Source organism: Sceloporus occidentalis, unplaced genomic scaffold (genome assembly GCF_023333645.1).
Source record: "Sceloporus occidentalis isolate IW3139 unplaced genomic scaffold, rSceOcc1.0.p SCAF_124, whole genome shotgun sequence".
Taxonomy (NCBI): Eukaryota; Metazoa; Chordata; class Lepidosauria; order Squamata; family Phrynosomatidae; genus Sceloporus; species Sceloporus occidentalis.
Genome location: NW_028317104.1, coordinates 1779485 through 1851573, shown reverse-complemented (window position 1 = coordinate 1851573; position 72089 = coordinate 1779485). Strand labels below are relative to the sequence as shown.

General features: G+C 40.9%; 1 protein-coding gene across 1 annotated transcript; it reads right to left on the bottom strand.

Annotated features, from left to right (window-relative positions):
- Window positions 1-13707: 13707 nt before the first annotated feature.
- LOC149282013 (unconventional myosin-X-like) lies at window positions 13708-55350 on the bottom strand. The gene is made up of 18 exons (XM_089498684.1): window positions 55234-55350; window positions 42847-42855; window positions 40661-40716; window positions 37842-37930; window positions 36018-36212; window positions 35708-35865; window positions 35004-35127; window positions 33099-33381; window positions 32660-32867; window positions 30608-30744; window positions 30014-30134; window positions 25350-25541; window positions 24485-24594; window positions 21888-22095; window positions 19836-19972; window positions 19242-19362; window positions 14577-14768; window positions 13708-13821 (listed from the first exon to the last, which is right to left on the bottom strand). Exons 1-18 carry the CDS (start codon window positions 55348-55350, stop codon window positions 13708-13710), a joined length of 2571 nt encoding a protein of 856 aa, XP_089354810.1.
- Window positions 55351-72089: the final 16739 nt, after the last annotated feature.

Here is a 72089-nt window from a genome sequence, read left to right as displayed (position 1 = left end):
AGTGTAGTAGTTCAGCTCACCAGACCGCATGAATTCCTAGAACACTAAAAACATAGCAGCTGTTATCACTATACCTGTATCGGGGCTGAAGGGATGTGCATCTAAACAGTTTACTAAAGATCTGAAAATCCCACCATCAATAGGTAAATGACTGGGAGACCTCTGGCTCACAGAGGCGTACCTAGAGTATGTGCCACCCCACACACACACACGCACACAAGAAATTAGGTTAAATAAATAACATTTACTGAATATACTGTATTTGCGAGAATATAGGCCGCACTTTTAAGTCTTTAAAGTATGGGTGCAGTCTGTAATCGGTGTTTAGCCCAGGAATGCGCAATTGGTATTGCCCGATGCCCGGGAAATGCAGTTCTGGGCACGCAGCAGGGTTAGGATCCTACTTTCCGGCAGTGCCACCACAGCCCCTGAAGCAGCCTGCCTGAGCTCCTCTAAACAGCCTGCATGTCCCGTTTGTGCCACTAAACACTTACTTCATTCATTGATTCACTCTCCTGCACCCCCTTACCTCTCTTGCAGATTTCACTGGTCCGGGGGCCGGCCGATCATTATTGGGCCACACAGACGTCTATGCGGCCTGAAGGCTGCCTAACGTGGGCCTGCAGCTCACAGCTGTGGCGCCCGTGCACTGTGTTACGAAACACTTTCCCCGCCCAGGAGGAGCAGGAACCTGGGCGGGGAAAGAGTTTCCTCACACCTGATGAGTGGCACCCAGGCGGACAGCCCCCCTCACCCCCCTTTAGGTACGCTACTGGGGCTAGGGTAGAATGACAATACGCCTCGAAGGCCGGGAGACTGCTAATTGAATAAAAATTGGACTGGGGAATTGTACGTACAAAACTACAAAAAAGGGACCAGGCTCTATCTTATGATTTCACAGTGTTGCTGGACAATGCCCCTAGGATAATATGACAAGCTGCTTGAAAGCTGGAGCAGCAGATGACATTGCTGCCGGTTACATTAACTTCTCAGAGGTTTCAATGCTTTATAGGATTGCAACAAGATACAGTTCAATAACTATATATGCATTTCTAACCAGCATAGATCCAGCATATATAGTAAACCCACAGCAAATGATATTTGAACAAATGGAAGAACCACGTAGAGTGGGAAGGGGGATGCCCCTCCCCCGAATGTACCCTATGCCACACGAGTTGATTGGGACTAACCACAGCTCCTGAACACAGGAACCACTGGACTACCGGTATGACTGGAACGCAATGTGTCTTCTGTAAATTCTGTACCGTCACTTCCGACCACGAGACGCTGCAACGTAGCTGTGGGAGGACCAGGCGTTGGTTAAATAACCACAGCCCCTCCCACAACTACAGGCAGAGCCGGCCGTAAGTGTTCTGGTGCCCTGTGCCGACTACTCCTCTGGCGCCCCCTTCTCACTACCTCCCCCCTGTCTGCCCCTTCTCACTACCTCCCCCGTCTGCCCCCTCTCACTATCCCCCCCCCTCTCCCTACTTCTCCTGCGGTGGGAGCAGGAGGCATCCGTCTTCCCGATCTGCCGGGATTTCATGTTGAGCGACGGAATATTGCAGCGCTCAACATGAAATCCCGGCACCGCGACGGAGTCACGAGGAGTGAGGGGCGCCGAGCAGTTGCTAAAAACTTCACGAGCAAGCGCTCGGCGACCCTGCCTGGGACTTAAATTAAAGCATCGTTTTTTTGTTTTGTTTTTTTTACTTTATTTAACATGAAGGATGTTAAGTAAAGTTTTAAAAAAACAAACAAAAAAACCCCCGATGTTTTAATTTAAGTCCCGGGCAGGTGCCATGGCGCCACAGGTCGCACACCCCTAAGGCCGGCCCTGACTACAGTATAATGCAATTAGCCTTAACATTTATTAAAAATAGTTATGTAAATACCATAAACCAAAACAGAACTACAGCATAACATCTAAAGAGCTCCAGGTTCTTCCACAGGAGTGGCCATTCCCAACAGTCTTCCCAAAAAATTATGGGGTATACAGGAAGAGAGTTTAAACATGTACAGGTATATGGCTATGCTGAATCTAAGACAAGACCAAGGTCTTTGCAACAGGAAAAAGCAGGCAGAAGAAGAGCCGATTTGGCTGCATAGTCTGCATAATGCATAGTTCAATCTCATGGAGTTAAATTTGCTTTATGCTTCAAGAAGCTAGACAGGGGCAAGAATAGTCTGACTACAGAGCAGGAGGGCAACCGCATCAGGTATGTTTTCTTTCTTTCTCTCTCATTAATACGAGTACTGGCATTCTTTGAAGAAATTACCTAGAAGTTGCAGCCCTTTTTTTTTTTTTTTTTTTTTTTTTTCAATTCTGTTTATTGCGAAACGAACCACAATGACATAGAACCAAACAGTTAATGCAAGAGCGAATGTTGCAAAGTGAATGACAATGAAAACATATACAATGTGTACAATAAATGCAATGTGGAATATGATACGGCCACGTGGCAGAAAGAAATGAAACCACTAGTACCCAAAAATACAGGACCACAACAGCCATCACATGCAGGTAAGTGTAACAGAGCTTGGTTCAAGAAAAGGAACAAAAATTGCAAGTAGGAAGGTCCGTGAAGATTGGGTAATTACCGGCAGTGGACAAATGCTTACTGCCTCAGTATGTATAATCACAGAGATCAAAGTAAAACCAAAACGAAACAAAACAACACGTGAGCGGTATCAACAATAAGGTGAGGAAAAATCAAAGAAAATTAATAAAAGGAAAACAAAGTAAAATACACTAGTAACAAAGGTCAGAAAGACAAAGAGTGAAAAAAAGGGCAGTGTAAAATCATTAGGTGGATGGAGGAACGTCAATCCCCACAATAGAGGAAAAGCGCGGAGAGAGAAGAAAAACCTTCCAATGGAACCAACGCAAATCGTGTTTATGCGCTAAGCCCTTGGAGGACATCACCAGATATTCCATACGACAGATAAAAATTAATTTCCGAAGCCAAGCCTGAATCGGAGGAGTGGAGTGAGACTTCCAGAATTGAGGGATGAGGCCCCTGGCCGCATTTAGGAAATGCACAACAAGAGAACGTTTATAACTGCCTATCGGAACAGAGGAGGCCTGTAATAAAACCAATTGGGGCGACAAATGATAGTCAGGATCGCAGACTTCTCTGATGACCGCTAACACCTTGGACCAGAAGGGACGCACCAGTGGACATTCCCACCATATGTGGACATAGGAGCCCGCGTGGGATTCGCAACGCCAACATAACTCAGACACCTGAGGAAGGAACCTGTGTAGTTCCGCCGGAACCCTGTACCATCGGGTGAGTATCTTAAAAGCTAGCTCCTGAGCCCTGCTGGAGATAACCCCTCTATGAGTGAGGCAGACAATATCACTCCATTCCTTGTCCGAAAATTGAACACCCAGCTCATGTTCCCAAAAACTATAATAGTAGGGTTTGGTCTTACTAGTGGCGTCTAATAGAGCGGAATACAGGAGAGAGAGGAGGTGCGGGGTCTCCCTACCCGCAGCACACAAGGATTCAAAGGGCGTGAGAGGGCGCAGCACCCGGGGATCCCTAAGGAGGTCGGAAACAAAGTGCTGAAGTTGAAAATAAAAGAAGGTGAAGTGCTTAGGAATAGGACGAAGTTTACAGAGATCCGGGAGGGGGCGTACAGAGGAGCCGTGGAGCACATGATGGAGACGGAGTATGCGGGCACCAGCTGGCAGCAGAGGCCCGGACAGCGCAGAAGATAGACCTGGAACAAAAGCAGGATTGTGGGAGATGGGCGTGAGAGGACTAGGGTGTGAAAGGAGGTGCCCCCGAGACAAAACCCGCTTGAGAACCCTCAAGGTAGGCGAGATAGTCAGATGGCGTGGGATAGTCTGGAGTCGCAGTGGCTCTGGGACCCATGGGACAGTAGCGATATGGTGAGAAAACAATGAGTGCTCAATATGAACCCACTGCTTAGGAACAAAGAGGGACCATTCCACCAGACGCCTGAGGTGGGAGGCCATCCAATAAAGCTCCATATCAGGGAGCCCCATACCCCCCTGCAATTTCGGCCTAGTTAAATGGGAGTAAGAGAGCCTAGGCTTCCTACCTCCCCAAACGTAGCGCGTGAAGGTCCTATGACAAGACTTAAAAAAGGCCTTCGGTAAGAAAATAGGGAGGGTCTGAATGGGATATAACAATCTGGGGAGGATGTTCATTTTGAGGACACTCATCCTCCCAAACCAGGAGAGATGGGGGAAGGACCACCTTTTCAAATCAGAATCAATGGAGCGAAGGAGCCTGGTGAAATTGAGGTTGGTGAGCACAGACAGGCTGGGAGAAATATAAAGGCCCAGGTACTTGATGGTCTCCGAACGCCACTGGAAGGGAAAAGAATTAACACACTGAACACGGAGCGAGTCAATTATGTCAAGCCCAAGGATTTCTGACTTTTGGAGATTAATTTTATAGTTGGAAATGGCCTGGAAGTCACGGAGTTCCTGCAGTAAATGAGAGATTGAATCTAACGGGTTCTGCAAAAAGCAGAGCAGGTCATCAGCATAAGCCAGAACCTTGTGGTCCGTGTCCCCAACCCGTAAACCAGTGATGGAAGGATTGAGACGAAAGGCATTAAGGAGCGGCTCCAGGGATAAGATAAACAATAAAGGGGAGAGGGGGCAGCCCTGACGGGTGCCATTCGACAGGACAATCTGACCCGACAACACCCCATTCACCCGGACCTGAGCAGACGGGCCAGAATATAAAGATTGGACGAGAGAAACATAAGTAGGACCCAGCCCCACCCGTGACAGGACTAAAAACATGAAGGGCCAGGACACCCTATCGAAGGCCTTTTCGGCATCCATCGACAACAGCACAGAGGGGAGTTTTTGAAACTGAGAGTAAGTAATCAAATTGAGGAGACGAATCGTGTTATCCCTTGCTTCCCGCCCAGGGACAAAGCCCACCTGGTCAGGGTGTACAAGGGAAGGAATTAGCGGTTGTATCCTTATCGCCAATATTTTAGCTAGGAGCTTCAAATCCGTGTTGATCAGCGATATAGGCCGATAGCTGCCACAACTCTCGGCATCCTTACCGGGTTTGGGGACTACAGTGATCACAGCGGTATTGGAGGAAGGGTGGAGTGGGGTACCACGAGAGAGGGCACCAAAAAGTGTCAGTAATTGAGGGGCCAGAACCGGGAAGAACGTCCTATAATAGAATGGAGTGAAACCATCAGGGCCCGGGCATTTACCCCGAGGGAGAAGTTTCAAGGCCTGATCAATTTCATCCATGGTGACGGGAGCGTCCAGAGCCGCCCTGTCCACCTCGGAGACGCTAGCCTTTTGGTATTTAGATAAGTAAGCGTCTATAGCGGGCTGCAGAGAATCGCCCGACGAGGAAGGTAAATTGTACAAATGCTGATAAAAAGATTGGAAACAGTGTGCAATACGCTCAGAGTGATAGTGTAGAGAGCCCTGTGCATCTCGTATTTTAGGAATGTACGTAGCCGAACGTTTATGACGAAGGGCCCTGGCCAAAGACTTACCGGGTTTGTCGCCCAGCTCGTAAAAGTGCTTCCTAAGGAGCAGGAAATTGCGTTTCACTTTCGCATCCAAAAGGGAAGCCAACTGATCCCTGAGAGTCTGTAACTGGAGCAGGACAGCCCCGTCACCCGTACGCTTATGCTGCAGTTCGAACTGAGCAATCCGTTGGGTGAGATTAACAATAACAGACAATTCCAATTGTTTGTTCCGAGAGCCCAATTGAATCAAATGTCCCCTAATGACTGCCTTGTGGGCTTCCCAGACAGTGGGAAAAGGGGTATCCGGAGACGTATTCTCCTGAAAATAAGTACGGAGGTGACCAGACAGGGCTTCTACATTTTGGGGGCTACCCAAGAGATTCTCATTTAAACGCCAGGACCACAACCTAGTAGGGAGATCAGGGAGGGCGAGGGAAAGGTGCACAGGGGCGTGATCACTAAAAGTTTGGACTCCTATATCGGTTTTGAGAAGGAAAGGTAAGTGGTGATGAGAGAGAAAGAACATATCAATTCTAGTGTACCTGCTATGGAGGGACGAGAAGTATGTATAGTCCCGCTCCCTAGGGTGCTGCGCCCTCCACACATCAACTAACTGATTAAGGTGCAACTGCCTCTTCACTCTGTTGATATTGGAATAAGAGATATGTGAGGACGAGGCAGAACAATCCAAAGTGGGATCCAGAACCATGTTAAAGTCACCCCCCAAGACAGTAAGGCCCTCTTGAAAAACCGACAATTTAGCCAGAACCCGCACCAAAAAAGAAACCTGGTTCCTATTGGGGGCATAAAGGTTAGCCATAGTGACCTTCAGTTGACCAATATAACATTTAAGAAAAAGATAACGTCCCTCAGGGTCCCGCCATACCTCAAGCTCTTTAAAAGGGATGTCCTTATGGATCAAAATAGCAACCCCCTTGGTTTTAGAATCCGGACAACTGGCATAATACACATTGTGAAAGTATCTATCAGATAAGTTAAACTGTTTAGTAGCCAGAAAGTGAGTTTCTTGGATGTATGCAATCTTAGCTTTCAAAGAACGCAAAGTATACAGTAACTTGGAACGTTGCTGGGGGATATTAAGGCCCCTAACGTTAAGAGAGGCAAAATGGATCAATTCAGAAGACATCGGGAGGATGGCAGGAACCCCGTAGGAGCACCAATGATACCGCTCAATAAAAGGAAAAGGAACAAAAACCATAACAATAAAACACAAAACCAAGACGAAGCAATCGTCAAATGCCAAAGCATTGAAAGGTGAGCCAGAAGATCGAGAAGACGATCTAAGACCAGAACCACCAAGCAAATCGCCTGGAGGTGGTGGGCTCTGGCAGGGCAGAACAGGCCAACAGGAAAGCAAGATAACATCATTCAGAACAAATATACCCTCTATGTATAAAGTAAAAGAAAGGGAATAATGGTCACCGAACAGAACAAAAGTAGAAGGGGGGGGGAATAGAGAGTGGAAAACGAGAGTGCCAGGGTCACACAGATAAAACCCTCCAAAGCGACACAAAACAAACGTGTGGTGCAGAAAAGGAGGACCCAAACACCAGTACAAACAGGAGTGTGTGGAGGAGTTAAATGTTAAACGTTAGATGTACAACAACATAGTCAAACACGAGGAAAAGGCTGAGTATCGTAACATTCATACAGGAAAACAAGGATAAATCCAGGTGAAGCTGTCCCGCTCGGCAATAGAAATATCAAAAATGTACAAACGAAGTGGGTAGGCGAAGTGGGTACAGCTTGAAAACAATCCGGGTCCAAGTCCCGGAGGGATGTGAGTAAGGAGATGGTGGAGAGGTATACAGGAGGTGTCATCATAGGTGAAGAGTATTATATCAATCCTCCAGAAGAGCCACATAAGTGGGATGACGGACAGGTAGAGTACGTCGTCTAAGCGGCAGGTAAATCCTTTGCATTGCGTTGACGTTTGCGGCGCTGTGGACCAGGAGTCCAAGCCAGGGCAGGATCAGAAAGTCGCGGTGGGGCGGTGAAATTGTATTCCCAGTCGTCAACGTGTACCTTGGGGAGGTCGAGGCGATCGAGAAAGTCCGGGATATCGGACGCTTGACGAATTGAGAAGGTACGGCCGTCACGTCTGACCAGTAGAGCCGCCGGAAAACCCCACTGGTAGGGGATCGTAGAACGGCGTAGGAGGTCCGTAATGGGACGAAGAGAGTGTCGGAACTGCAAAGTCTGCGGCGAGAGATCAGGGAAGAGCAATATCTTGTGACCCTCCCAAGCGACCGAGTTCGTTGGGCGATAGCGCGCCAAAATAGCTTCCTTAGTAGAATAGTCATGTAGCCGACATATAATATCACGAGGCGGTTGGGCATCGGCCGATCGAGGCCTCAGGGCTCTATGTGCACGATCAAATTTAATCGGAGCGTCCAGAGGCTTCTGCAACAACGTATTAAAAATCGTACACAAGGTAGGTATGATATCAGGAAGCTCAACTGACTCCGGGATACCACGTACACGTAAGTTGTTCCTACGGCCCCTATTATCAATATCGTCGAGGCGCCGGGTAATGCCCACAATGGTACCTGCCTGATCCTGAAGTTGGGCAGAGAGAAGATCCACCGTCGACGAGATTTTAGTGTGGTCCACTTCAAGCGTTGTCACGCGGTCGCCGATGTGCTTCATGTCCGATTTGATCTCGGTCAGGACCTCGTGGATGCCACGCATCGCGCGGTCGACCACGGACATAAGATCCGCTTTTGTGGGCAGGAGCTGGAGAGCGGCCTGCCAGGAAGAATCCAGAACCGGCAATCCCCGATCATCAGGAGGGAGTGTGGAGACAACATCCTCCGAAATACCGCTCTGCGGGCTGCCAGGAATAGAGAGAGGCCTAGGGAGGGAATCCCTCGAGTCCTGATCGACGGCTCCGTGAAAGTACGAACGGACAGAGGTGAGCAGTTGCTTCTCCCTCGTACCGTGCGACTTCGGGGTGGCCGCAGCCTTGTTAGACTTGCCCATCATCGGCGAAAAGTGTCCGTTCGGTGAGGTTAAAGGACGAGGGTAGACGGAGCTCCGAGCTCACGCGTCCATTTTGGAGCTTAGCCGGCCACGCCCCACCCTTTATTTTATTGACACTGATTGGCGGACTGCACCTAACACAAGCTAGCTAAGCACAAAGCACTTTGCCCTACTGAATATGTAGCTAAAAAAATCTGTGAGAACTCCCCTTTAATGGGGAAAAAGTCTTTTAATGTAAGACTCGTCCCTTGGTATATATCACCTTTATTCATCTAGTGCCAGCGGATTTAGTAGCATTGTCACAACCAGTGGAATCATTTAAAATTACACACATTTCTTGCGCGCTTACAATCTACGGTTAGTGGTATACAGATAAAGTGGGTTCTGAATACAAATGAACCCTTTTTAATCTGTAAACATCATTTCATATAGAGTACTGAAATGTAAAATTTAGTATTTTGAAAAAGTGACACATGCATTTTAATGTACTGGCATCAGTGATTGTAGGGCTAGTGGAGTAAGTTTGAACACCAAAAACATTCCATTCTTTTAAAAAAAAAATCTTAAGATTGTCAATAATGAGTTTGAACACAAAACAAGTCAACTTTTTCACTTATTTATTTTAAAAAAGATAAATTCATTTTAAAGAGCATTTAGGTTCCTGAAAAAGATTGTGTTTTTTCAGTAATGAGCATTTTGGCATTTGCACATTCAGCCAGGCTTCATAAAACAGTGCAACAAGAAAAAAAACCGTACATACACTTACAAAAATTAAACATAATCAGACTACCGGTCACAGTACACAAAATAGGAAGGCCACATTTTTACGAAAGGACTGTGCATCAAATCTCTTGTAACAAACTTATAAGTAATGATTGAAGACTTTTGGAACTAAACTCTGGGTTGTATTCACTAACCACAGAGTTTGCTTGTGAGAACTGAACATTCTACCTTCCTTAACTCACTCTGAAAGAAACAGTGACCTTATCACTCAAATGGCTGAGCCAACCTTGCGGGCATTACTCATTGGGTGTTCAATGCCTTTTATGGGAGGTTGCTCCTTTGTGACAAATAGTAAAGTCAGGAAGTTTGTTAAGTTCTACTGCAAACCACGGGTTAGTGAACCGTGTACCCTTTTTGATTGTCCATGGGATCACGATTCTCAGGTGAAAATTCTTTGGTATGCATGTTTAGTGGGTCAATACTCCTTGAGGCCTATCTGCACAAAGGACCTGCCAAGGTCAATGTATAAGAATAAACAGTTCCTCCTAACTTAGGAGCAAATGTGTGCCTGACAAATTTTATTGAGGTTCAGCTCCTGAATCAGTCTCATTCTTCAGGAACTTGAACTTAGTGGATTTCTTAAAAATGAAAAGATGCTCAGTGAATTTGCCAAGTGCTATTAAACAAGTACCTTAACCTTATCCTAACAATAGTTTGGGAAAATACCCACTAATTTTTGCTATAGAAAATCCTAACCTGTTAAGTAAGCATGTTCTGATCCATTGTATAGATCTAGAACTATTGTTTAACTTCTAATCGTAAAAGGCATACAACGATTTTTGACATGCATTTCCTTGTCTACTCATTAGCTTGACTGATATTTCTTTGAAAAGGTTGTGTGGAAAGTTGGTACTGAGAAAATACATAAAATATCAACTGTACAGGTAAAAAAACACTTTGTACTTAATTATGAGTAGGGATAAACTTCAAACAAAAATGCCATCTTTGCTATAGCTAATCATCATATGCACTTTAATGGAAATGACAGCTGACTGTCCCTTTAAGTTAATGGGTTTCTTTTTACCCTGGGTGGATGGAATTTTATCAGAATCTCCCCTATGCGTCTGTACTTTTTCCCAGCACCCATTATGCTCAGCCAGACTCATCTTTCATTTACCAGCGTACACAGTGCTGGAGGTGGAAATAAGCACATTAAGGAGCTGCTTAATATCCCATTAAGCAGCTCCTTAATGTGCCTATTTTTACTAGAAGCGTAGTGATTAATTGTGATTTTTATACTTAATGTTTTCAAATGATATGTGTTTATGTAATGTGTATATTATTCTATACATACATTTTTATTAATATATAGCCGTTTTTAGGACCCTGCAAGCTCCCTCTGGAATGTGCGTTCTACCTAATTCAAAATTAAAAACGGAATATGTTTTAAGATTTAGGTAGAAAGTTAATTCAACCACATTTATATATTATATTTTAGCCTTCAATCACAGCCTAAAATTTCAAATCAAATTTCAATCAAATGATTTCCTCTACTCTACCATAATACCTTTCTATCTACCTTTCACAATAACTCACCCAGTAGCTATGTGAGTTTTTATTAATTAGACACAAGGCTATAATGTTTGTTCAGTGAGAGGTAGCAGATACTTGTCTAGCAATTGTGGAGCTGGAGCTCTCCATTGACAGTTTCACTGCAACTTATTGACATTTGGACATTATGTCATTACAACCTGTGTTTCCCTCATTAATGAGTTTATATTTTGAGTTCTCCCTATGAAAGAGTGAATTAAAAAGCACCGCTATAATACATTTTTTGTTTCTTTAGATATAGTTTTACCATTGCTTCCTTACAAGTTTTGATAAGTAATACCTATCAAGTATTTATTTCCGTTTTAATGCAGACATAGGTCTCCCATTTAACAGCGAAACTCCAAATTTCACTAGAAACACAGCTCGTATTTTTGTAAAGGTCAATAAAACAATATAACATATAATTATACATTATATGTTTAAAACAAGACAACATAAGAGTATCAATTGGCAAAACGCATATATGCAAAATCCATTAAGGAATCCTCAGCGGATCAGATCCTATTTGATGGACCTGGCAGATTAATGCCGTGAGAGATATGCATGAAACTTTACTACTTCTACATTCGTTGTTTGCAAAGCTGCCTGCAGCTTTCAAAAATGCACTTGGCTAAAAAGAAATACGTACATTTTACTCCCAAAAGCCTAGGGACAGTTAGAGGTGACACAAGTTGCTTCTGGTGCTGAAATTGTTAACCTACAAAAATATTACAGTAATCATGAGAGATGTTTTAGCCTATTTCTACTGTATTGTTTAACACTGACGTACAATGCAAAGATTTCTGCAGAATAATATTTTCACAATATAGTGTGGTTTTTATATAAACGTGGCACACTGCTAAGCATAAGCCAGGTAGTTGTGTTTCCTACACCAAGTAGGTCTAACCGAATATTAATCATTTAAAAAAGTATTCTGATTTTGGAGCAAATGTTGCTTCATATATGAGGGGAAAAAGTAATTTTTTTATGTTCCTTTCTTATGTTCCCTGCAACTATGAAGGAGGACCTAAAAAGATGGTGCACTTTGTGGCCTAACAGTCACATAGTAGGTACTTGCAATTTGTAGGTTCCAAGTTGGTTTTAGAATTGGGTTCTTAGATGGTTCCGGTAATTGGGAAATGTATCCTATTTAAGCAGTTTGATTTTTGTGATTACCAGGATATATTCAGTTTAAACCTGTTCATGCTGGGGGTCAAGATACCCAACATGGATAATATCCAGTTTTCAGAGGCCTTAATATACAAGGCTTAGATGTCCCATAATGTTCAATCCGGTTATTCTTCAAGCACCAGAATGTGTCAAGGCAAAGCTAAAGTTCTGTCACAACCGCTACTACAAAATAAGCTTGAAATATCTTAAGAAATGTGTTTTCTGTACGGCAAGAGACAGCCTGCTCTACAGGTGCAGGTTTTGGCACCAATATTAATTTAGCTTTTTTAAAACAATTGGAAGGTAAATGCACATTGGGAATAGGCGGGAATATTTCACCTGAACAAAACTGTTTTACAGGAGTAATACTTCCTACACTTGGGATTTGCATTTAGTTAATTCCCTTCAGTGCTTAGAAGTAACACATTTTAAAAGTACTAAAATACTATTTATCCATAAAAGTACTCCTACAGTGTAGAGTACCGTGGACCAGAATCAAAATCTTTCTCTTTGCTATCATATATATATATCCTCAATATCTTACATGCTACGCATTCTTTATAACTATGAATGCTATTTACAAAATCGTTTTTTAGACCACACAACAAACCCCACAGTTTTTTTTTAGGTTAGGAAATAAAAACCTCTTTGAATAGACTAATCAACAAATCTGAAGCAGACTGTGAATTACCATCGGTGCTCAATTACATTTAGCAGGCCATACAAGGATCCTACTGTTAAGGAGCCAATGCATGTCAGTGTAACAGGTACCAACACATTCATTAAAAAGAGCCATATAGAGAATAGTTCCTCCAGAGGTACCAGGATTACCAGTTAAACTAATATAAAAAGTCAGTGATGCAACTTTGGGCAAGGTAACAGGAAAATGAAATTGTATTATACAATTTGGTAAGGCATTCTTTAGCATTTAACAAGATAGCAGATATGTCTGCTTCTCCAAGAACAATTCTTTGTAAAAGAAGCAAAGGTTTATTATGCAAAAGCACTAGGATCACTGTTTCTCTAAGCCACTTATAGGGGGACTGATACTGGGAATAAGGCTTACTTATAAAGAAGGGTTTTTTTGCATCCTGTTTTTTATTGTTACACGATACCCCATATTTAATGTGGTTTTGTAGTTGGTATTTATATCAAAAATGCAACCAAGAGTGTAAATGTACCATTTTTTGTTATAATTACCGTTCTAAAAATCTTTTATAAAATCTTGTTTTATTTTTATGTTATTATTTTTGCTTCCCACCCCAAATTGCTTAGGCATTTTGTATTTAAAATACGCATAAACTATAGCATATATAAAATAATAATAAACTTCTCCACCTGAGAATCATAAGAAATAAAAACAACAATAAAAAAAAACATTTTCAGCCATTTGTCTTCTACAAGCTGGGTACATAATCAGAGTGAAATTAGACGAGTGCAATGGTTGAGGGAAATATTTATGTAACGCGTCATGTTATCAGGTTAAATAGGGGTTTCTTTTAAAAAAGAAAAACAGTCTGTTGTCCACAAGGCCTTAATTCAACATATTTGTAATTCCGTAGGCATATCCAGAGTCTTTTTCCCTACTATGGAGGATTATTAAATGCAAAATATAATTTCTTCAATACCAAGTCACAGTTATGACAAAAATGTGGGTGCATGACATATGCAAACAGTTATAGATTTAGTGCTTTGCTGGTTTAGGGTAAAGACTGTATCAGTACATGATTGTCACACTGGCTCACATGGATTGTCTGAGGCAACATTGTGACTACTCTTAGAAAAGCAATTCTCATTTGTGATGCACATCAGGTATGTGTTAATTAGATGAGTAATCTCGTCCACCTGAAAAAAAGAACAAAGAATAGTTTAGAGCATCTCAAAAGGGAATAATACGAACATTTGTTTATTGTAAACCATACAAATACATCTCTAAGAAAATATTTTCTCTCCCATTTAAGAATGACAATAGAATGTACCTTGTCCAAGAAACTTCTACCTCCCGCTATCTGGTTGTTGGGATTTAGCTAGTAGCAGAATATCTGCATGTTAAAGAAGAGCACTTTAAAACGCGGCCAAGATCTAGAAGTATTCTAATTTTAAAATGCAAAGATCTTGAAAAAATGTACTGGACCATAGTGTGCAACAGTTAAAGGCATATTTTGAACTATATATTCATTGCTCTTTTTTTCAGAACATTTACACTTAATAACTGCCTGTATTAAGATCTGTACAGGTCAGTAATGATGTGTTTTACAGGATGAGAGGTAAGTAATTATTTATTCAAATGGTTAGTAGTAGTGACATTCTTTAAATATTAAACCCCAACCTAAAAACTATCTTTGTATACAGGCTACTGCTGTAAAATCATTCAAATCTGACATCAGAACCTAAATTGTCCAGTTGGGAGGGCTCCTTGGGCCTTTGTCAAAAGCACTCAGAAGATACATTTAAAAAAAACCAAAAAACCTTGAGTAGATTAACATAAGGGAAATTTATTTCAGTCCAGGAATCTCCCCCAAAAGATTTCCCACGCTGCTTCCAATTTGAGCAAATGTCATAATGCAGGCCGAAGCACTGTACTAGTATCTAGGTCTCACCTTAGTGGTTTCAAATATCATGTCCTTGTCCCCAACTGTCACTTTAAAGGTGGAACTATCTGAGACATCAAAGGATGTTATCTGACTATATGTTATATTTTCAAATGGTTCCATCTCTCCTTGCTTGTAGAGGCACAGCGAAGAGGCGCTAACGCCAAGCCATAGTCGCTGAGAAAAGCTCCCAGACGAACTCTGAGTAAGAAACAAGAAGCAGTCTGTGAATCACTGTTAAAGCATCAGGTATGAGACAATTAAAAAGCAATCTTTCACAATCCGATCAAAAACTGAAATACTCTGCAGACTTATGTAATGCTAGTACTTTCTACTGTATACATCATATTATCCATCTACAAAAAATACTTGTAGATTTTCCCTCCATTCCATTAAGTGAAGTGTGTTCCCACCCAGCTTTAGCTTCCTTGCACCAAACATGATCCTCTTGCGTGGAATAAATGTATACCCATTGTAGGGGACAGCTCACGCATGGGGCGGCAATGACAGTATTCACACAGGTTTCAAAAGTCAAGCGTGTTTATTTAGATGCTGTAGGCACAGAGCACCTTGAAAATAAAACAAACTCTAAGCCTGTCCGGTTCTAACTAAACATTCGGATACCTCTCTACAAGCCTAAGGTCTGGCACAAAGCAAGGTAACAGGTTTTGCATAGGTAAAGCTTCATACCTGGTGGGCTGTAGCTGCTCCCTGCCTCAGTCCCGCCTCCACCCTGCAAACCCAACAGCCCTCTCTTTTAAGGTTTCCTCCCCAGTAATGAGCTCCTCCTCACCTGAGGGCTCCTGGGTTTGCTACCGTGCCTGGCTGAGGAAACCAGGTGAGATATATATCCCATCCACCACTTTCCCATACACTTTACCACACCATGTAGTTTCTTTCAAACTCTCCACTTCTTAGCTGCAAGACCATTCATCCATCACCACTCTACTGCCAGTGAATTCACCATCTGCCAAAACTACTATTCACATATTTGGAAAGATATTGCAGTTAAGCTTTGTGAGAATGAATATACCGTATTTGCTCGATTATAAGACGACCCTGATTATAAGACGACTCCCCAAAATCTGAATATTAATTTAGGAAAAAAGAAAAAGCCTGAATATAAGACGACCCTATAGGAAAAAAGTTTTACCAGTAAATGTTAATTCATGTAAACATTTACATTTTAATAAAAATATTTTTTTGTTTTTATTTCCTTGTATTTTCCAACCTGCCCCCCAGTTACACACATCTGCCCCCAGGCTTGCCACTCCAATATGGCACTGTGGCCCATGATATGCCTTTTAACCCTCTATATGCCACTGTGCCCCATGATATGCCTTTTAACCCCCTATGTGCCACTCTGCCTCCAGAAATGCCTTATACCCCTATATGCCACTCTGGCATTTAGGGGGTTAAAAGGCATATTATGGGGCAGAGTGGCATAGAGGGAGGTATAAGGCATTTCACGAGGCAGAGTGGCGTTCAGGGGGTTAAAAGGCATTTCATAGAGCACTCTGCCTCCAGAAATGCCCTATGCCCCCATTTAACACTCCCCCCCCCCCCACACACACTTACCGGGGCTTCCAATTTCCTGCTGTATACCGGGGCAGCAGTCTTCCTTCTGTCTCCCCCCATTTAACACTCCCCCACCCCACACACACTTACCGGTGCTTCCAATTTCCTGCTGTATACCGGAGCAGCGGGTTGATGTCCACGCGATCTGTAGACAACTTACGCTGCAGCCGGAAGGAGGTGTGGCTAGCAGCGGGGGTTGTCTGCGTCCATTGTGCAGACTTTCCCCCGGCTGTCAGAGATCAGAGTTCCCCGCACCGGTGCGGCACCGGCACCGGCGCGGGGAACTCTGATCTCTGACAGCCGGGGAAAGTCTGCGCGATGGACGGAGACAACCCCCGCTGCTAGCCACACCTCCTTCCGGCTGCAGCGTAAGTTGTCTACGCGGATCGCGTTGACGTCAACCCGCTCCCCCGGTATACAGCAGGAAATTGGAAGCACCGGTAAGTGTGTGTGTGGGGGGGAGACAGAAGGATCCAGGTCCCCTGCAGCGGTGCGGGGGATCTGGATCTTAGTCTCATAGTCAGACCTCTATTTGAGGTCTAATTATAAGACGACCCCGATTAGAAGACGAGGGGTATTTTTCAGAGCATTTGCTCTGAAAAAAACCTTGTCTCATAATCGAGCAAATACGGTATATATCGCACCAAAATCACTTTTTATATGTAATATTCATTGTGTGCCATTACTGATCCAACTAATTATTCCAAATAGGTTATTATAATAGAGGACACCAGATGACTAAATAACGAGAAGCTATGGTTTCTGATCAGCTAGATTGTAAACTCGTTTCAGCAGTTTGTCCAAACTGGTTTGTGATGCACTACTTTTTTATGTTCTGTTTACCAGTTTAACAACTCTGCATAATATGATGGTGACATACACATCTATACATCATTTTGTTTTACAAACCAGTTTACTGCTTTTAACTTGATTTACCTATCTATTAAATTGATCATACTCGTGAAACAGGCAAAGCTAGTGGACAGCTAACTCCCATTGTCCTAAGCCACCCTTGCTGGCTGAGAAACATGAGGGTTGCATCACAATACCTTAAGAGCTACACTATTACAGTGTTTTGTTTTTTCCTAATTATTAGTGTAATTTTTAATTATAAAACAGTAAAAGGTATTTATTTTACAGTTATACACCGATCAGCCATAACATTATGACCACCTGCCTAATATTTTTTTCTTTTGTTTCCAAAATAGCCCTGATCTGTCTAGGCATGGACTCCACTAGACCTCTGAAGGTGTGCTGTGGTATCTGGCGCCACAAAATTAGCAGCAGATCCTTTAAGTTCTGTAAGTTGCGAGGTAATGCCTCCATGGGTGGGACTTATTGGTCCAGCACATCCCACAGATGCTTGACTGAATAGAGATCTGCGGAATTCGGAGGCTAAGTCAACACTTTTGAACTTGTTGTTGTGTTCCTGAACCATTTTGTTGCTTTGTGGCAGGCAATTTATCCTACTCAGAGGCCAATGCCATCGGGGAATACTCTGTTAATACTTTTCAGCAATTTACCTCAGAGAACAATCCCTTCCAAGTGATATTTTTATTTTTCTATTTGTAGTAAAATTGTCTGTATTTGTATAGTTAACTTAAATACCTTTGTTAATATGTTAAGAAATATATGGTAAAAAGTATTAGACTTGTGCATTTGGAGTTGTACATAAGGCAAATTTACAGAATTGTGGTAAATTTGGTGATTCGTACAAAGCCATGAGAACAAGGCCCAGCCCCTCACAAATTGGACGAAAGTGAAACAAAAAGCTGCACTGAATTTTAGTATGAAATATGTGGGCCCACATTCACTCACACTCTCACACTTGTTCACTTTTTCTCTCTCACCCTCCATCTCTGACGACCACTTCATCTTTTATCTTCTTCCTTCTCTTCTCTCTTAATTATTCCATGTCCACAGACAAAACCCGTCAGGAACTTCCACCAATATGGCAGCGTGTCCGGTGACGCCCTCTCCCCGATCCTCACTGAAAGGGCTGTTATTTTGCCCTAACTTTAACTCATGGCAACATGGTGGTGCTTCCAGTGACTCTCTATCCTAGATCCTCCAATCGGGGGAGAAGATGTCACCGAAATTGCCATCATTTTGCCCTAACTTGAACTCAGGGCAATATGGCAGCACTTTCGGTGACCTCCTTTCCCTAGATTGGAGGACTGTGTCATATAATTTTCCATCAAGGTTATCATCATCATCATCATCACAGTTTGATCTTCTTGAAAGGCCAACCTACCATGTAGAAGTCTATGTCAAACAATGTGGAGCCAAAACCTGACCACTGCTTCACAATAGACAGATATGTGGTCATGACCTCTGTCCTCTCCATACTCTGTAGGAGTTTCCATTTCTCTACAATTGCAGACATCATATTGGCTCCCTCCTCCTTCATACGCCCCTTGAACTTTTGGCTTTCTTCTGCCTTCTGCTTCACTGAAGAGTTGTTCCACAACCCATTTGGAAGAGCACCCGAGAAAAGACCTTTATGAAATCCAGGGCAGGATGTCTTGCAATTTACAGATGGTTTACTGGAGGCCAATATCCGAGAATGAAGTATGTACATGGGGAATAGTTCTTCAAGTCGAGGGAAAGGTGCATGGGGAGAAAAGTCACCATTTAGGAACTGAAGACGAAGAGCTGCCAATGACTGCAAAGTGTCTTCATTGGTGGGTAGGTATCCACGGATCATAGACTCATGTGCCTTCAAAAGAGATAAAAAATAGAGCATTTGACTACAAATTGATTTTCCAATTACTTATTATGATTAAATGTATATAATATTTTGTGCAACAGACATAATCAGTTATGCAGCAAGGCTAGCATTAATGTAAAGCAGACCATGAAACTGAAGATAAAATCATTGGGGTGAGGTTGAAACCAGTTTGGATCAAAGTAGTGTGTGACAGCACAACAAATTAATGGTACTGAGAAACAAGGCACTGGTGGGGTGAATGTGGTGTGTGACAACCTCAAGCTTGGAGTAATTAAAATAATAGGTCAATTGGTTTCACTCAAGAAACAACATCCTTGTTATATAAAGAGAGTTTTACAGACATTATTAGTATTTGTTTCACATACCTGCTCAAAAAGGAAGGAGTATTCAAGGCTGTCCTTGGGTATATCCTCAGTATCAAGGTAGCAGTAAACCTTAAAGTAAAGCCTCCATCGTGATTCAAATCCTTTCTCCTTGATGGACAGGCTGCAGGGTAACACATGAGTTACTATTAAATAAAAACTATGCAAGTATTAACTTGTTTACTGGAAAAATTCACACTGCATAAGGGCACTGAGGTTGACCAAAATAATTAAAAGTTAATTAAAGCATCCAAAGACACCATTTAAAGATACCATTTTTAAAAGTCAAAGAACTTTTGAAAAGTTTTGCCTTTTGAAGTGCTGTTCCATCTACCCTCCTGAATTTGACTTGCAGCCTTGAATGGCCAAATCATTCCCAGAAAGAATTCTTTAATCAAGTAAAATTTGCCTCATTCTGCTGGCAACAGTTAGTATTCATGCGACAAAAATACAGGTGCTAATATAAACTGGAAACATCTGATACATTTCTGCATTGTTTTTTAAAAATAACTATGATTGGCAGATCTATTATATATTTTCTTTTATAGAAATATTAGACAGGATTTGTATCCCCTGCACATGTAAAAGGATATTTACTTTTCAAACCTAGTGAGCGTGTCTGCCACAATGCAGGCTTTACTGAGCGCTTGCTCGTATTGGTTGTTCTTCTCATACAGGGCATAGATGTTGTTACTTGTACTCAAGTTAAGCTTTGCAATCAGCTCCTGGACCAACTGTTATAGGAAGAAAAATAGGCATTGTTAAGAGTTTTAAGGTGAGTCAACTTAACCAGACAACTGGAGATATGCAGTATCGGATATTACTAGAAGGTCCACGTTGATGTTACTGAACCAAAGAGATACATTTGTCTTAAATGTACCATCTGATAAAACATTCCTTCCGTCATGTATAATTTGTGTAACAATGAAACAGTACACAAAAAGGTCAAATATACAGTATAACTGATACTGAACCCCCGTTTTAGTTATATTATTGGCACCGCAATTTTATATTGATTTGCAGGCGTAACATTTTGTGTTTTCACCCTCTTGTTTCCATATAATGTGTATTGAGAATGACTGACTGCTTACTCTACCTTTAAGTGCTACTTTCCTAATCCCTTTACCTCTGAATGCCATTGTTGAATGTGTGATGGGATAAATTGGGTGTTCATGTAATCCCATGTGGGGCATGTGGGGCAAAAGGGGCTGGGGGCCCAATCATTCCTGGGGGCCCATAGCTGCCCCTTGAGGCCATAGAGACCACGTTTGTAGAGTCGGCGATCATATCCTCACAGGCCGGCAGCTTCCCTCTGTTTTTGCTCTCTTGTACCGCCCACGTGAAGCAGAAACGCAGCAGGATCGCGTTACGTCAGTATAAATAAGAATGTGTGAATGTATATATGTAAATGAGTATATGTGTATGGGTATCTGTGAATGAGTGAATGAATGAGTATCTGTGAATGAGTCAATTAATAAGTGTGTGTGTTGTGAAAGATGGCACAGGCTGTCTGACCCTTAAGTACTGCAGAGTATTGATAAATGGAGATTTTGATAATGCTGGTTTTGCCATACACAACTATTAAACAAATATTGTCAGTCCAGACCATTACAAATGGAAACAAACACAACTAGGCATAATTATTACTTCTAGAAGGACAGGGAATGTGAAAATATAATGTATGGATTATATAAAAGCTAGTACTGATTATTAGAAATGTGTGTTACTATTGCCTTAAAATCCTTTTAATACCCCCTGCCATTGTTTTATGATGTTCAGTGGCATTCCTTTCTACCTGCACAAGGGCTATTGCTTGCAGAATCAATTACCTTGAACATTATTTTCTAGGAATTCCAGATTGTAAGTTATGATAAAGCATTCCATATTACATACATGTTTGGAGCAAAGGTGACATAGACAGGCTGTTTGGAGCAAGCTTGGCACAGGGAGGTTGTTTGGGGCAAAGTCTATGCATCAAATCTGGATGCTGGGCAGGTCCTATGGATGCAATTTGAGTGACAGTGCTGGCCTTTGGGGTGTGTCCCTCAATATATCCTCATTGTATACTTTGATCTGGAATCCTCATTGCATATGTTTCTGCATGTGATTAAAGCTTCAGAGGAAAAAAATGAAATAGCAGATCTACTAAGGTTTATTTGGTCAACAAATTAGACCTTAATTGATGCTTTGTGAAACAGTACCTTTAAGCTTCCCTTCAGAAAAAAACAACATTTTGGTTGCAGATAATGTCACTTCAGTAGAGTAGGGATTAATCAAACTCTGTATATTCATTCACTCATCTTTTTCATTTTTTTCCACTCTTGCTTTTGAAGGTGCTAGGACATGTCTGCTTCCACTCAAGGAGTACAACACAATTAAGGGCAGGAATGATCATGCAAATCCTTTCAGAATATGGGTGAGGTAGGGATTAAGAAGGTAACCGTCACTTCAAGGGCAGACACTCTACGTGCTGCACTAGTTACTATCTATTAATATTATAGGATAACAAGCCAGAAACAATAAAGCCTGGATAGCCTCCAGGATCATTCAATTTATAATGACTGAGCTACTTTTATTAACTGCCAAACTTTTATTCCATCAACCCTAATCCGGCTGTATGTTCAGCTTTCACACTCTCCGTTTTCTTACCTCTTCAGCTGTGGTGTGGGAAGTAATAGACACTTTGCAGGCTCCTGCTCCGGGGTAGTATACTGTACATGTCAGCTCTTGCCTGTTTATCAGTACTGTGATCTCCTCATAAGACGGAACAAATTCCCGCTGCTTTGTTTTTTCTAGAGACGATACAATAAATGTGGCATACTTTTCCATCTCCGTGTTTGGGTAACGGTCACAAGTTCTAAAAGAAATTACAAAAAAAGGATCCTATTGAAGTGTCTGCAGTATACTTAAAGCTGTTACTGCAGAGTTGGCAAGGTTTTCTCTTTTACCAGGGAAACATAGAAAATATGCATTTCACTGAAGAAGTCAGTTTTAAGATAAAAGCTTTTATGCTGTGTGGATATCTGTCATATAAGTTTCACTTTTGCAAGAATCTATCAGCTAGATCATAGATGTATTTCCAACTAACCTCTGTAAATGTGTTTGGAGGAACTTAAGTACTGAAGGACTGGGTAAGTACGTGCAGCTCATGCAGGTAAGTAGCTGCCAATATCTTAGGTCAGTTAAACTCCCAGGCTCAGGAGGGTCCGTGGTTTGCTTGATAACTTGACAGTAAACCTCATCTCTAAGAGGTTGTAGATCCAGGCATGTCTGCAGAACACCTTGCATGAGGGTTGCTTCATATATGAGGGGAAAAAGTAATTTTTTTATGTTCCTTTCTTATGTTCCCTGCAACTATGAAGGAGGACCTAAAAAGATGGTGCACTTTGTGGCCTAACAGTCACATAGTAGGTACTTGCAATTTGTAGGTTCCAAGTTGGTTTTAGAATTGGGTTCTTAGATGGTTCCGGTAATTGGGAAATGTATCCTATTTAAGCAGTTTGATTTTTGTGATTACCAGGATATATTCAGTTTAAACCTGTTCATGCTGGGGGTCAAGATACCCAACATGGATAATATCCAGTTTTCAGAGGCCTTAATATACAAGGCTTAGATGTCCCATAATGTTCAATCCGGTTATTCTTCAAGCACCAGAATGTGTCAAGGCAAAGCTAAAGTTCTGTCACAACCGCTACTACAAAATAAGCTTGAAATATCTTAAGAAATGTGTTTTCTGTACGGCAAGAGACAGCCTGCTCTACAGGTGCAGGTTTTGGCACCAATATTAATTTAGCTTTTTTAAAACAATTGGAAGGTAAATGCACATTGGGAATAGGCGGGAATATTTCACCTGAACAAAACTGTTTTACAGGAGTAATACTTCCTACACTTGGGATTTGCATTTAGTTAATTCCCTTCAGTGCTTAGAAGTAACACATTTTAAAAGTACTAAAATACTATTTATCCATAAAAGTACTCCTACAGTGTAGAGTACCGTGGACCAGAATCAAAATCTTTCTCTTTGCTATCATATATATATATCCTCAATATCTTACATGCTACGCATTCTTTATAACTATGAATGCTATTTACAAAATCGTTTTTTAGACCACACAACAAACCCCACAGTTTTTTTTTAGGTTAGGAAATAAAAACCTCTTTGAATAGACTAATCAACAAATCTGAAGCAGACTGTGAATTACCATCGGTGCTCAATTACATTTAGCAGGCCATACAAGGATCCTACTGTTAAGGAGCCAATGCATGTCAGTGTAACAGGTACCAACACATTCATTAAAAAGAGCCATATAGAGAATAGTTCCTCCAGAGGTACCAGGATTACCAGTTAAACTAATATAAAAAGTCAGTGATGCAACTTTGGGCAAGGTAACAGGAAAATGAAATTGTATTATACAATTTGGTAAGGCATTCTTTAGCATTTAACAAGATAGCAGATATGTCTGCTTCTCCAAGAACAATTCTTTGTAAAAGAAGCAAAGGTTTATTATGCAAAAGCACTAGGATCACTGTTTCTCTAAGCCACTTATAGGGGGACTGATACTGGGAATAAGGCTTACTTATAAAGAAGGGTTTTTTTGCATCCTGTTTTTTATTGTTACACGATACCCCATATTTAATGTGGTTTTGTAGTTGGTATTTATATCAAAAATGCAACCAAGAGTGTAAATGTACCATTTTTTGTTATAATTACCGTTCTAAAAATCTTTTATAAAATCTTGTTTTATTTTTATGTTATTATTTTTGCTTCCCACCCCAAATTGCTTAGGCATTTTGTATTTAAAATACGCATAAACTATAGCATATATAAAATAATAATAAACTTCTCCACCTGAGAATCATAAGAAATAAAAACAACAATAAAAAAAAACATTTTCAGCCATTTGTCTTCTACAAGCTGGGTACATAATCAGAGTGAAATTAGACGAGTGCAATGGTTGAGGGAAATATTTATGTAACGCGTCATGTTATCAGGTTAAATAGGGGTTTCTTTTAAAAAAGAAAAACAGTCTGTTGTCCACAAGGCCTTAATTCAACATATTTGTAATTCCGTAGGCATATCCAGAGTCTTTTTCCCTACTATGGAGGATTATTAAATGCAAAATATAATTTCTTCAATACCAAGTCACAGTTATGACAAAAATGTGGGTGCATGACATATGCAAACAGTTATAGATTTAGTGCTTTGCTGGTTTAGGGTAAAGACTGTATCAGTACATGATTGTCACACTGGCTCACATGGATTGTCTGAGGCAACATTGTGACTACTCTTAGAAAAGCAATTCTCATTTGTGATGCACATCAGGTATGTGTTAATTAGATGAGTAATCTCGTCCACCTGAAAAAAAGAACAAAGAATAGTTTAGAGCATCTCAAAAGGGAATAATACGAACATTTGTTTATTGTAAACCATACAAATACATCTCTAAGAAAATATTTTCTCTCCCATTTAAGAATGACAATAGAATGTACCTTGTCCAAGAAACTTCTACCTCCCGCTATCTGGTTGTTGGGATTTAGCTAGTAGCAGAATATCTGCATGTTAAAGAAGAGCACTTTAAAACGCGGCCAAGATCTAGAAGTATTCTAATTTTAAAATGCAAAGATCTTGAAAAAATGTACTGGACCATAGTGTGCAACAGTTAAAGGCATATTTTGAACTATATATTCATTGCTCTTTTTTTCAGAACATTTACACTTAATAACTGCCTGTATTAAGATCTGTACAGGTCAGTAATGATGTGTTTTACAGGATGAGAGGTAAGTAATTATTTATTCAAATGGTTAGTAGTAGTGACATTCTTTAAATATTAAACCCCAACCTAAAAACTATCTTTGTATACAGGCTACTGCTGTAAAATCATTCAAATCTGACATCAGAACCTAAATTGTCCAGTTGGGAGGGCTCCTTGGGCCTTTGTCAAAAGCACTCAGAAGATACATTTAAAAAAAACCAAAAAACCTTGAGTAGATTAACATAAGGGAAATTTATTTCAGTCCAGGAATCTCCCCCAAAAGATTTCCCACGCTGCTTCCAATTTGAGCAAATGTCATAATGCAGGCCGAAGCACTGTACTAGTATCTAGGTCTCACCTTAGTGGTTTCAAATATCATGTCCTTGTCCCCAACTGTCACTTTAAAGGTGGAACTATCTGAGACATCAAAGGATGTTATCTGACTATATGTTATATTTTCAAATGGTTCCATCTCTCCTTGCTTGTAGAGGCACAGCGAAGAGGCGCTAACGCCAAGCCATAGTCGCTGAGAAAAGCTCCCAGACGAACTCTGAGTAAGAAACAAGAAGCAGTCTGTGAATCACTGTTAAAGCATCAGGTATGAGACAATTAAAAAGCAATCTTTCACAATCCGATCAAAAACTGAAATACTCTGCAGACTTATGTAATGCTAGTACTTTCTACTGTATACATCATATTATCCATCTACAAAAAATACTTGTAGATTTTCCCTCCATTCCATTAAGTGAAGTGTGTTCCCACCCAGCTTTAGCTTCCTTGCACCAAACATGATCCTCTTGCGTGGAATAAATGTATACCCATTGTAGGGGACAGCTCACGCATGGGGCGGCAATGACAGTATTCACACAGGTTTCAAAAGTCAAGCGTGTTTATTTAGATGCTGTAGGCACAGAGCACCTTGAAAATAAAACAAACTCTAAGCCTGTCCGGTTCTAACTAAACATTCGGATACCTCTCTACAAGCCTAAGGTCTGGCACAAAGCAAGGTAACAGGTTTTGCATAGGTAAAGCTTCATACCTGGTGGGCTGTAGCTGCTCCCTGCCTCAGTCCCGCCTCCACCCTGCAAACCCAACAGCCCTCTCTTTTAAGGTTTCCTCCCCAGTAATGAGCTCCTCCTCACCTGAGGGCTCCTGGGTTTGCTACCGTGCCTGGCTGAGGAAACCAGGTGAGATATATATCCCATCCACCACTTTCCCATACACTTTACCACACCATGTAGTTTCTTTCAAACTCTCCACTTCTTAGCTGCAAGACCATTCATCCATCACCACTCTACTGCCAGTGAATTCACCATCTGCCAAAACTACTATTCACATATTTGGAAAGATATTGCAGTTAAGCTTTGTGAGAATGAATATACCGTATTTGCTCGATTATAAGACGACCCTGATTATAAGACGACTCCCCAAAATCTGAATATTAATTTAGGAAAAAAGAAAAAGCCTGAATATAAGACGACCCTATAGGAAAAAAGTTTTACCAGTAAATGTTAATTCATGTAAACATTTACATTTTAATAAAAATATTTTTTTGTTTTTATTTCCTTGTATTTTCCAACCTGCCCCCCAGTTACACACATCTGCCCCCAGGCTTGCCACTCCAATATGGCACTGTGGCCCATGATATGCCTTTTAACCCTCTATATGCCACTGTGCCCCATGATATGCCTTTTAACCCCCTATGTGCCACTCTGCCTCCAGAAATGCCTTATACCCCTATATGCCACTCTGGCATTTAGGGGGTTAAAAGGCATATTATGGGGCAGAGTGGCATAGAGGGAGGTATAAGGCATTTCACGAGGCAGAGTGGCGTTCAGGGGGTTAAAAGGCATTTCATAGAGCACTCTGCCTCCAGAAATGCCCTATGCCCCCATTTAACACTCCCCCCCCCCCACACACACTTACCGGGGCTTCCAATTTCCTGCTGTATACCGGGGCAGCAGTCTTCCTTCTGTCTCCCCCCATTTAACACTCCCCCACCCCACACACACTTACCGGTGCTTCCAATTTCCTGCTGTATACCGGAGCAGCGGGTTGATGTCCACGCGATCTGTAGACAACTTACGCTGCAGCCGGAAGGAGGTGTGGCTAGCAGCGGGGGTTGTCTGCGTCCATTGTGCAGACTTTCCCCCGGCTGTCAGAGATCAGAGTTCCCCGCACCGGTGCGGCACCGGCACCGGCGCGGGGAACTCTGATCTCTGACAGCCGGGGAAAGTCTGCGCGATGGACGGAGACAACCCCCGCTGCTAGCCACACCTCCTTCCGGCTGCAGCGTAAGTTGTCTACGCGGATCGCGTTGACGTCAACCCGCTCCCCCGGTATACAGCAGGAAATTGGAAGCACCGGTAAGTGTGTGTGTGGGGGGGAGACAGAAGGATCCAGGTCCCCTGCAGCGGTGCGGGGGATCTGGATCTTAGTCTCATAGTCAGACCTCTATTTGAGGTCTAATTATAAGACGACCCCGATTAGAAGACGAGGGGTATTTTTCAGAGCATTTGCTCTGAAAAAAACCTTGTCTCATAATCGAGCAAATACGGTATATATCGCACCAAAATCACTTTTTATATGTAATATTCATTGTGTGCCATTACTGATCCAACTAATTATTCCAAATAGGTTATTATAATAGAGGACACCAGATGACTAAATAACGAGAAGCTATGGTTTCTGATCAGCTAGATTGTAAACTCGTTTCAGCAGTTTGTCCAAACTGGTTTGTGATGCACTACTTTTTTATGTTCTGTTTACCAGTTTAACAACTCTGCATAATATGATGGTGACATACACATCTATACATCATTTTGTTTTACAAACCAGTTTACTGCTTTTAACTTGATTTACCTATCTATTAAATTGATCATACTCGTGAAACAGGCAAAGCTAGTGGACAGCTAACTCCCATTGTCCTAAGCCACCCTTGCTGGCTGAGAAACATGAGGGTTGCATCACAATACCTTAAGAGCTACACTATTACAGTGTTTTGTTTTTTCCTAATTATTAGTGTAATTTTTAATTATAAAACAGTAAAAGGTATTTATTTTACAGTTATACACCGATCAGCCATAACATTATGACCACCTGCCTAATATTTTTTTCTTTTGTTTCCAAAATAGCCCTGATCTGTCTAGGCATGGACTCCACTAGACCTCTGAAGGTGTGCTGTGGTATCTGGCGCCACAAAATTAGCAGCAGATCCTTTAAGTTCTGTAAGTTGCGAGGTAATGCCTCCATGGGTGGGACTTATTGGTCCAGCACATCCCACAGATGCTTGACTGAATAGAGATCTGCGGAATTCGGAGGCTAAGTCAACACTTTTGAACTTGTTGTTGTGTTCCTGAACCATTTTGTTGCTTTGTGGCAGGCAATTTATCCTACTCAGAGGCCAATGCCATCGGGGAATACTCTGTTAATACTTTTCAGCAATTTACCTCAGAGAACAATCCCTTCCAAGTGATATTTTTATTTTTCTATTTGTAGTAAAATTGTCTGTATTTGTATAGTTAACTTAAATACCTTTGTTAATATGTTAAGAAATATATGGTAAAAAGTATTAGACTTGTGCATTTGGAGTTGTACATAAGGCAAATTTACAGAATTGTGGTAAATTTGGTGATTCGTACAAAGCCATGAGAACAAGGCCCAGCCCCTCACAAATTGGACGAAAGTGAAACAAAAAGCTGCACTGAATTTTAGTATGAAATATGTGGGCCCACATTCACTCACACTCTCACACTTGTTCACTTTTTCTCTCTCACCCTCCATCTCTGACGACCACTTCATCTTTTATCTTCTTCCTTCTCTTCTCTCTTAATTATTCCATGTCCACAGACAAAACCCGTCAGGAACTTCCACCAATATGGCAGCGTGTCCGGTGACGCCCTCTCCCCGATCCTCACTGAAAGGGCTGTTATTTTGCCCTAACTTTAACTCATGGCAACATGGTGGTGCTTCCAGTGACTCTCTATCCTAGATCCTCCAATCGGGGGAGAAGATGTCACCGAAATTGCCATCATTTTGCCCTAACTTGAACTCAGGGCAATATGGCAGCACTTTCGGTGACCTCCTTTCCCTAGATTGGAGGACTGTGTCATATAATTTTCCATCAAGGTTATCATCATCATCATCATCACAGTTTGATCTTCTTGAAAGGCCAACCTACCATGTAGAAGTCTATGTCAAACAATGTGGAGCCAAAACCTGACCACTGCTTCACAATAGACAGATATGTGGTCATGACCTCTGTCCTCTCCATACTCTGTAGGAGTTTCCATTTCTCTACAATTGCAGACATCATATTGGCTCCCTCCTCCTTCATACGCCCCTTGAACTTTTGGCTTTCTTCTGCCTTCTGCTTCACTGAAGAGTTGTTCCACAACCCATTTGGAAGAGCACCCGAGAAAAGACCTTTATGAAATCCAGGGCAGGATGTCTTGCAATTTACAGATGGTTTACTGGAGGCCAATATCCGAGAATGAAGTATGTACATGGGGAATAGTTCTTCAAGTCGAGGGAAAGGTGCATGGGGAGAAAAGTCACCATTTAGGAACTGAAGACGAAGAGCTGCCAATGACTGCAAAGTGTCTTCATTGGTGGGTAGGTATCCACGGATCATAGACTCATGTGCCTTCAAAAGAGATAAAAAATAGAGCATTTGACTACAAATTGATTTTCCAATTACTTATTATGATTAAATGTATATAATATTTTGTGCAACAGACATAATCAGTTATGCAGCAAGGCTAGCATTAATGTAAAGCAGACCATGAAACTGAAGATAAAATCATTGGGGTGAGGTTGAAACCAGTTTGGATCAAAGTAGTGTGTGACAGCACAACAAATTAATGGTACTGAGAAACAAGGCACTGGTGGGGTGAATGTGGTGTGTGACAACCTCAAGCTTGGAGTAATTAAAATAATAGGTCAATTGGTTTCACTCAAGAAACAACATCCTTGTTATATAAAGAGAGTTTTACAGACATTATTAGTATTTGTTTCACATACCTGCTCAAAAAGGAAGGAGTATTCAAGGCTGTCCTTGGGTATATCCTCAGTATCAAGGTAGCAGTAAACCTTAAAGTAAAGCCTCCATCGTGATTCAAATCCTTTCTCCTTGATGGACAGGCTGCAGGGTAACACATGAGTTACTATTAAATAAAAACTATGCAAGTATTAACTTGTTTACTGGAAAAATTCACACTGCATAAGGGCACTGAGGTTGACCAAAATAATTAAAAGTTAATTAAAGCATCCAAAGACACCATTTAAAGATACCATTTTTAAAAGTCAAAGAACTTTTGAAAAGTTTTGCCTTTTGAAGTGCTGTTCCATCTACCCTCCTGAATTTGACTTGCAGCCTTGAATGGCCAAATCATTCCCAGAAAGAATTCTTTAATCAAGTAAAATTTGCCTCATTCTGCTGGCAACAGTTAGTATTCATGCGACAAAAATACAGGTGCTAATATAAACTGGAAACATCTGATACATTTCTGCATTGTTTTTTAAAAATAACTATGATTGGCAGATCTATTATATATTTTCTTTTATAGAAATATTAGACAGGATTTGTATCCCCTGCACATGTAAAAGGATATTTACTTTTCAAACCTAGTGAGCGTGTCTGCCACAATGCAGGCTTTACTGAGCGCTTGCTCGTATTGGTTGTTCTTCTCATACAGGGCATAGATGTTGTTACTTGTACTCAAGTTAAGCTTTGCAATCAGCTCCTGGACCAACTGTTATAGGAAGAAAAATAGGCATTGTTAAGAGTTTTAAGGTGAGTCAACTTAACCAGACAACTGGAGATATGCAGTATCGGATATTACTAGAAGGTCCACGTTGATGTTACTGAACCAAAGAGATACATTTGTCTTAAATGTACCATCTGATAAAACATTCCTTCCGTCATGTATAATTTGTGTAACAATGAAACAGTACACAAAAAGGTCAAATATACAGTATAACTGATACTGAACCCCCGTTTTAGTTATATTATTGGCACCGCAATTTTATATTGATTTGCAGGCGTAACATTTTGTGTTTTCACCCTCTTGTTTCCATATAATGTGTATTGAGAATGACTGACTGCTTACTCTACCTTTAAGTGCTACTTTCCTAATCCCTTTACCTCTGAATGCCATTGTTGAATGTGTGATGGGATAAATTGGGTGTTCATGTAATCCCATGTGGGGCATGTGGGGCAAAAGGGGCTGGGGGCCCAATCATTCCTGGGGGCCCATAGCTGCCCCTTGAGGCCATAGAGACCACGTTTGTAGAGTCGGCGATCATATCCTCACAGGCCGGCAGCTTCCCTCTGTTTTTGCTCTCTTGTACCGCCCACGTGAAGCAGAAACGCAGCAGGATCGCGTTACGTCAGTATAAATAAGAATGTGTGAATGTATATATGTAAATGAGTATATGTGTATGGGTATCTGTGAATGAGTGAATGAATGAGTATCTGTGAATGAGTCAATTAATAAGTGTGTGTGTTGTGAAAGATGGCACAGGCTGTCTGACCCTTAAGTACTGCAGAGTATTGATAAATGGAGATTTTGATAATGCTGGTTTTGCCATACACAACTATTAAACAAATATTGTCAGTCCAGACCATTACAAATGGAAACAAACACAACTAGGCATAATTATTACTTCTAGAAGGACAGGGAATGTGAAAATATAATGTATGGATTATATAAAAGCTAGTACTGATTATTAGAAATGTGTGTTACTATTGCCTTAAAATCCTTTTAATACCCCCTGCCATTGTTTTATGATGTTCAGTGGCATTCCTTTCTACCTGCACAAGGGCTATTGCTTGCAGAATCAATTACCTTGAACATTATTTTCTAGGAATTCCAGATTGTAAGTTATGATAAAGCATTCCATATTACATACATGTTTGGAGCAAAGGTGACATAGACAGGCTGTTTGGAGCAAGCTTGGCACAGGGAGGTTGTTTGGGGCAAAGTCTATGCATCAAATCTGGATGCTGGGCAGGTCCTATGGATGCAATTTGAGTGACAGTGCTGGCCTTTGGGGTGTGTCCCTCAATATATCCTCATTGTATACTTTGATCTGGAATCCTCATTGCATATGTTTCTGCATGTGATTAAAGCTTCAGAGGAAAAAAATGAAATAGCAGATCTACTAAGGTTTATTTGGTCAACAAATTAGACCTTAATTGATGCTTTGTGAAACAGTACCTTTAAGCTTCCCTTCAGAAAAAAACAACATTTTGGTTGCAGATAATGTCACTTCAGTAGAGTAGGGATTAATCAAACTCTGTATATTCATTCACTCATCTTTTTCATTTTTTTCCACTCTTGCTTTTGAAGGTGCTAGGACATGTCTGCTTCCACTCAAGGAGTACAACACAATTAAGGGCAGGAATGATCATGCAAATCCTTTCAGAATATGGGTGAGGTAGGGATTAAGAAGGTAACCGTCACTTCAAGGGCAGACACTCTACGTGCTGCACTAGTTACTATCTATTAATATTATAGGATAACAAGCCAGAAACAATAAAGCCTGGATAGCCTCCAGGATCATTCAATTTATAATGACTGAGCTACTTTTATTAACTGCCAAACTTTTATTCCATCAACCCTAATCCGGCTGTATGTTCAGCTTTCACACTCTCCGTTTTCTTACCTCTTCAGCTGTGGTGTGGGAAGTAATAGACACTTTGCAGGCTCCTGCTCCGGGGTAGTATACTGTACATGTCAGCTCTTGCCTGTTTATCAGTACTGTGATCTCCTCATAAGACGGAACAAATTCCCGCTGCTTTGTTTTTTCTAGAGACGATACAATAAATGTGGCATACTTTTCCATCTCCGTGTTTGAGTAACGGTCACAAGTTCTAAAAGAAATTACAAAAAAAGGATCCTATTGAAGTGTCTGCAGTATACTTAAAGCTGTTACTGCAGAGTTGGCAAGGTTTTCTCTTTTACCAGGGAAACATAGAAAATATGCATTTCACTGAAGAAGTCAGTTTTAAGATAAAAGCTTTTATGCTGTGTGGATATCTGTCATATAAGTTTCACTTTTGCAAGAATCTATCAGCTAGATCATAGATGTATTTCCAACTAACCTCTGTAAATGTGTTTGGAGGAACTTAAGTACTGAAGGACTGGGTAAGTACGTGCAGCTCATGCAGGTAAGTAGCTGCCAATATCTTAGGTCAGTTAAACTCCCAGGCTCAGGAGGGTCCGTGGTTTGCTTGATAACTTGACAGTAAACCTCATCTCTAAGAGGTTGTAGATCCAGGCATGTCTGCAGAACACCTTGCATGAGGGGCACAGGGTCTCTCAAATTCTCCAGCTGCTGGAGAGAATTGAAGATCTTGACCGCTTCATCCCGGAGAGCTGTATAACCTTTGACATTATGAGCTAAAGATTTGAAATACATGACATTAGATCAAACAGAATCTACTTAAACATAGAAGCATTGAATGTGTTGGCAGATAGCAACCTATTCTCTAAATCTCATAACTATATGCAGCATTAGAAACATAACTCCTAGTACTGCTGGAATGTCCTAACTCTTGGCAGTAATAATACTTTAATCAAATCAAACTTTGCATCATTCTTTATTTTGTTGGGAACACTTTATTGTCATGTGACACAAACAGGCACTGATAGTTGCCAAAGAAATTGAAACACGTTTTAAATATGACATGTCTACTATGCTTTATTTCCTCAGCATACTAGAGTGTTTGGAACAACACCTTTAGTTTACTAGTTCCACTTCAAAAGACACTTTAACTTGCTCCGTGGTGTTTGCTTTATAGCCCAAACCATTATTTTAATGAGAATCTTTGGTTGATCGGTTATCTCCTGGACGCTTAATGAAATCACTGATTCATTCCCTGAAACTGGTCAACCAAAGATGTGCACAAAGATGTTACAAAGTATAAATTCATCAGACATTCAGAACATTAATTTATCATGAAACATCATTTTCAATTTAAAATACGTGATATTTAGAAATATGTCTGCATGTCTGCACGGTGACCAAAACATTATGGTTAATTTCCCAGCTCATAATACTGCTTAGATACTTTTTACTGAAAATTTAACTTGCCCCTCTGGAATTTCCCACTCTAGAGAATAAGGAAACCATTGTCTGGACTTGGTAGACCCCAGATGCCAAGTAGTTTGGAAGTGACTCATTATTTTGTGTCTTTTGAGCCTTTCTTTCTATCCACCACCATCATGTTATAGAAACAGAACAGAAACTGCAAAGGAGGGAGACAAAGTAAAGTGGACAGAATAGGAAATATTATTTGGGTTTGTTCACTAAAGAGAGAGTTGGCAGGAACGTTGCATTGTTAACTCTCACATTCCACGGTTCATTATGAAGGGCCAACACTGGCAAGTTTCACCAGATAGCTGAGCTGACCCTGTATAATGTAAAATTCAGTTGGTAAGAAGACTTTGAAGAATTCTCTCTGACTTAACTATGCATTATACAGGTCCAGCAAAGCTCAGGCAGACGAAACCGCAGCTCTACTATTAGTGAATAGACCCAATTGTGTATCCAAATTATTAAATAGACTGGAAGTAAAGGAACTGCAGGTGCTAATTTCTAATATCTCATAAGTAACCCTATGGGTGAACCTACACTCTACAAATATTTACCAGCCCTGGTCCAAAGCCCACAAGGGTAGGATTGACAATAAAAACCTGATATTTGATTGCAGTATAAGTAATATGCAGTAGATATGTTGGCTGTTAATATTAACATTAATAATGTTCAGGAACACGAATAATAATCCCAAAACATAAATACATGAAGGATCACCAGTATTAGTATATTAAAGCTCATGTGTCAGACATCATCCCAGCTAAATAGCATGTCCTAAAAGGAATTGATAAAGACCATGAGTGAATTTGAGTCATTGAACTACTATTCCCTTCTGGATTTTGATACAGGTGTGAATAACATTTGTGATTCACAGTAACTAATAAAGAATAAGGCACAAAGTTTTACTTACTGGGATGATCCTCAGATCTGTATGTAAATGGTAGTAATGGAGCATATAGGGGGCTTTTTGTGTAGCAAAGAATGGGATTCAGTTTGTAGATTTCATCCACAGTTTCATGGTTTAGGTAATGTTCCTAAACAAAATAAAATAGAATAAAAATAATATTCTTGAAAGTGTTGCTTCCCTTGTATACGAGAGAGAGAAGTGAAAACCTGCTCATGATGTAAATACTGTGAAACACATCTAAGGCAATTCCTTCCTCTAAATGGACCTCAGATTTATCAGAAGGTCCTCTTGCAACATGACTTTCGCAAGTGCAGCCTGAGATTATGGATACAAGAAAAGGTACTAGCCTGAGCGACGTTGTGATTGAATATTCCAAGATAATGTGTTTCCACAAATGTATGGATAATAGGATCCATTTCATTTGAACTAAACGCTGTATATAACATACTAGCTCTAAGTCTGATATGTACTATAGCTACTATTTTATCTAAAAATCATCTTCAATTTCTCCTACTTGCAAACAGCTTTCTCTCTAACAGGTCAACCAGAATTACAATACGCATGCGTGTGTATAATACCCATGCATAATACAGAAAGTTGTAGCAACATTTTATACATAGTTCATGTTATTTTGTACACATAGCAAGCACATACTCCCTGTACCCTAACATAGGGAAAAAAGCATACATAACCTAGATCTCACTTACATCAATGTCCTTAATGAGTAATTGAGTAGGCGTCTCCAAGGGTGCTTTGCTGTCTATTACTTTCTGGATGGCACACACCCAATGTACAGCTTCATTCAGGTGCTCTGTGTATAATCGGAAGCAATGTTTCCTTCCATACACAGTGACATTCCAGTAACCTGGGAAAAAATAACAATCATTTTATTGTAGTTTACAACGCCTCTAAATGCAAACCCATATCACAAATTATAACTATACAAGCAATTAGTGGATAGATATTATTCTGTATCCACTCTATTACTGATTACATCTTTACACTTATCTCTATCACCTGTCTCCTTGTAGCTCTGTTTACATGGCCATATCACAGAGCACAGGCTTGTAAGCACCAAGGTCCCCAAGCGTTTGCTGGCCTTCTCATTGCCGCTGTAATAATCCAAGGAGTCTGGAGTCAAGACAAACCAGAACTTCTTCATTTTGGACCAGGGAGTTTTCACCCCACTGCTAACTTCACGCTGCAGCCAACCTAGCCACAAAAAACAGTAAGCAGTGAAACATAAGCGTTGCAATTACACCAATCCTATCAATAGCTCATTAAACGGAAATATCATTAATATATGCAAAATTAATTTTCATACAACAGTGGCGTTGTTCATGGGCGGAAGAACTGGGGGGGATGGATCCCCCCCCAAAAATCATGCAGGGGGACCAATAATTGAGATCCTGGATCTCCCTAACCAGCCCAAAACTAGTGTGCTCCCTGTGTGGTGTCGGCAGGGGGGCCACACTGACTGACCACATCATGCTGTGCTCCCACCAATCGAAAATCTGTACGGCTCGGTGCCGCTCAGCCTCTATCTCGGTGCCAGAGACATATGACATCATATCCCGGCGCTCAGCAATGAAGCCACGTGCACCGACAGAGCAGCGAGACGGAGGCCTCCCGCACCCACCACAGGACTTTAGCAAGGTAAGCGAACTACATAGGGGGGAGGGGTAGATAGTGAGAAGGGGTAGATAGTGAGAAGGGGAGGATAGATAGTGAAAAAGTTTATTTGATCTATACTTAAACTACAGAGAGGGAGGAAAAGAGAGGTGTGGTTAGTGAATAGGGGGATAAAGGGACTCTGAGATGTCCTCTCCCCCGTAATCATCCCCAAAGTCACGGTCAGAAAGAGGGAAGGCAGCACTCACTCTCGCAGTTTTTTTGGGTGTGGGAGCGGAGGGGGTGATTGCATCCTAGGGAGCGTGGAGGGGGGCCCAAGGAAATGCTTGCCTAGCGTCCAATTTTTCAATATTTAAAAAACTTTTTGTTAAAAGATTAGCTGTTTTCCCTATATTTAATGTATTAAACGTACATTATTTTTAACAGTGTTTCAGATTATATATGATTGTACTTGTTTGCAAAAAAAGAGATGGGGAGAAAGTGGAGTACGGGATAGTGAGGAAAGAGGTATCTGATGGGGAAAAATGCTATCCCGCCCCAGATTATTAGGGGTTCCTACTCCCATGGCGTGGTTGGAGCTCTACATCATTTAAGTTTATATTCTTCTACTTTTGTGGGACTGAATAAATATTAGATTTTACTATACAACAGATAATGAAATTTGGAGCCAACTACAACTCACTAAAGTAAATTCTGGAGCCACTAGTGTTTAGGAGGTACTCTAGCACTAGTCTTTTCATATTGGCTGATTTACCCCACTACACTAAAATGCTTCGGAACAAAGCAACCTGAGGAAAATACATCTTTATTTTCTTCATTTTGCATATGTCTGCAGTTATTTGGTATTGAATGCTGACACTTTTGCTACTGCTCTGGCCTTATTTTTTTATCTGTATGGACAAGGGTGAGGTGACCTGAGCGGGGTTTATCTGCTGGCCTATCACAGACACAATTCTCCTTCCTCACCAGTTTTGCCATCAGTCATGGTAAACAAAGAGGCACATGGGCTCCTTCAGACTTAAGGCTTATTTATTATTTATTATAATATGCATTCATAAATCAACAAATTCATGTTTCCAACCAATAGTGATGTTTCCAAATCAAAGACTGTGATCAAAAAGCTTCATATATTTTGCAAGTATATCCACATAATGGTAAATTGCGGAAATGCCCAAGCAACAAAGCATACCAAGACAAAAAAATGATTACCTTTAACAATGGCATCCTGATCATCCTTGGAGGTAACCTTGTCAGGCTGTGTTATCAGGCTGTGTTTTTCCTCAGACGCATTTAACAGCCTAAAGTAAGCAGACAGAATCTCTTAGCTAGAGGCTTAAACACATTACAAAGTCTAAAGAAAGAAACATAGCTTTGGAAAACCAGTGACTTTGGTCATTTTCAAATAATGCTACTATTAACATGGTAGTCTTTAATACTTAATGGAAAGAAAATGACATAATTTATGAGTAGTAGTTACCAAGGCCAGACTGGGGATGACAAGTCAGCTCTGGCACTTTAATGCCGGTGGTCTCCAAACGATATAAGTTAGATATGACAAGCTGCACATTAACGTACTGTGTGGCCGGGTGTGCAGTATGATGGCCAGATGGCCAGTCTGGGCATGGTAGTCACATTGATGGGTAGGCCCTGTATCAAATCCACAGTTCAGCACACTTGGTAATAACTTCAATGGGTGTGACACTGCGAATAAGATGATTATACCACGTGGATGCAGGAGAATTTGAGCAAAGAGCAGTTTGGCCCCTTCCGTGAAAAGTATTACCAGCTTACTGTGAAAATACATTACAGGCAGGCCCTAATGCCTATGCACATGTGTAGGGAAACGTGATTTCAATCAGTTAGTTTGACACAAAAGCACAAACATCTTGTCAGTAAAGTAGGTCTTACTGTAAGCTAATGCTTACCCCACTGAAAAAAAGTGTATCACATTCCAAAGAGCACCCAACAGATGGATTCCCCCAACACTCTATCCCTTATATTTAAGGACACAGATGGCTGCATTGCCCCCCCCTTCTATCCCAGAATTCTTTTCTGCTCGTGGGAAATAAGGAGCCAGTCTAACCAGAGCGAGACCCCTGGCCTAAAAATAAACTTGCTTACGTAAATCCAGCAGTGAAAGAATTTGGAAAATTGTTCAAAAAGATCTGGGGAGGGAGGGAGGGATGCGGAGGAAAGCTGGGGTGAGAACAACTGGAAATAAAACAAGTGCTTTTGTATTTAAGCGCAATAGATTATGAACCAAAGAATGGTATAATAATATATAAAATTATACAAAAAGACTGACTAACAATATAATATACGTAAGGAAAAATAAGGACACAGAGTAAAGGGAGGAGATTAAAGAAGTTAACAAGTAGAGGCAAGGGGATATCTAGTTTTTAGGGCACTAGACAAAAAGATTAAGGTGCGAGTGATGGGAATAATAATGATACTAAAACTAAGGAATGCAATACACAATGTGTGCTAAAGTCCCCCACACTCTCTGAAGGGGTTCCATAGAGAAATGGGGCCTCTAAGCAGCTGCTTAAACTTTAACATAATAATGCTACATCTGTGGAGAGATATAGATAACAAGCGCTATCGGGGACTTAAGGCAATAAACCGTGTAAGTTATAGTTTAGGGTAACCAGTCACAGTAAAGCTATACAGCGTCTAACTGTAGCAGTTTACTTAACCCCTTCGTGACAAAGGCTGATTTTACGTTTTGTACCCTTCGTGACAATGGCCATTTTAACATTTCTGCGCTGCTCGTGTTTAGCTGTAATTTTCTTCTTTCCCGTTTACTGAACCCACACACATTAGATATTGTTTTTTTTCAGGACAAGAAGGGCTTTCTTTAGATGACATTGTTTTGATTGTATCATATTATTTACTATTAAAAAAAAAGTATAAAATATGGTGAAAAATTTAGAAAAAAATGACTGTTTCTAACTTTTATTTGAAAAATCTTTTACTCATCTATAAAAGGTAATGAAAAAACCTGCTAAATAGATTCTACTATTCGTCCTCAGTTTAGAAATACCCAATGTTTTTATGTTTATTTGCTTTTTTCTACACGTTATAGGGCAATAAGTACAGGTAGCGTTTTGCTATTTCAAAGCCATTTTTTTCCAAATCTGGTAATTCTTCCCCTCATGTGCCATTTCGGGTATCTTTGAAGCCGGCCAATGCAATTTACCCCATCAAGTCATATATTTTTGAAAACTAGACAGCCCAGGGTATTCCAAATGCTAGTATTTTAACTCTTTCTATGCACCATATCTACAAGTCTTTGTCAAACTTTGTGGTAGTCATTTTTTTGCATTTGTTTTGTCACACACATTTTACTTCAGGTATGAATTAAAAGGTTCTCGTATATGTCACAAAACACCCCAATATATAGAGGGTTAAAAGGCGTATCATGGGGCACAGTGGCATTTAGAGGGTATAAGGCATTTCCGAGGCAGAGTGGCAAGCCTGGGGGCAGATGTGCATAACTGGGGGGGGGGCAGGTTGAAAAAAAGGAAATAAAAACAAAATATTTTTCTCAATCATAGCTTTTATTAACAAACAATTGTTCACATAGTTTACATGAATTAACATTTACTGGTAACTTTTTTCCAATAGGGTCGTCTTATATTCAGGCTTTTTCTTTTTTTCATAAATTAATATTCAGATTTTGGGGGGTCGTCTTATAAGCAAATACGGTACTTATTGTAATCGATACAATGTAAAATGTGGGAAAAGTAATAAATCCTCTTAAAAGGAACAATATAGTTAGAGATAGACCCCTTATAAATAAACCTTATGAAAACTCAAGTATAGTCCTAGCAAACTCTCAGCAAGTTGAAGCCTGTATTCTTGGCTCTTAAAAAGAAATTGTATGCAATTTGGAGTACAAGTTTATAGTCACAATGATAAAAGATCAGTACCTATGAAGTTTGAATTTAGTCATCAGGCCTGTGGTTATATCTATGGTGGACACTTTTTACTGCAACACTACCTTAATACCTAGACTCTATATTTACCTGTCTGATCCATTGGAAGCACGCACAGGCTGGGAAACATCAGCACCCAGGGGTCCCTGAAAAACAAAAAGAGAAAAGTGGTACTAAGAAGGCTTTAACTACTTGTGAATGATCACTTTAAGACAGGTGCGAGTGTGTAAATGTTGTGATGTCACTCTGGTGTTTTTAGTTGTATTGGTCAATGTTATAGAAGCCCATTGATAAAACTGCTAAAACAAACATACGGTATCCTAAGGGTTTAAAATATAAACTGGCACAGATATTAAGAGGTATCAGCTATGCATATTATACGTAAATCCAGCTCACTCCTCACCTGTTGTTTTTGTAAGTCAAGTTGTTATGTTATATACTACTTATTTATGTCCTGTCTACCCATTGTACAGTACTACGGAAGATGATGGCGCTATATAAAATAAATAATAATTCTTAAAACAGTGCCTCTTTAAAAACAGGAAATAGTCCATATTGATCCCTTAGCATTTACTTCATTGTGAATATTAGATAACTGTAGAATAACCGAAGACCTTATACAAAAGAGGCAGCAGTGACTCCAATATTTTCAACCCATGGTCAACAGCACTCATTAACACTAGAGTTTAATACTATTTGAGTAGAAGAATCAACTTTTCAGTCCTGAAAATCCTCATTTCCAGCCCCTGGTGAAATTGTATCTACTACAAAACATGCAGGATATGTACGTGGCTCAAAGTGCCAAATGCTGGTGAACCGCTGCTCTATAAGAGCTCTAGTTTTAGCAAACCAAAAGCACTTCCATGACTGTGAGTACCTTAAGTTGTAACCAGTTCACAATTTTTTGATGATCAATTCTGAGGAGGGCTTCGAACCCTTAGTTCAGAGGGTAACAGAGTGACAAACCCTAACATCTACATAAAGACTAATTAAATATTTACAGATAAATATACGGTAAATGTGATAAGGAATTATTATTTAGCATTAAAAGAGCATACTCACGCATTTATTTGTCAAAGGCTACCAGGATTATTATACACAGAAAGTAATCAGCCAAAAAGTCTTCCACACCAGGTGCCTTATCACAGTCTGTGACATTAAGTAAACACAGACACAAAATACTGTAAGAGGTGGGGGAGGGAGACTGCCAAGTCCTTCTGCAGCAAGATTTTTCTGGTTCCACAACATGAATATTAAGGTTAAGAGTTGGTCTATTCTATAGATGTTTAGAAACAAGAATAAAATAAATACATTTTGGCAGAACATCCATCTTCACTGAATATCCTCCAAAGTCATGAGTTACCATATTTTAAACAGCTTGCTGCAGAAACAGAGAAATTTAGAGTTTGACGGTAGATAAGAACCATTCAGCCCATCTAGTCTGCCCATTTTCCCTGATGTAAAACTCAGATCTTAATCAAGACTTGATCTAGTCTTAGATACGGGATACCTTTATGCCTGTTGAATGCATGTTTAAATTCCCTTACAGTAATAGCCTCTACCAGATGGGAGGTTGTTTATTTGTCTACCAATACTGTATTATACTATGTATAAAAAAAGTATTTACGTAAAACTTATATGTACCAGCAACCTGACGGAAAGAACCCATCAGATAACAAACAATGCGAGAGCCAAGGCACACGTGTACTCAACCTGAGTGGTATTTACCTTTTTCTTATCATGTGTATTACGGCATGCAGTGTTTGAACACAAAACTGTGACTATAGTTAGTCAGTTTTTCAGATATAAACAATTAGTATTTAATCAACGGAAATACAGACAATTTAGACAGTTGAAGGAACAGGATATATAAAATATTGTTCTGGCAAAGATGTATTGACAAGACTTAATGTAGCTGCTAAATCTTTGGCACAGTTAGAAGTTGTAGGACCAGAAATACCACTGCTGTTATTTAACATAGAGGGGCGAAAATGGAAATCCCCCAAAGGGGCATTCTGATGGAAACATATGAAGTTATTGTCCATTTCAAAGTCAAGTCACCTGAAAACAGTGTAAGACTGCAGAGTTTTAACTCTTATATATAGCACAAATTATTATTATAAAATTAATTTAACCACTGATCATACTGAGTTCATACTCCGATTAAGTCAGATTATAATTAGTGGTATCTGCTCATCCTAATTTCAATATTATTAAACTAATTAAATCCAGACTTGTCAACCATTCAAGAATGAATTAGAGGACTCCTGCTAAACCTCTCCTTTCTTATGTGTTATGTATCTTTGCAGATACTTGAACTTGCTTTCTTACAATGATAGTCAGGATATGTGTAAGCAGGAGGGATCAAGTTTCTATCTTGTCCTAGTCTGTCCTGTAGAAGTGAAGGTGACATACTCTATATTTAGTTGAATATCACAGCTGCCCAACACCAGGTGTTGTCACCTCAACCCTCAACAGGCGAGTGGCCAAAGAGAAGTTCCACATCTAAATTTAAAGGAGGTGTTATGACATTGACTGCTACACAAGGGAGGTGAGAAGTTTCAAGAGTGTGATACCAACGTTCGTTTTCTAGAACACTAGCTTGCTGGAAGTGATTCAAACTGGAATTGTAAAGCAGCTGGAAGGTTCTCTGTTTCCCTAACCTGCTTTTTCTCATTCCTTAGCAAACCACAACAATAGAGGCACTGCAAGAAATACTTTGTGGACATTTTTGACATAGCACGGTATGCCACATTAATCAAGACAAAACTGGTGTGATTATGGAGCAATGTGCTATTTTTGAAGAAATGATCAGAAATATTCCATTGATACATTGGGAGCTAGACGTACCAGTTAGAACTGAACATTTCACTGTACTTACATAAACCATTTGGTACCTACATTTAATGGGACTTACTTGAGGTTGCAATTTCAACTTCACATGAAACAAAATAAGATGACTAAGAAAAGGAGAGATACCAACAAGCAAAAAGGAAATCCAGGAGGAAGAGAGTCACACTGTAACCCAAAGTAACATATGAACCACTATGTCACAGTGACCTCTTGTTATGCAATCCAATCAAGACCACATTTATCGTACTACTTTGTTTTTGGCCTTGCAAGAAAAAAAAAATCCTTTATTTTTATGTTTCATTCTGTCATATAAGATAGAAAAGTGTTGCGCCGAAGAAAATAATAATTATTAATAAATCAAAATGTGAAAGTGACTATTAATATTTCACCAAAAAAGTGTAGGAATGGAGATATAAAACAATAATACTTATATTTGCTTTCCAATTGTCAAATTAGGTCTCCATCCGTTGTATCAAGGTAATGTGTCAATATGTAAGAACAAAAAACGAAAGACAAAAAATCATAGTGCTTTCCATAAATGTATACAAATCAAACGTTTCCCCTAAGTGATGTCTCACTCACATGTAACTGAGCAATAAGTTTGCTCTGACTTCGCAAGTACACAAGTGGGTTTCACCTCCGTATTCACTTATCGGATTGTATTCAGAGATTCTCCTTGGATCACTTCCTCAAGTGTTTTCTCCGTACACATGAAGGTAACACGGAACAAGGAGTATAAAAGTAGAGAGGCAGGAAGGTAAGGTATAAATACATTTTAATATTTAAATAGGTGCAGCATGCTTACATTTAAAAACTGTCTCTCGCGTATCTGAGTCTCTCCGGTTTCCTCCAAAACGGGCGACTTGCAGGTATAACGTGGTGGTATTTTGGGGCTATACTTCAAGTGTTTGCAGCATTATCTGTAACTTTCACACTATTGTATGATATTTAGCGCCTGATCATTATTATAATTGTCATTCTGTCATATACACTCACTGGCCACTTTATCAGGTACACCTGTTCAATTGCCTGTTAACAAATAGCTAATCAGCCAACCACATGGCAGCAACTCAATGCATTTAGGCATATAGACGTAGTCAAGACAACTTGCTGAATTTCAAACCAAGCATCAGAATGGGGAAGAAAGGGGATTTAAGTGATTTTGAGTGCGGCATGGTTGTTGGTGCCACACAAGCTGGTCTGAGTATTTCAGAAACTGAATGGGCAGACTGGTTTAAGATGACAGAAAGGCAACAATAACTCAAATAACCACTCGTTACAACCAAGGTATGCAGAATGCCATCTCTGAACGCACAACATATCGAACCTTGAAGCGGATGGGCTACAGCAGCAGAAGACCACCCCTGGTGCCACTCCTGTCAGCTAAGAACAGGAAACTGAGGCTACAATTCGCACAGGCTCACCACAATTGGACAATGGAAGACTGGAAGAACGTTGCCTGGTCTGATGATTCTCGATTCCAGCTGCAGCATTCAGATGGCAGGGTCAGACTTTGGCGTAAACAACATGAAAGCATGGATCCATCGATCCATCCTGCCTTGTATCAATGGTTCAGGCTGGTGGTGGTGTAATGGTGTGGGGGACATTTTCTTGGCACACTTTGGGCCCCTTAGTACCAATTGAGCTTTGTTTAAGGGCATAGAAAATGCAAGGACAATAATTTAATTTTATTAAATGACTGAAGAAAAAAATCCAGGATCAATGGTTCAGGCTGGTGGTGGTGTAATGGTGTGGGGGACATTTTCTTGGCACACTTTGGGCCCCTTAGTACCAATTGAGCTTTGTGTAAAGGCATAGAAAATGCAAGGACAATAATTAAATTTTATTAAATGACTGAAGAAAAAAATCCAGGATCACACAGAAAAATATTTTCCACCCTAGCATAAAATGTTGCATAGTGACATAAGTTATATTTCTTATGCAAGTCAAACTACGTAGAAAATACAATAAGGATGTAAAACTGAGAAGTTAAAATTGAGAAGTTGCATGAATTATTTCCTTGGTGATGACATGAGAACCACATAAAATCTTTAAGCAACACACAAATCCAGCAAATATCAATTAGGGAACATAAGATTCTCCCAAGATGATGGTTTCTTATAGTTCTGAAAATAATTGAGACTGCTAAAAAGTTTAAATTGGCAGTGCAAAGAAAAGTTTCCACATTAGTTAAAAAGAGTAAAACAGCTGGATTACTTTCCATAATGCCAATCACTCTGTGCACTTATTTTCTCTCTCCAACAGTACAGGTATAGGCAGTGTTCAGAACGCAGTGTAGCCAGAAGAGAAGATGTGTAAGGACACTGTCAGAGAGAGAAAACAGCCGCAGGAATCATCTGGTGAAAGTTAGGTAATGTGGCTTTTTTTGCTCAAACATTTAAGATGACGATTGTGCAAACATTACTTTTCATATAGGTAAGGTTTGCTTAATTGTTTTCCTAAGCATGTTAAATAAAATGAACTAAAACTTTTGACAAAAAAAGTTCCCCTGCAGCGCTGCGGGAGATCTGCATCCTAACCCTGCTGTTTACCGACAGCAGGAATAAATGAAAACGGAACAAAAACACCCGCCCGGTGCCTGGAACTGTGTGTCCCGGGCGTCGGGCGACACGTACTGTGCATCCCTGCATAAAACTCTGAATAAAGGCCGCACCCACACTTTAAAGACCTAAAGTGGGGGGGGAAAGTGCGGCCTATATTCGGGCCAATATGGTACTTCATATGTAAGGCATATATGGAAAATTACCATAATAAGATCAAATATAGGTTTGGACATGATTGGGCTATAGAGAAAAAATGCAATGTCACAAAACCTTCTGTGCATATTAGCAGGACCACAGACGCTGACAGCAGCGGGAAACACCCCCATTTAAAGGAAAAATGGGCGGGGTGTGTCAATACCCCGCTCCCGTGACCCGGAGGATTCAGGTCTTCACCCGGAGAAGTGGTGCTTAACCCGGCAATCTCCGTGTCAAACCCGGAGAGTTCCCAGGTATGCCTATGTCCAATGCCAGACTGCCATAGCAAAAATTTTACATAAGAATAAGTACCACTCCCACTCATTGTGTGAATACACACCCTATATGTGATCTCTAAAGGCTAGGTCCATGGCACTCTTTATTTGTGACATATGGTTTGCCACATTACATGACATCTTTAGCACAAAAATGACAGACAAGTGAAAATAATATCCCATCCAACAGGTTTTTCACTGTCGTGGGGAATCCAGAGTTACAGGCACACCTTAAATGGCTTCTACAGAAAAAGAATCTGTTTCCAATTGCAAAAGACTGTCTTTACAAACAGTATAATAATCTGCATTACCAAGCACTCAGGCGATTAACTACTACTAAATGTTTTCAATGCTATATAAATAGTAAATATTAAATGTATTATTATGTATTACAGTTACAGTTGCATGAGAACCATATTTCCTTCTGTCTGAATTCCAGATTATTGTTTGATATGTTTCACACTAACGTCAGTCAGTTTAAGTGACGTAGTAATAAATGCACAGAGTCTAAATGAAAAAATGACACACTACATTTGCTGCTAAGTAATAAAGCACGCAATATTCCTCTAAAAAATGTATTGTCCAATGAAAAGGATTAAAAAAGCGATATTATGTGCTGAATTCAACCAGCCATCCAAAATCCTACTAATGGAAAAAAAAAGAACAAACACTAAATCCATACTCACCATTAAGCGATTGAATGTCCATGGCGCATAGTTAAGTAACAACCACTGACTGCTTAACCATATGTACATGAATACCTTTAGCACGTGTAACTCTGAAACTCCTCCAAACAAATGCTACCTTCAATTTAAAATTGCTGCCTGTTTAAGCAAATTAAAGGAAACCTCAAGGTAGCCAATTTATATCGAAGTAGGCAAACAATTAAGTTAAATTAAGCAAAACTTGCCATAAAATGTCCAGATCCCCTTGATACAAATTGAACCAGCTGGTTAACGTATGCGCGATGCGCTCAGACCTCCGCTGCTGCTGGCCAGGACATCCGCCGGGGCTTCTATGACTGAGCACCGTAAGGACATGTCACGCCGGTGCTCCATCATAGAAGCCCCAGCGACGTGCCAGCAGCGGAGGTTGTCTGAGCGCATCGCACACACGTTCACCAGCTGTCAAAGTGGAGGATTCAGGTCCCCTGTAGTGCTGCGAGGATTGATTATTATAGATTTTATCGATTAGTTGTTGCAGCCCTACAAGGGTTATTAATAACCAGCTAGGAGAACATCTACCTGCAGAGTTCCTTAACGCCTTCAGTCCCAGGGGTTTTTGGTACCTCAAAGCCCAGAGGCAATTTTGCCATTTTTGCGTTATGTCGGTTCAGCGATTATTCTTCTTTCCTGTGAATAGTGTACCCATGTACACTATATATTGTTTTTTCAAGGAGAACTAGAGCTTTCTTTTGATACCATAGTTAGATAATTAGCTAAAAATTTAGCTTGAGAAATTTAGTAAAAAAATTAACGAAAATTATATAAAAAATTTGTAGTTTTTTTTTTCTAATTTCCCTCTGAATCCTCACAAAATTAGGGTTACTTTCCCAGCACTTATAGTGAACATACTATAAGGTGTACATTATTCGTATAACTTTTACATTAGGTATGATGGGATTGCAACTCTAATTTTAAACAAATAAACCAAAAATACCCACCAATATATATTTCTGTAAAGCAGACAACCCAGATTATCGTATCAGGGGTATTAGGGCACTCTTCATGCAGCTATTTGGCCACCAATCACTGTCAAAAGGTGGGCGCAGAAATTATTTCTTGTGCTTTTTTTCATCAACACTTCTGTGTCACAGATTTTTTTGCGCACGGTATGTTTTACGGCAGAGAAACCAGGCCAAAATCACTATCAATTTTTTTTTATTTTTTTTTGGCCGATTCATTTTTCAGCATATGCCAGGGGCGTCCAAGATGCGACCTCGAGGTGAGGCCCGCGTGAGATCGGCAGCCAAGATCACAAGCCCTGCTGCTTACTTGTGGGAGGGTCTATTCTCTGCTCCAGTTCTGCTTCCTCTGTGGGGAGGACGAGGGAGGCCGCGCCCCCTGCTGAAGTCTGTGAGCGGCATCGAGAGCTGTAGTGAAGGTAAGGGAGTGGGGGAGGGTGTTTGAATGAGTACGCCTGTGAGGGAATGAATCTGTGTGTGTGTGATAGCATGGATGTGTAAGTGCTGGAACCTAGGCATGATGGGACTGTGATTGCTGTTAGCAATCACACTCCTATCATGCCAAGTCAGCCAGTACATGCTGAAACCTGGCTAGCTGCCCCCTTGTGTATTGATGCTGCCAGCAGTATGGTGTCTGCACTTACAGCCACCCTGTACTGGCTGACTTGGCATGATAGGAGTGTGATTGCTAACAGCAATCACAGTCCCATCATGTCTAGGTTCCAGCATTTACTGGTTGTCACAGTGAAAAATGAGTGCGGCCCGCGCACGCATACAATTCTGATGAAGTGGCCCACTGCAGAAAAAACTTGGACACCCCTGGCATATGCGATCCCCCTGCACCGATCACACTGTGATCTCTATGCAAGTCCCCACAGACTTGCATTGAGATCACAGTGTTTGTGGTCTGTGCCTCATCGGAGCGATCGGATATCCCAGCAGGGTCTAGACAGATATCCTGTCCTCCGATGACCTTCCAGGTGACGTCAGAAGTGACACGACCCGGAAGGGAATGCCCTATCGCGTGATCGGGCATTTAAAACTGTAACGGTTTGTTACAGGAGATCGGGCAGCAGAAAGCCAGCAATGCTGACAGGGGGGAGTCCAGTTTGACAGCCTGATCTCCCGTGTAGCTGCAATAAAGGCAGGATGTACCGGTGCGCCCATATGTGTTTCTTTAGATGCTTTTAATGGATGTACCGGTACGTCTAGAGGGGGCAGGAGGGGTTAAAAACCTATGTCCAAGTGTACCTAGAAGAATTGACGCTGTCTTAACGGAAAGGGATGGTCACACCAAATATTGATTTTATTTGGATTTTTCTCCTCTTCACTAGCTTTAAATTTTGTTAAATTATACAAAACAGACTATTCGCATGTTTATTAATATGTCTATTTTTGGAAGAATGTTTACTTTATAGCCTTTTTCACACCTGCCTCAAACTTTTGGCACAGTACTTTCTGTAGAACCATATCTATTCAATATATTTACTAAGGGGTTGAGGTCTTTTAAGAAAATTGTTTTGTCTCCCTTACTGTTACTTTTTGATTTGGGTCTTGGTGGAAAATTAGGGAAATATGTTTTTGTTTTTTTTATGTGTACACAGGTATATATGTATATATATGGAACTTAATTTAAAAAAAAGTTTAAAATGATAACTAGAAACACAAAATTTGATGGCACGTTAAAACCAGCCCATCTACTCTGCCAGTTTTCCTGCTGCCAGGTTCAGAATAAATATACCTATCCCATGCATGTGTAAATTCCCTTAATGTGCTAAACATCTACCAATTATGCTGGGAGGTTGTTCCCATTATCTACAACCCTCAAAGTGGTTACATAAATCAACGATGCAAATGACAGAAAGTGATTAATCATATGTGACAGCTGATACTCTAGATGAATTCTACCAACCCTACATTTTCCCATTCTTGGGGGATCGCTGGGTGTCAGAACCAGCAACACTGATGTCTACCCTCATTGTAGTAGAAATTATACTTTTGTTCACTGATTGGGTGTCTGGATGGAGGTTGGATTCCAAACTCATGAGCATGACCATGAGTTTGTAGTATATTTCAGAGATGTTGCAAAACGTAGAGCAAAATAAGGGAAATGGTATTATGCAATTTACATTATACTTGAATATATATATATATATATATATATATATATATATATATATATGCTGTATACACTCACTTGCCACTTTATTAGCTACACCTGTTCAATTGCTTGTTAACACAAATACATGGCAGCATGTAGACATGGTCAAGACAACTTGCTAAAGTTCAAACCGAGCATCAGAATGGGGAAGAAAGGGTATTTAAGTGATTTTGAAAGTTGCATGGTTGTTGGTGCCAGACGGGCTGGCTTCAGCATTTCAGAAACTGCTGATCTATTCGGATTTTTACGCACAACCATCTCTTGGGTTTACAGAGAATGGTCCGAAAAAGAGAAAATATTCAGTGAGCGGCAGTTCAGAAAGGCAACAGTAACTCAAATAACCACTCGTTACAACCAAGATATGCAGAATACCATCTCTGAACATACATGTCAAACCTTGAAGCAGATGGACTACAGCAGCAGAAGACCACACGGGTTATAATTATAACATAATGAAGCACTGCTTTTAAATAAGGTTGGGTGCAAGTTTGAGATCTAGTATTGTTGCTGACCCTGTCGACCCCTTTATGACCACAGTTTATCCATCTTTTAATGGCTAGTTCCAGCAGGATAATGCACCATGTCACAAAGCGCACATCATCTCAAACTGGCTTCTTGAACATGACAATGAGTTTACTGTATTCCAATGGCCTCCAGTCACCAGATCTCAATCTAATAGAGCACCTTTGGGATTTGGTGGAACGGGAGATTCGCATCATGGATGTGGAGCCGACAAATCTGCAGCAACTATGGGATGCCATCATGTCCATATGGACCAAAATCTCCGAGGAATGTTTCCAGCACCTTGTAGAAAGTATGCCATGAAGAATGAAGGCCGTTCTGATGGCAAAAGGGGTCAAACCCTGTAATAGCAAGGTGTACCTAATAAAATGGCCAGTGAGTGTATATAAACTATAAAGCCATGCAGTTATTTAGCATTATACATTGTCTTCGTTACATTCGTGTTACATGAAACATTCACCACATGTGAATATTCCAACAATATAAATTAATATCTTAAACCACATTATCGAGTTTACCTATAAATGGAAGTAGAAAATGTGGTATTAAACATATTTATATTGTCTGAAGAATCACAACTGGCGAATATTTGCTTAGCACTAATAACTTAATTTTTCGTATGTTTCTGCGAAAAAGTTGGCACTATTTTTTTTACATTTTTTAATTGACAAAGCACATTAGGCAGCCTTTAGGTTAACACAATTGATCGCTTATTCACCTGTAAAGGCCCATAAATACTCATACATTAATTTAGCAGTACTAGGTCTCATCCACAAAAGTGTGATTAAAGGGACACTGCAGCCATCATATTAACTTTAATGCCTATGATCCCCTCTATGTATCTGCTTCTTTCCATAACCGTGAGCTACTTGGCTTGCAAGAGATGCCGAACACATCTGCTGCCTACAACTACCTAGTCTACTCACAAAAAGTCAGCTTCAGCTGGCTTGGTGAATGAAATAAGTGGCATCTAATGATACTCCACGCACGCAAACACAAAACGGACTTCCACTGATTGCCATTGGAGCTCTTTCCTGCCATTGATTTTGTGAGACATATAATGTTAGAATAATCTCTGTATGCACCCATGGTGACTGTAGTTTATTAGTAACTGTCTGAGAAATCTTGCCCATTTTATTGCTTCGTTATATGCGGGAGGTTTAATGTCTCTTATTAGTTTTATGGTATGGATAGATACACCATCAGAAAAGATTACTAGAGATGCTATTTTCCAGTTTGAGTTAAAAAAAAAAAATCATAATTTTTCTGGGGATGACCACTTATAAAGTTATGACATTTAGGACATTGCCCCCAATTATAGAGTAGGGAGCACTCCAGCCACCCAATTACTCTAACTTCAGGAAGAAACAGATGGGAACATCTTAGCCATGTTTGTGCATTTGTATTAAAACAATAATAAATAATAAATCATCCAACAAAAAGTTAACTATAGATCAAACAAGAGTTATTTTTTTTCATATCACCAACAGTAATACACATTTTAGAAAAACACATATGATGGGAAAAAATGTACTCATGCTCATACAAGGTTTGTTGGGAGATTTAGAAAGATTTGATGATCTATCCTCACAAAGAAAATAGAAAACACTATAAGGCTCCAACAAAAACAGAACTTCAACAATAATAAACAAATACTAATACTTTTCATGTGAGACAGGCCCAGAAACCTGATTTACCACATTACCACGCAGTGAGATGTCATACTTAGACTCTAGTGACGCAAGTGTTAAAAATGACTCCAGTCCTTTCAGAAGATATTTGTAACAGAAACCATAAATGTTACAATAAGCACAGCTTCTACTACTCCTTCAGTGGAACAAGTACGGCCGCCCCAAGGTTCTCTGGCTAGTGAACATTATAAACAAGGGGCCCAATTAAAATCTCTTATCAATTGCCCATTAGTGCATTAAAGTGGCCTAAAAATGGCCTTACAGTGCAAATCCCTAATGATTGAAAAGAAGCTTCACTTCACTTAATTAGTCTGTATCATGGTTTAAATTGAACGTATGCTTACTGCTTATAAATCTCAACTGCGAAGCTAGCAAGCTTATTCCTAGGGAGCAGTTAACATTACTGTGTCTCACTAGCATGAAGGTCATTGCCTTATAGCTGTCTCAAAATTTGTGCTGGATTGGGGGGGGTTGGCAACATATGCCCGGGGCAAGCTCAGATAAATGGCATGGATACCACACTCTTTACACACCGGCAGTGCTGTCCAACACATATTCAATAAAAAGACTGCATAGAAAAGTAGTACAAAGAGTGTATATTATTATTATTATTATCTTTTATTTATATAGCGCCAACAACTTACGCAGCGCTTAATACAATACATATAGTCAAGGGGTATGACAAGACGAGAATTGACAGACTAAGACAAACCGATACATTAGGTGGAGAGAGCCCTGCTTGCAAGCTTACAATCTTGAGTCTAGTCATGATGCAACCATTGCTTAATGTCCTGGGTATTCAGGGCACACTAATACCTATACAACTAGCAAATATAATTTAAGTAATATATTGCTAAGTCTGTCTTTTTAATATTCCTCTAATGTGATCCCGTTATTAAAAGATTTTAGACTTTAATATCAATTGTGGGTTTCTACATAATTTATTAGTATTAAGAAACATGGTTTTACGATAAGGAAAATCTGCAAAAAAAAATAATACTGGGCTTCTACAATGCTTAGATTTAGCAAAAGCATCTTCCTCCTAAGATGTTGGTCTTTAAATAAGGGGCACATGGGCTAGTGGTAGTACTTGTATCTGGATTGAAAACTGGTTAATGGTGGTCAAAAAGCTGTAAGAGACAGAATATTGTCTGATGTTTTCCTGAGATCTACTAGGTCCTTTACATTTTTGATTTGTATATCAATGACCTAAAAGTCAGAACTGATATAATCTATTTTTGCAGATGACACAGAATTATGTAGGGTTATAACACCCAGCTCATCATGGGTGGTTGCTGCAAAATGATGTCAAGGTACCGTTTACTGTCCATGGCAGCGCCAATAAAGAAGAAAGCATGTTTAAGTATTTCAAGTACTTTTCTTCAAAATGAAAAAAAAAATGCTCCAGCAGCCCTCCTCCTCTGTGGTCGAACACATCTCCTAAATGGAAAATAGCTGGGGGACACAAAGCAGCAAATGTATATGGGGGATTCTGCATTTCCTGGGCGAAGCCATCATAAGCATTCAAGTTCATACAATGGCTGACATGTCCCTTTAATTAAATTGTGAGAATGGTTACAGAAATGGATGATGAGACTCAATACTTTGTAATTAATTTAAACTAATGTATTAAGATAGCAAAAATAATGCTAGAATAATAGCTAACTCAAAGTTTAAGCCTTAATCTCAGGGGTTCCCCAGTCCTAGGGTCTCGGGTGAAGGAGCAGATTTATTCAGTTCGAATAGCCTGGAGCTGACTCCTTCCTAATCTTCCTAATTGGTGTATTTGCTGCATATTTCTTATGGTTGCTATCCCTACTTGAACGCAGGTGACTGTATTGAGTGTATGTTTAAATAATAATTAAAGTGTTGGTTTCCATGAGGGCCGGTATTAGATCCATTTGGTTATCACATCTGACGAGTCACTATATAGAATATTCACAATGAGTTATTAAAGGGTTAACATTTCAAGAGTCTTAGGGTGATCTCATTTAGAAAGTCCCCAGGGATGGCAAATGACCATCTACCGCCACTGCAATGACAATCAAGGTATCCAGTGCATTGCAGTACGCATCTCCAGTGGTTCGCATAACTTAGCTTATCTTCTTTACTAAATAACCCAATAGTTCTGAAGCCATGTTACTCCACTACTATGCATTAGGAAATCTACCTGACTCCAAGCACCCCAAAAATCTGCAATGCATACAGCACACATTTTATACAAAAACCGCCAACTCTCAAACAAGTAACAACATTATCCGCAGTCACTGTCAATATTATCTTTTATTTTTATATGGTCAGATATTTTGTGGTGCCTTACAATGGGAGTTATAATGGCATATTAAAGCAACTGAAACAGATGTTGTGGGTGGGCGTGTGTGTATGGGGGGCGTGCTCAACAAACCTTACAATTTAAAACCTCATTTACTCCTTTTCATCTAAGTCTCCCTGCCATAAACTATATCCTGCTACATAAGTGTTGTAGGGTATATAATATATGTGTACATGTTTCAGGTTTCCCAAACTATTGGAGCTTATATTGGAGCCAGACATTCCTTGGATCAAAGTGGACTGATTTGAGAGACTATGTTAAATCCATTTAGGGTGTCCTAATGGCAATGACATTAATGCATGTCACATTGTGTTTATATCTCTAAATGAAGAATGATAAAGAGAAGGACTGCACTGAGAACTCACTTGTCTACTGCAGATCGGGACATCAGGACTCTTCATCTCAAATGATTCCTCCTCTTCCTCCTTCTGTCCATAGTCCCTGCCCAGGAGGGTGAACCCATGCCTGCAGCAAATCCACCACCAGATCCCTCGTAAAGGCATTCAGAAGAGATCCCACCTTCCTCCCCAAGTCTCTTCTAATGCTTGGATTGCTCACATCTGAAAGTATCCGCTCCCAGACAGCAGGGGAATCGAGAGGAAGTCAGGGGAAGCAGCAGAAGAAAACCGCAAGAACCGTGGAATGGTTTAGTGAAAATTGAATTGTATTTTCTCTACAAAGGAGTTCTTAGGCAGTACTTTGAAGGGTCAATCGGTCCCATTAGTGATATCCAGGTAGCCAGTAGACAGGTGAAGGGTCAGGTTAGGTTCAAATATTTACACGCTTCAAAGCAGATATTTTCCTGGCAAGTGGATTCCGCTTCAATACACGTTTATGTCAGCAGCCAAGTCGCAGAAGGGTATCTGGTCTCCAACAGAGTACCTCTGCAGTCACAGACATATGACTGGAATCCTAAAATGCCCATATAGCAACCAGGTCCTTCCTGGAGCGATGCGGAAAGTTCCTACGTACAAGCGCTGCTCGGTTACACGGCTGCAGTCTCTGAACGTGTTGCCTGAATGCACATCTGGAATTACAAGACACAAACCACGATCCCCGTGTGGGTGGGGGGAAGGTTATTGCAGATAGCACACAGGGAACAGGCGGCTTCCACTGCAGCAAGACATCGGTTTAGATCCAAGTGGTGCATTGAAATGCATTTTGTAATCAAAGGTAAATCCACGAAATCCTAAGAGACAAAGGACAGAGCATGATAAGAGTCTCCAAGTCTTCTGCACATCCAACGGCCTATAATTCAAGATGAAATCATAACCCACACAACACAATTTGCTTCTATAGAATTCACTAAAATCACAGCTATGAAAAAATGGGGAGAAATCCTCAGGGAGCGGTAAATGCAGGTCTGGCTGTCACTACTTCCTGATGTACAAGGAGAGAAAAAAATAATAATCCGTGAATTAAAGGGAGGTAGGAAGGGGGAGAGGTGCGAGGGAGGGTGCAAGCTATCTGCTGCCTACAGATTACAGGGGACTGGAAGGCATGCTCAGCCAACAGAAGGGGGATGGGATCCTCCGCCAACCAATTGCGGTAGAGTTCGAGAACAGAGCATCCAATAAGATCACTGGGGTGTGTCAGAATGGTTGACCAAACCTTGCTTTCGGTCTGAAGCTTGTTGCGTCATGTGTCCCTGACAAAAAAGGGGGGAGGATGGGACTTCCAGCTGTAATGCTACCTCCCGTATTCATTAAACCTGTGCTGGTGATACGGCTCGAGAACCCACCCTCTAATACGGCCGCACAATGCGAGCGCTAATTGTTCATTTGGTAAATTGCGCTGCTACTTAGTGCTCGGATCACTCACACTGTATTCTTTTAATGGGGAGTCTAGGCATCAATATTTCTTTCTGCGCTCTAAAACATCTTCAAAAAACGATATATATGTGTATGTATGTGTGTGTGTATATATATATACACACACCGTATTTGCTCGATTATAAGACGACCCTGATTATAAGACGACCCCCCAAATCTGAATATTAATTTAGGAAAAAAAAGAAAAAGCCTGAATATAAGATAACCCTATAGGAAAAAGGTTTTACCAGTAAATGTTAATTCATCTAAACTGTTTTTTTTAAAATAAAAGCTATGATTGAGAAAAATATTTTGGTTTTATTTCCTTCTTTTTTCCAACCTGCCCCCCAGTTATGCACATCTGCCCCAGAAATGCCTTATACCCCCTATATGCCACTGTGCCCCATGATATGCCTTTTAACCCTCTAAATGCCACTCTGCCTCCAGAAATGCCTTATACCCCTATATGCCACTCTGGCATTTAGAGGGTTAAAAGGCATATTATGAGGAAGAGTGGCATATAGGGAGGTTTAAGGCATTCAGGAGGCAGAGTGGCATATAGAGGGTTAAAAAGGCATTTCTGGAGGCAGAGTGGCATTAAGGGGTTAAAAGGCATTTCACAGAGCACTCTGCCTCCAGAAATGCCTTATGCCCCCATTTAACACTCCCCCACCCCCCCCCCCAAACCGGTGCGGGGGAACTCTGATATCTAACAGCCGGGGAAGGTCTGCTCGATGGACGCAGAAAACCCCCGCTGCTAGCCACACCTCCTTCCTGCTGCAGCCGAAGTTGTCTACGCGAATCGCGTAGACATCTACACGCTGCCCCAGCTACACACCAGGGACTCAGAAGTACCGGTAAGTGGGGCGGGGAGACAGGAGGATCCAGGTCCCCTGCAGCTGCGGGGGATCTGGAGCTTAGTCGTCTCATAGTCAGACCTATTTGAGCATGTGCTCTGAAAAAAACCTTGTCTTATAATCGAGCAAATACGGTATGTATATATATATATATATATATATTTATATATAAAATTAATGCATTAACCCTTTTTTGGTTTCTGGGATAGATACATTACCATCCAGTTTCTGGAGCTGAAATGCAAAGTACAGCCTGCATACTGTGTCTCCCAGTCAATAAACACATATGGTGTTAATTTGTACCCTGTGATCTTCCCCTATCTGTCAGTGTAAAAATGTTGCCATTGGTACCCAGTCCACATGTCTATTCCCTGTAAAATATGAGGCTGATCATTGGGCTGGAAGCAGGGCACTACTGGCATTGAGGAGGCAGCCCTGGCACTTTAAAGCCAACAGCCATCTGATGTGGCTTATGGCTGCATATGTACGTAGCTGCACACCTCTTAAGCTGGCACCTTCTGGCTCGAGGAAGGCAGGTAAAGCCAAGTTGCCCCATCAGCTTCTTGTGCCCAGCCCCTCGAGTAACTCTCCCACACACACTGGCACGCATATTTACACACATTCTCACAAATACACATACTAACACACATATTCATGTTAGCACGCATTTACACATACTAACATACACACATGTTCCCTTTCCCACACACTTACTCATGCACATCCATGCTAACACACACATATACATATACTGTTACTCTAACATACGTACTTCCTCCCTTCCTTACCCTCACACTCTCTCCATTCTTTGCTCCATTACCTCACCTGCAGCTTTCTTTCATTTGTACCGCGGGGTCATGGTACATTGCGTTATGTGGCCCACTGCATTTCCGCCTCTGTGGGCCACTCTAGAATTCTTCTTCAAAGACCTCTCCTGGTTGAGTACTGGAATGTTTTTTTTTTAACTCTCTTTCCATCCATTCCATGTTAATCGGATTAAGGTTAATCAATTGCCAAATAACACGAACAGGAACACTCTAAGAATTTCTTTCTTATATAACAATTCCCTTTACAGAATTGCAGTAGGATTTTTCACCCCTACAGTCTACTTCCTTCACGATTACAGCAATGGAATCATTTAAAGTCTGGATTATCCTCCTCCTACATATTAATGGGTCCCTGAAGACTTCAGGAGGATTAACAACAAGCTTTTATACGAATTCTTAGACCCTAGTACAAGTCCCTATTAGTTTTTAAGAGTTGACAAGTGGATTGGTAATAGCTTCACTTTCTGATCACTTTACACAAGTCACTTAAAGAATGGCAGGATTTGCCATCTGGCCATAGGTTTTTCTTCAACAATATAACCATTCAACAAAAAAATAATAATCATGAGCCATTCTTTGATTAAATCACTGAAATACTTTGCAATCTGAGCAAACATTTACAATCTTAAAACAAAAACTGCTGCTGAGGACCTCCATTAACCTTTCTTTCAATTTTTTGAAATGGCTTCATGACCAGGAGTTTTCACTCCCTAGTTACAGGAGTTTTTTTCTTTTAATTTTAACTATTAAAACATGGTTCGCCCTTTTTATGTTTAGTGTATCCACACAAATTATATTTTTTTCAAAGAAAAATAGGTCTTTCTTTTCATATAACTTTATATGCACAGTCCATCATTTAGTATGAATAATATAACATGAAAACCATATAAATTTATATATGTAGGTTTTTTTTTTAATTATTTGAAGCTTTTATTATTCTTAGAACTTTTGGTTTGTAGGACACAACACTGTTGTTTTTTTGCTTTCTTTATAGACCTCAGGGGATCTGATTCGGAACCAGATGATACTCTTTAAGAGTCATTGTAACGTTATTGGAATCTGTTTATTTATAGTATTATTGTGTTTTTCCCCCACTTTTTTTTTAATAGGGACACTGTCAAACAAGTTTAAGTTCACCTCTAATTATTTCTGTAGGGCATAATAACTCTCACCACTCTTGCATTTAGAGAGCTGGGTTTTCCTTCAGAGGAATGAACTTATTTTTTTAACATGATGCTTTATGCACAACCTTTACTTTACAAAGAAGCACTGTGGCAGCCCCCACCCCTGCTCTTGGACAATAAAGCCAACAGAGGTGGGCAATTTTCCTAATTGCCCACTCTGGCATTAGACCAACCTCAACCCTGTGTAAGGTTATGTCTTTCAAGATTATTTGATGCTCATAATTTTGAATGTAGAGGTATCCCTTCCAGGCTCTATTGTTTTTAGTCAATGAAATGAAGCTTAGAAGGAAAAGAAAATCCTAGCTTGTAAGTTTTGTCTTTCTTGGTCAGCACCTCTTGGTTTAGTGGTATATGGTACCATCACTCAAGTTTGCTCCCGATCAGCTGTGTGGATGTCTTACCAGGTGATTTTTCCCACAGTTCACATCAACCTCCAACAACTTATCTGACCAATTTACCAATTGCCACGATGCCCAGGAGGTTCCTGACAGTTCCATGCAGTATTGTACCTAAAGGGGGCGAGGGGGCTGTCCGCCCCGGGTGCCATTCATCAGGGGGGTGCCCAGTGGCTTGATGGACGCCTAAGTCGAGCCCGCAGCTTACTACTGTGGCACCCGCGCGCTGTATGAGGAAACTCTTTTCCCACGCAGGGGGAGCACGAACGTGAGCAGGAATAGAGTTTCCTCATACAGTGCACGGGCATCACAGCGGTAAGCTGCGGGCCCACGTTAGGTGGACGTCAGGTCGCATAGACGTCTGCACAGCCTCCTGGTGATGCTCGGCCAGCCCCCGGACCAGTGAAATCTGCAAGGGAGGTAAGTGGGTGATTGAATGAATGAAGTTAGTAAGTTAGTAGTGAGTAAGTTAGTGTTTAGGGCCAGGCAGGCTGATTAGGGGGGCAGAGGTGGTACAGGCAGGCTGATTTGGGGGAAGAGGTGGCACATGCAGGCTGTTTTAGAGGCAGAGGCCTACCACGTCAATGTCTGGCTGTCACGGTCCGCAACACAGCCGTTTACCAGAGTACCCACGTCTAGCGAGTACTTGATGATTACCTCCTCCTCTGCCTTCTCTCCCCGTCCTCCAAAAGTGTCGTGGTCCTCACCATGGCCGGTCCTCGGAGTACCCGCGTCTGGTGGGTGCTCATGGTGTGCCTCCGCCTCTGCTGTCCCTCTCCGTCCTCCAGGAGGTGGGCGGTGTGCACGTGTGCACACCACGCCCCCTTCTTATCCCATACTCCTCTGGAGGAGAAGGGTATGCGCACAACACTGCGTCATAGGTTGGGGGCAGGGCTTAGGAGCGCGCCAAGTTTTAAAAACCGAGCACTGACTCTCATTCAGTGCTCGGTTGTTGTAATGGCTGGGCTCACTACTCTTGCAGTAGTTTATCTACAATCCTTCTGTTGCTGATATTTGCCTGTTTCTGACTACGTTGATCTCTCCATTCCTGACCCCGGCTTGTCTTACCATCCTATTGAAGTTTGTGGCTGATATTTGCCTGTTTTTTACTACATTGCTTTCTCCATTCTTGACCCGGCTCGCCTGACCATTCTATTGAACTTTTTGCATATTACCTGTGATTATTGTTGCAATCCCTGCATATTGGGTTCCTTATCTACTACAATCGTAACACTGGCTTAGTATATAGCAGGGGCGTCCAACATGCGGCCTGCGAGACCTGGAGGTGCGGCCCGCGTAAGATCGGCAGCCAGGGCAACCGATCTTACGCGGGCCTCACCTCGAGCCCTGCTACAACAAGAGCCCTGCTACTTACCTGTGGGAGGGTCTTTTGTAGCGCACAGAGGAACCGGAACCCAGCAGAGTTCACGTGACATCACATGACTCTGCTCCAGTCCTGCTTCCTCTGTGCAGTACCAGAGAACGCAGAGGTAGGCCACCCCTCCTGCTGAAGTCTGTGAGCGGCATTGAGGGAGCTGCAGTGCAGGTAAGGGAGTGGGGAGGGTGTTTGAATTAGTATGCGTGATTGAGGGAATTCATCTGTGAATGAATGAGTATATAAATGAATGAGTGTGTGTGTGTGATAGCATGGATGTGTAAGTGCTGGAACCTAGGCATGATGGGACTGTGATTGCTGTTAGCAATCACACTCCTATCATGCCAAGTCAGCCAGTACATGCTGAAACCTAGCTAGGTGCCTCCTTGTGTATTGATGCTGCCAGCAGTATGGGGTCTGCACATCACTTATAGCCACCCTGTACCAGCATGTACTGGCTGACTTGGCATGATAGGAGTGTGATTGCTAACAGCAAGCACAGTCCTATCATGCCAAGTCATATTGCTAATTTTTTTTGTCCAATTATGGTGTGTTACCTACTTTTATAAAAAATGTGAGTTTTTATTTTTATTTTTAAAGGTGGGGGGCATTTTCGGTTTTGGCTAAGTGAACCGTGAATGTTTTGGTCCAGAATTTTCATTTTGGTGGATCCCTAGAATAAATAGAACTATTTCATTTTTAATTATCCTGAATTTTTAGTCACAAAACTTTCTAGGCCCAGAAATCAGTGAGAGGAAAAGTAAAGGTTTTGTGTCATATTTTATTAAAGGCCATATTTTCTCACAGTGAAAAATGAGTGCGGCCCGCGCACGTATACAGTTCTGATGAAGTGCACCCCTGGTATATAGTATAGGGGTTATGCTGCACTACCATTGATGTCTGGCTCAGTGCATAGTGGTGGGAATTACGCTGTATCATATCTGTTCAGTAAATGTGATTTATTTTTTATGATTCTATTTTTCTCCAGTTGAACATTTGTGAAATAAATATTCTTGCCAACTTGTATGTGGGGGTGCCACATGCTCTAGGTACCCCCCTGGTTCCACGAGCAGCAAACTTCTTAATATAATATTGTGAACAGTTGAAACAGGGATGTCAAAGTCTTTGAAGATGGCATTGTACCATTTACAATTCTGATGTTCTCAGACAGCTCTCCTGTCTTCATCATCGTGAAAAAGAACAGGGCCTTTTCATGCATTAATGCCATCATTGATTGCTTAATTCAAACCATGTGAGCACTGACAATTTATCGCATGAGTGACATTCTACTTTTTCGTGACTGATTTGAAATATTCAAGAGGGCCGCAATCATCGTGTCATGGGAATGTTTCCATAATTTTTCCTCCAATTCCTTAGATTTCTATAATTTCTATATTGGTATATAGACAAAGGATGTTTCACTACACACTTGTTTCAGGACATATTGTACATGATATATTGTGACAAAATATTAAAGGGTGCCAATAATGTTGACCATAATAGTAGCAGTCCTTATTCAAGACACTGTGTCAAAATAATTTTAAACCTGTCCAAAATTCTAGGGACAAGGTTTTTAAACAACTGTGGGGCATGTTTGGTATATAATAATGACTACTTGGTGTTCGGAATTCAATGCTTGTTCTGCGTATCCTAGTACCCTGTATCCTCTTTATTTTATTTACCCTCGCAAGTACTCTTACAGCCCCAAGATCTTCAATAATGAATGGGAAAGCCCCACCTTCATGAAGGTGGGGCAGTCCCAAGCAGCTGGGGCTACAAATTCCCAGAATGCTGGCAGCTCAGTCCCAGACTATTCTGAAGCCCAGCTTTCAGTAGTACAGCATTTCTTCTGGTTCCTGCTATCCCCCCCCTCCCCATGTGTTGATTTCTGGCATATTGACTTTGGCTTACACTCTGGACCTCTGATGTTGTGCTGCCTGCCCCGACCTCAGATTGTCTGACCACAGGATTTTGTTTGCTGCTCCTGATCATCGGGTTCCAGATCAACCTAGTCGGACGTGTCCTGTTTCAGATGTGCCCAGTGACATTTGTACTGTCTGACCAGTTTTAAATCTGGCTTATTATTCAGACAATGTGTTAGCCGAACCGTGCTTAACAACAGGGTGGATATTTCATCCCAGGGCAAACTCTAAGTTAAACATCACTCCACTATCTTGCCTTAAATCACATGAATCTTCCCCTAACACATACTGTTCCTGGTCAAATCCTGTCCAAACGCATTTCACTACTATGCTGTGAATGCACAAAATCTGTCTTCATTCCTCTCTCTGTGCCACTCATCCTTCTCCTCCAACACCCCAGTATCATTTACTATGTTCTTTAATACACAATATCTATATCTTGTCTCTTTCTGTCCACCGTGTCTAAACTGTCTATTTTTTTCTGTAAGATGAATGTGAAATGTAATAGCCTTTGAACAGCCTATACATTCTTGGTGCTTTATAAATAATAATGTCTACTAAACACATGGGAATAATGTCCCAGTGGCTTTGGGCATAATGATTGAATGGTTCTGCTCACCCCCTGCTTGTTTCTGGCTACTTTCTCCACCCAGTACACCCACCATATGGCCAACTTCACCTGTTTATTCTAAATATGCCTTGCTATGGATGTCATATGAATATAGTGATACAGAGTATACTGCAGGGTTATTACATAACCCAGATTTACATGTCAGGTTTCCTTAGACACAATGCTTACTGGTTCCCTCCACAATAATTTTTGGAGTTTTTAAGTTATTGGAATGGACATAGCAGACCTAAGGGAAAATAAGTGAATCCTAGTCACAAACTTGTTCAGTATATATTTATATATATATATATATATATATATAATACTGGTGAACCGGCGACAGGGTCATGGACAGCCAAGGCTCATTGATGCACGTGGGGGGCGAAGGCTACTGTAGCTCAAGTTGCTGAAAAAGGTAATGCTGGTTCTGATAGAACACACAGTGCATCGCAGTTTGTTGCATATGGGGCTGCGTAGCCGCTGACCAATCAGGGTGCCCATGCTGACCCCTTTCCACTGCCGAAAGCGCCTACAATGGGCATGCAAGCATAAGACCTGGACTATGGAGGAATAGAAGTAGAAGGTGGTCTGATGAATCACGTTTTCTTTTACATTACATTGATGGAGGGTGCACGTGCGTTGCTTACATAGAGAACACATGGCCCCAGGATGCATAATTTTTGGCTTATTATTATAAATAATAATTATTTTTTTGTGGAACACTGCATAAGATATGTATTGGTTTAGTTTCTGCTGCTTATTTACCGTATTTGCTCGATTATAAGACGAGGTTTTTTCCAGAGCAAATGCTCTGAAAAATACCCCTCGTCTTATAATCAGGGTCGTCTTATAATCAGACCTCAAATAGGTCTGATTATGAGACTAAGATCCAGATCCCCCGCAGCGATGCAGAGGACCTGGATCCTCCTGTGTTAACCCCCCCCCCCCAACTTACCGGTGCTTCTGAGTCCCCGGTGCTTAGTCCGGGCTGCGTGTAGAGCTCTACACGATACAATCGCGTAGAGCTCTACACGCTTCCCGGACTAAGCACTGGGGACCCAGATGCAGGGGACCTGGATCCTCCTGTGTTAACCCCCGACCCAACTTACCGGTGCATCTGAGTCCCCGGTGCTTAGTCCGGGCTGCATGTAGAGCTCCACGCGATATAATCGCGTAGAGCTCTACACGATACAATCGCGTAGAGCTCTACACGCTGCCCGGACTAAGCACTGGGGACTCAGAAGCACCGGTAAGTTGGAGGGGGGGGGGGCATAACACAGGAGGATGCAGGGGACCTGCATCCTCCTGTGTTATGCCCCCTCCAACTTACCGGTGCTTCTGAGTCCCCGGACCTGCATCCTCCTGTGTTATGCCCCCTCCAACTTACCGGTGCTTCTGAGTCCCCGGTGCTTAGTCCGGGCAGCGTGTAGAGCTCTACGCGATTGTATCGTGTAGAGCTCTACGCGATTATATCGCGTGGAGCTCTACATGCTGCCCGGACTAAGCACCGGGGGCTCAGATGCAGGGGACCTGGATCCTCCTGTGTTATGCGCCCCCCCAACTCAGAAGCACCGGTAAGTTTGGAAGAGGGAGGGGGAGTGTTAAATGGGGGGTGTAAGGCATTTCTGGAGGCAGAGTGCTCTGTGAAATGCTTTTTAACCCCTTTAATGCCACTCTGCCTCCTGAAATGCCTTAAACCTCCCTATATGCCATAATATGCCTTTTAATCCTCTAAGTGCCAGAGTGGCATATAGGGTTAAAAGGCATATCATGGGGCACAGTGGCATATAGGGTTAAAAGGCATATTATGGGGCACTGTGGCATTTAGAGGGTTAAAAGGCATATCATGGGGCACAGTGGCATATAGGGGGTATAAGGCACTTCTGGGGCAGATGTGCATAACTAGGAGGCAGGTTGGAAAATAGAAGGAAATAAAACCAAAATATTTTTCTCAAGCATAGCTTTTATTAAAAAAAGTGTTTAAATGAATTAAAATTTACTGGTAAAACTTTTTTCCTATAGGGTCGTCTTATATTCAGGCTTTTTCTTTTTTTCCTAAATTAATATTAAGATTTGGGGGGTCGTCTTATAATCAGGGTCGTCTTATAATCGAGCAAATACGGTATATTAGTAGTTATCATGTGTTTATTGGTTTGGAGCAGTTCACCTGGGAGGGGGTGGAATTTTTATTATAACTTATGATGTTTTTCCTTATTTCATTTGTCTATGATTGAGCCCGTGTCATGGTTACAACCAGAGGGTGAAGACACATGGGAGTAGGTTTTAGGTTAGGAGGGGGGCATGAGAGATTCATGGGGAGACTCCTTGCCTACCTGCCCAATCCCTGCTTATGTCTAAGCAACCCTGTGCTCATTAAGGTCACAGGGTGACCAGAAAACCCAGCCTGGTCTGGCCTAACCAGAGTTCCATAGACTAACTGCCTATGAGGGACCTACATACCTGGAAAATGCTCCATGCTCCTGACCAGGACAAGCATAAAAGCTATGTAGAACTTCAGAGCTGATCACAACCCCATGAACCTTAGCCAGGTGTAGCTCGGACCCCCTGTGATGTATCACAGTGCTTTTTGGAACAAGGGGGAGCGGCGATTTCAAATGACACCTTACTTGTGGTGGAGCTCCACAGGGAACCCCTGTAATTATACCCTTTTTTCGCCTTGGGAAATAGGTTCTGTCACGTTAACCCTCTAAGGCTGAGAACTCATGGGGGTATGTTTGAGTTTGGGAGGGGGCACTGGTGGATTATTGGGGAGACTCCTTAACCTGCTTGCCCAGTCCCCTCTTATCTCAAAGTAACCCTGTGCTCATTGGGGGGCAGAGGGTGACCTGACCCGTAAACCCCATCTGGTCTGCCGGAACCAGACTCCCATGAACTAGCTGGCTTTGGAGCGCTCTACAAGCCAGGAAACGCTCGATGCGTCTGACCAGGAACCACGACGATGCCCGCTGACAAAACGCCCTTTGCTCCACCACATCACTGTTTTGATGTTACATTAACTTGTGGTGAGCAACACTCGGTGGTGGTTACAGAGAGGGTGCTCGTTTGGGAACCCTGGCCTGCCTACCGCATTGACTATTCCCGGGGAAGTTTCCCGACGTTGGATCACATCGCTTTTTGGATCATTACATCTTCAGACCCTGAGCTCTCCATTGGTACCCCGGGATTGACGCCACTCCCTCGGGATCACCCCGAAATAGTCACTCTTTGTCAGGTGGGCATTACTGGCCTGGAGGCGCCGGAAAGTCTGGTGGTTGATGAGATTATACCCTTAATCCTATCATGTCCTGTGTATAAATATCTGTGCTGTTTTGGCTAGTGCTTGGGAGAATATGAAGGGTTAATCCCTTGAGCAATTAAGCTTTCAGCTGCAATGAAGATCTCTATGGCAGAACTACTCAGTCCGAATACGGGTCTCCATCACAGGGTCAATTGCACTGGAACTCCTCACTGGGTACTTTTTCATCTGTACCCGGTAAATATTTAAAGAGGTGTTGTTCTGGGCGTCAACACCCAATTAGGGCCATTTTGGACTAGAGACAGTGGGGACCATGAGCTATGAAATAACATGGTTGTCGCGAGCTTCCTTGGGGGACCTGGAGTGGCATGCTTTATGTTCGCTAGACTATATTTCTACAGGGGGTCCAAGAGTCAGGCACCAAGGGGATAATCTTATTTTCCCATCATATTGTTTGTTTGTGCATTCCCCTTACTGGACCTGAAGGAGGGCCTTGTGTGTTTTTCCATTATAAGTCAACTGTTTACTGTGTATAAATACCTGTGTGTGCGTCTAATAAAGTCAGTTATGCCTTGTCTAGTGACTGGGTGAATTGAACTATACTCCTTGTTCCTGCTTTAACTCCAATGTTGGTCCTGTCTGACGTTTAGAGTAGCACGCTTTAATCACTTCTCACCCGCAATAAGTTGGAGGGAGGTCTAGGACTTCCAGATCTAGAAACTTTCTATAAGGCATCACACCTGGTGAGAGTGGTAGAATGGATAATTCCTTCACCCAAGCCTTGGGTGCATCTAGAGCAAAGCTCGCTGCTAGTTCTGAGTCTGCTTGTAGCTTGGGTGGGAGTTTCCCAGCACGTATTGGCGGACCACCCTTACCCCACAGTGGCATCCACATTGGGAATCTGGAAGGGTGTTTGTGACGGACTGACCAGGGACCTCAGGTTGTCCCTCTCCACCAAGAGCGACTTCTTCCTTTAGGACAATAAAATATCTGACAATTCCCCGCAATCCATAGGCAATATCCCCAAGGAAAGTAAAGGGATATTGCTATCCGGTACCCAAATAACCAGGCAAGACTAATCTTTAGGGACAACAAAAGGAATAGCTGTTTATTATGGGACAAGTGTTGCCTTTTATAGGAAGGGACACCACAATGGGGGGAGGAACAATACAACAGGATACCGGCGCCACTCAGTCTGGGAGATAAAGAGCACACATTATCTTTATTTAGATTATTTCTCAGACCTTAGTGAGCTGTGTGAAAACTTTTACAAAATAAGACAATAATATACATTTTTATTAATAACGCATTAAAGAGTTTCGTGTCACTGGATAACATTAACTGAGGGAACTTTGGCAGTCAGGGCAACAATAGCGGAGGGGTAGGGTGACTCACAGTGTTACAAAGATGAGAGGGATTCTATCCAATCCTTCCCCTTAATATCCCTGACCCAGGACTTTCAAGTGCTTCAATTATTCCTGAACATAACCTCTACCCTAGACTAACACATAATACACAGAAAGGTAAAATTAAACTTGAGTAGTATAACCAGAATACTTACAATCCCACTTTACCTCATTGTTAGAGCGATCATAGGTTATTTTGAGGAATTATGCTTCACCAGGGAAACCCCATACAGATAGGCATCAGGTATACACCACGTGCTAGTAGACCTCAAATTCTCACAAAAACCATACTACCGTACATTTTATTGTAGGAAAGAGATACAAGGGTGACTCTGACAGAACAACAGTGGTTGGAAGTGTTCACTTTCCACAAAAATATAAGAAAATGCATATAATCCTGGTGGTACCAGGTAGTATAGGGTTCTTTGAACATTGCACACAGTCTATCGGTATTGGACAGATGCTGGAGATGCAATGAAGAAAAGAGAGACTATATTCATATTTGGTGGAGCTGCTGAAAAATCCAACAATTCTGGCAACTATTGTAGATAATATAAGATCAGTGGGAGACGCTGACTTCACTCTGTACCCTCTCACTATACTGCTACACAATACAAAACACTCCTTCGCTGCCTACAAGCGCTCCCTTACCATTCATCTGTTCAAAATTTTAGATATTAAATTCTTAGGGGTGCTAGAAGTAACAAATTTAAACCAAGGAGTAGACTCAACTGGCAAATGAATAGTAAGGAAATGCTTGAGTCTAATATACTTGAAAATGTCTTTAGCTGGTATATCATATGCTTCAATCAATGAAGGGAAAGGGGCCATTTGGCATCCGATAAAAAGATTGCCTATCTTTTCCACACCCAATAGTCTCCAGCTTTCCAGCGAGAGGTCAGGGATGAAAAAAGACAGGACATCAATCAGACAACACTTAATAAATATGATCCCATCTTCCAAGCGTTTCTTAATTTTAAAGAAAGTAGATAATACATCATTGATAATAAGACTAGAAATTTTTTTCTTTTTAAATTGAGTTTGAGGCATCCAAAAAAGGATCAGATTTTTTACACACATGGTTCTCTATATCATACCAACCTGGGACATTCTTCTCATTTGTCAAGTTCCAGGCTAACATGAAAGATATTTGTGAGGCTTCGTATAACTCGTTTAAGTCCGGGTAGCCAAGACCGCCAAAATCCATACTCCTTTTAAGGAGATCTGTTGGGAGTCTGGTCAATTTGGCTGCCCATACAAATCGCGAAAACAAATTATCCCACTCTGTTATAATCTGCTTGGGGACTTGATAGGAGATTAATCTGAAAAGATAAATAATTTTTGGTACAATATAGGCCTTAAGAATATTTATGCTCCCATCCATGAAGTCTCTAATTTTGCCCAATTCAGGAGCAGATATTTAACATCGGAATAAAGTTTTTTATGGTTAAGAGTAGATGTTTCTTCAAGAACTGTGCCGATTTTGATCCCCAGATAAACAATCTGCGTCAACCAAGAGTAAATTTGAACCCGTGTTTGGATTTGGTCTTTCTGAGAGTCTGACAAGTAAAATGAAACTAACTGAGTTTTAGAAAGATTCAATTTATAAGTAGAGTAATTTCCAAAATCCGATACTCCCTCTAACAGAGCAGGAATAGATACCAAAGGGGAAGAGAATGTTAAGAGAACGTCGTCGGCATAAAGAGTAATCCGATAATCAAAATCACCAGTTTTTATACCTTCGATATTCCTAGAGCATCTAATATACGCCGCAAGAGGTTCAATTGATAAGGCATAAAGCAGAGGAGCCAATGGGCATCCTTGTCGAGTGCCGTTCTTAATAGAAAAATAATCTGAATCTAGCGCGGGGCCCTTTATTTTGGCCGTAGGAACTGTATAAAGAGCCATAGTTAAATAGAAGAAGGGCCCATATATACCAAAAGCACGAAGAGTTTCAGCCATAAATCTCCCTATCAAATGCTTTTTGAGCATCTAGGGCCATTAACACTGAGGGGATTTTATTTTTATGGATGAATTCAATTATATTAAAAGTTCTACGCGTGTTTTCGTCCCCGGCCCTTCCTGGCATAAAGCCTGCTTGATCAGGGTGTATAAGGTCTCTAATCACATGAGCCAATCTCAAAGCTAATATTTTAGAATATATCTTAACATCAATATTGATAAGAGAGATTGGTCTATAATTAGTAACCACTGAAGGATCCTTGCCTGGCTTTGGGATAGGTGAGATGCTAGCTTCTAACATTTCCCTAGGGAATTCTTTACCTAAACCAATTGCATTGAATGATCTCAATAAAATAGGGGAGATCACTGGATCCAAGATTTGATAGAATAAGGCTGAATAGCCATCAGGGCCCGGGGCTTTCCCCTGTTTAAGCTCTTGAATTACTTTAGAGATCTCTTGTAGCGTGAACGGTTGATTCAGCTCTATCCTTTTTTGTTCTGTGATTTTTGGAAGAGATAGTAACTCTAAAAATTGATTCATATCCAGAGTAGAAATTGTGGATTCAGGTAGATTATATAAGGATTCATAATAGTCCTTAAAAGCATTGCCTATTTGTCTAGGTGACATACAAGTTTCCCCTTTATAAATAATTTTTTTGATTCTAAATTGTAGATTTTGCGCTTTAAGTCTATTAGAGAGGTCATTACACACTCTGTTATTGTTAGTATACCAGCGCGCTTTCAGTCTCTCCATCATTAATTCGGACTTAATTTTAAGTTTAGTCAATATTGATTTTTGGATACTCTCTATCTGCCTGCAAAGATCCATAGAGGGATTATATTTATTTTGTCTCTCGAGTAGAGCTAACTCAATATAAAGATCTGCCAGTTTCTTTCCTCTCTTATTTTTTTACCCAGGCCCCTTTTTTATTAAGTAACCTCTCAAGACACATTTAAAGGTACACCAAAGATTCAAATCTGAGGTCTCTTCATTATCATTTTGATGCAAAAATAACTTTGTCTGTTCTAACAAATCAGCCCTATCAGATTCACTTTTTATGATAGCTTCATTAAGGGTCCATCTATTTCTCATCTTAAAATAAGGATTATCTTTCAAGGAGATATAAATTGGAGCATGATCGGACCATATAATATTTCCTACACAAGAATTGATACAACAGTCCAAATTATGGCTCAGCATGAGAAAGAAGTCTATACGTGAATAAGAATTATGTACCTTTGAAAAAAAGGAATAATCTCTTTCATTTGGGTGTTGAACCCTCCATACATCATAGAGACCATGTTTAGAAAGACACGCAGAGAATGCTTCAGCTTTAGTTTTCAAAAAAAAGTTCTGTTTTGCATCTCTTAGAGGTTTTGGTATCCATCTCTATATCTAATATACAATTCACCTGCCATTATTAATATCCCTTTAGAAACTTTCTCTATTATATCCATCGTTTTATTTAAAAATCTAGTTGAAGCTTCTGATGGGGCGTATAAACTAACGAACGTATATACGACGTCATTTATACTACAAATAAGTATGATCCTCCTACCCTCATGATCAGTATCGTGAAAAATATATTAGAATTTATTTTTAGATGCAATCAATATAGCCACACCTCTTTTTTTTT

What these genes read in the sequence shown, in the direction of transcription:
- LOC149282013 (XM_089498684.1), bottom strand. Translation starts at nt 55,350, where the DNA reads ATGCCTTTACGAGGGATCTGGTGGTGGATTTGCTGCAGGCATGGGTTC. An exon ending in ACGCTCACTAGGTTTGAAAA is followed by an intron (nt 30,135 to 30,607) that starts GTAAATATCCTT and finishes GTTACCCTGCAG; the next exon opens with CCTGTCCATCAAGGAGAAAG. An exon ending in TGATATTTGAAACCACTAAG is followed by an intron (nt 24,595 to 25,349) that starts GTGAGACCTAGA and finishes TCTTTTTTTCAG; the next exon opens with GTGGACGAGATTACTCATCT.